The sequence below is a fragment of the Phyllostomus hastatus genome, unplaced genomic scaffold, assembly GCF_019186645.2.
Source record: "Phyllostomus hastatus isolate PE091 unplaced genomic scaffold, TTU_PhHast_1.1 phas_scaffold_501, whole genome shotgun sequence".
Taxonomy (NCBI): domain Eukaryota; kingdom Metazoa; phylum Chordata; class Mammalia; order Chiroptera; family Phyllostomidae; genus Phyllostomus; species Phyllostomus hastatus.
Window position 1 is genome coordinate 631,556 of NW_025334033.1, and position 68,202 is coordinate 699,757.

Here is a 68,202-nt window from a genome sequence, read left to right on the forward strand (position 1 = left end):
CTGAGGTTCCTGCTCTGGATCATATCGATGAGGTGTGAGGTCAGGTGTTGAGGACAAACAAGGGGGTCAGGCCCCAGGCATGACTGACATCTCAGGGCTTAGCCTGCTCTTCTCCTTCCTCCCCTTCATGTGAAATGGGACCACCAGGCAGTTCTCAACAGGGTGGATAGCAGAGTCCAGGCTGCTCCTCTAAGCCCAAGCCTGCTCAGGGTATTGCCCTCTCTCCTGTCTGCCAGACAAGTGAAGCTGACACCTCACAGAGATAAGAAGGGGTTTTCCAAACCCCCATGCTTTGCCCCAGACAGTAACACACCCTCGGTCAGGAAGAGCAGTCTTTTATTGGAGCAAAAAAAGCAGACACATAATCGTTGCAGATTCTCCTGCCCTCCTTCCTTAGATAATCTCCCTTGCCTGGGGTCCCTCTGAACTGTCTAACCACAGCCCTTCTAACACCCTGACCTCAGTTTGTATTTGTAACTTTACACTTTTCTTTTTTAAGGTAGTCTCCAAAATTATATATGCCATAGACCCCACCAAACCTGGACCCACCCTGCTGACTGGGATCCTTAGGGCTGGATGGGCCACATGGTGTTACACACTCAGAAAGCAATGCAAGCAGCAGCGAAGGGCTAACGAGAACCACCTCTCTTCCCTCATAGTTTAAGGCACCCATAAAACTCCCTTTGGAATTAAGAGTATGTGCAGTTGGGTGTGTGGGAGAGAAGTGGTATTTGCAAAGCAGCTAAGGATTAGTAAAGAACTCAAGGGAGGAAATACAGCAGCAGCAGCGTCAGGAGTCTGCAGATCTTGGGGTGAGAGACACACCTGGCTTTAGATAACGTTATCCAAGGGCACAGAAACCAGCAGGTACCTTGTGCCATCCTTCTGTGGAGAAGGGTCACAGCCATGATAAAGAATGCTTCTCTGTGTACCTGCAATCTCAGTACCTCCCCACAGGGAGCTCTCACATGGTCAGGGACACAGGCTTCTGGCTCTGGTGGCAGCTTTCGTGACTGTTCTTGCAGCCTGTGATGGGGGCCTGGCAGGCGGCGGCCACACTGGAGAAGGATTCATGCAGGAAGGTGTTGAGGTTCTTGCAGTGTTTTGTGTGCTTGTTGTTGTTGCTGCCCATTGCCATTTTGCATTCCCGGGGGCTGGGCTGCACGTGCTGGGTGTCAAACCACTGAGCTGAGGTCATGTGTTTGGGTTTGGCGCTGACTGGGACCTCAGCCACCCACAGCCCCAGCAGCAGGAGCAGCAGCAGAGGGCAGAATCTCGCTCTGGCTGGTGCCATCTCTCCTAAGTGGAACAATGGCACAGAGGAAGAGTTTCATGAGTGAGTAGGTCACCATGGGGCATGGGGGTTCTGCTAGCCCTTCTAAGAATTTCATACCCTCAGTCAACCATTGCAGAGCTCCTGCAGCCTCGAATATTTAAGAACACTGTTGGCATTTTATTGTTCAATTTCAGGAGGTCATATGCCTTTTATGCTCCCAATGAATATTTACATTGTTTATCCCTCAAAATAATTTTATGATGTATGATTACTTTTTTAACATATGAGCAAACTGAGACTCAGAAAAGTTAAAGAATTTCCCCATCATTGCACAGCTAGAGTGTATCAAATACAGGATTTTAATCAAGGCCTCTTGGCTTCCAAAGCCCCTATTCTTTTTCAGTGTTTCTTCTTTGAAACTCTGGGAAGTCAGACCACAAAAGGAAACTAATCTTGGAAGAAAAATAGGCCATGGGTCCATGCCTTACTCTCCCAGCCTGGCACAGGCATTCCTGAAAGAGTCAATGTTAAGGTTGTGGAGCCAGGTTAATTCCTGTCTGTTCTCACTGAAGCTGGATAAACAGTCACTCCCAGCAAGGGGATCACTGCTCCAGCCAGCAAAGCAGTGTGGTGGATTGGGTTCTTTCCATGGCTGACGTTTTGCCCTGTTGGAGAAAGTTGTGGGGTGATGGAGGGTCAGAGCTGGAAGAGTCCTTAGAGATCATCTCAATCAATTCTGTATTTTACAGATGAAGGAATGGGAGGCCCTGACAGAAGAAGTGCCCTTCTCAGGGCCACCAGATGAGTGGCAGAGCTGGGGCCACCAGCTTCCTGACTTTCAATCCATCCCTTTGGCCTAGTGCCAGGCTGAAAGGGGAAGGAGAAAGTTTTTTTCCATGGAATTAGAGTGTAGTGAGTGTGTCTCTGTTTGTGGTTTCAGTGGTGCAAGAACATTGCCTTCAATAATTCTCTTTTAATCCTTCTGATAACATTTAAGAGAAAATCTCCCCACAAAGCAAGAAGGTAAATTCTTTCCAATAGGGACAACAGACCTCAGCCTGAGTTTTCACCTGAAAACAATTCTGAATAGAATTTTTAAACATTGGATGACACTCATATTTATTTTTACTTCTGTTTATTAAGTGACGCATATTTCTTGAAATACGGTGTCACACAGTTTCATTTTCAAAGTGTTATTTAAACTAAGTGAGTGCGTACTATTGAGTAAATTATATTCCTATATTGCTGGCAGTAAGTGGGTTTTGCAACAATTGTCAAGGGAGGAAGCAAATGACTTAAGCTGGGGAATTTGATTTGGCTATAGCCTCTCAGGTCTGAGTTGGTGTGTTAGACCTGATCCAGCCTCTCCGTCTCTGGGGTTTGTGTGACTTCACTGTCTTTCAGATAAAATGCTCCTCAAAGTGGCAAAAATCATTTAGGTTTCTAAGATCTGCATTGCCAGATGGGAAATTTTTGGGAAGTTTGTCCTTCTGCTTTCAAGATGGGGCCTGGGTCACCAGCATAGCTCACTCTTCCCATGGTGGGGATCCCCTCATGTACTCCTCCCACAAAGTTAGTAGTTGATTCTTGAACTCAGCAGAACATTATCCACCAAGCAGCTGACTTGGGTCCCAGGGGGTAAATATATTTATCCAGGAAGTCATTGCTCTTCAACAGGCCCTCAGTAGAGCCTCTCCCATTGGGATGGAAGGATTACCAAGTGATTATTCATTAGCAGTGGGAGAGCCAAGCTTTGGAGTGAGGGGCTGGGCATGGCAGCAGGAGCCAAGGCTGGCAGAAACATTGGTGCCCACTAAGATGATTGACCACAAACTTTGCAAGCACTGAATCCAAGTAAGTTGTAAATATGCTTTCCCTCAAGTAGGTGCTGACCCAGCAGCTGGCCAGCCCCACTCAAGGAGGCCTGGAGAAGGGGTTTCTTTGATTGTGTATTCGATCCTCATCATTCATCACAAGTCTTCCCAGCTGTCACAGTCTCAGGGATGTTTTATACGTTAAGCTGTATAGGCTCAGTGCTTAGGGTCTGGGAAGTTTTCATGAGTCTGTAATATTTGGGATGGGAAAAAAATCTTGTCTCCAATACTGGAAAAGTCAACTGAAAAATCAAATTTAAGATATTTACTTACCAGCTAGCTGCCACAGTGACATAAAGTAGATATTTATTTATTTATTTATTTATTTTTGTGGGAAGCTTCAAGAATTTGAGTGTCATCCTTGCACAAGAGCTGTGCTAATCTTCTCTGTATGGTTCCAATTTTAGTATATGTGCTGCCAAAATGAGCATGATTTTATTTATTTTGAAATTTGGCACACATAAGATGTTAATTGCTTTGTAGAGTGATCTTATGTTAGATTTTCTTCTTTTAGAGGAATTCACAAGTACCACGATGGGAGAAGGAACAGTGCCAATCATAAGTTCCTGTAGTGAAATAATTTCAGAAGTAAAGCTTATTAAAAATAATTTCAGATACATTTTTATAAAAATGCTATTGAATGAGGAATATATATTTTATATATTCAGTGTGGTGTGATGAAATGTTAAAGTGCCTAGTAAGGTATGGTGATACCAAACATGGCCCTAGACATAATTCGCGCCATACTATTTAAGGGCCGTGCCAACACAGGGCTCTACAACAGCAACAGAAGGAAAGCAATAGTACTGAGCACCATTTATGAGCATATAATATGTACTTGGCACAGTGCTAGTTAATAGCCAGCATTAAAAAAGTGCTTATTATATGCCAAGGCATTGTGCTTTATATATACTTTTATATACAGAATAATATTATGCGATCCATGTTATTATCCCCACTTTACAGAAAAGGAATCTGAGGCTTAGAGAGGTTGAAGTCATAGGTTTAGTAAGTGGCAGGGCCAGAACTGAAAATGGGGTAAGTCTGATTCCAAAGTTATGTTGTCTCTCTCTGCCACACTGCTTTCCTATTTACTAATGGTTACCTTATGGGCTGGCAGTCACCTTGTGACCAAATTCTATTCTTTTTTTATTTAAAGATTTTATTTATTTATTTTTAGAGAGAGGGGAAAGGAGGGAGAAAGAGAAGGAGAGAAACATCAATGTGTGGTTCTCTCTCGCACACCCCCAATTAGGGACCTGGCCTGCAACCCAGGCCAAAAGTCTGTCTGGGTTGCTGGCCTGAAGGACAGAAGCACCACGGGGAAGTCTTTGAACTACAAGTGCCACCCCCAGGGTGACTGTCAGACTTCATCCTGCATACAGCCTCCTGCTGGTGAAAGGCAGACTGCTCAGGGGACGGGGGTCCTGGAGGAGCTGCGCTAGTGCAGGATGGGTCAGGGCCACTACAAGTGACCAGGAGGGACAACAGGGAAATGAGGCATACATTTTCTAAACCTCAGCTTGGATTTTGTGCGAGGTTGTCCAGCCTAGGTTCCTGGTCCCTCAGTGGAGGGCCAAGGCTGTGTAGGAGAGTGGGACCAAGGACCAACTGTGACGGATGAGCTGAAAGCTACGCTGCTCTGACAAGGTACTTATGATGGGGTGTGAGAAGAACTCCAAGGCTGAGCCAAGCTGGGATGTGGAAGCCTTGAAGTAAAATTCACAAAGAGAAAAGCTGAACGATGGTATAACATTGGCTTCAGGAGGCAGGTGGCTGCTGATAGTATCCTGTTTCTCTGGGCACAGCACGGAAGATCGTCAGCTATCTGCCAACAGCGCACACCTCCATGAGATGGACCAGGTGAGGCCAGGACAGGTAACTGGAAGGAGCACCCCTAACAATGGATTATGCTGACATCCCTGTATTTGACCAGCTCTGGCTGTGAAACATGACTGCAATGCTAATTCAAAAATGAGATCAAGTTTGTGAATATTTAGCTCCCCACTTACTTTCTGAATATATACAGCAATATCCCTGGGAGAGAGAGAAGAGGGAAAAGAAGAGAATAGCGCAAACAGAATGAAAGTTTAGGAAGCTTAGAGGCAAGCTCAGGCTGGCAAAGCCCAGAGGGTAAAAAGGATGGGAGGACTGCAGGGCAGCATCCTGCTCCTGACTAACTGGAGAACAACAGGGCTACTTTGCCCTAGCTTCTCTGAATGTCCTCCTTGGTCTCCTTGTTGGGATCTGGGGTCTTGGCAATGAGGCAACAACCAGGGCAGGGGAGCGGGTTGGTCTCACATTGAGATAGGAACCTTGTCAGAAGCTTCACAGGGAATTTCTCCAAGAGTGATTCTCCTTCAAGAGGCGCCCCTGGTTCTGAAGGCCCATGGCTATGAGATATACTGGATTCTGAACTCTGAGCCTCACAGCTCTCTCACAAGAAATTCAGTAGCCACATTCCTTCCGGGAAGCCTCACTCTGTTCCTGGGTTCACTTTTCTTTACTGTGTAGCTCTTTGGGGCCTTCTCAGGGAGCCAAACCTCCATGATCTTGCCTCAGTGGGTGGTCTGTCTGCCCTTACTCCTGACTGTAGGATCCGTCCTCAAGGAGAGGATACAGCCTACATCCCAACCAGAGGTGAGGCATGTGTCTCTTACGTGGGTTTTGTGTCCTTTAACTCACTACAAGCCTGCGTGCAGCATTTGGATCTTACAGAGATGACAAGGAAAACCGTGATAAAAACAGCCATAGCTACCATTTACTAGGGTTTCAGTCACTCTTCCATGTGCTCTATGTCTATTTTCTTTTCTTTTTTTAAAGTATATTTTATTGATTATTATTACAGTTGTCTGAATTTTTCCCCCCTTTGACCCCCTCTGCCCTGTGCCCCCCTTCCTTCCAGCAATCACCTGCCTTAGTTCATGTCCGTGGGTCATGCACGTAAGTTTTTTTGGCTTCTTTAACAGTCCTCCTGTTTTGTACCTACTGATTATGTTTTTTAAAATATATTTTATTGATTATGATATTGCAGTTGTCCCATTTTCCCCCATTCACTCCCCTCCACCCTGTACATCCTCTCCCACCCACATCCCGCCCTTTAGTCATGTCCATGTGTCATACTTATAAGTTCTTTAGCTTCTACATTTCCCATACTATTCTTACTCTCCCCCTATCTATTTTCAACCTACAATCTATGCTACTTATTCTCTGTACCTTTTCCCCCTCTCTCCTCCTCCTACTACCCTGTTGCTAACACTCCATGTGATCTCCATTTCTGTGGTTCTGTTCCTGTTCTAGTTGTTTGCTTAGTTTCTTTTGGTTTTGCTTTAGGTGTGGTTGTTAATAATTGTGAGTTTGCTGTCCTTTTACTATACATGTTTTTTCTTTATCTTCTTTTCTTAGATACGTCCCTTTAACATTTCATAAAATAAGGGCTTGGTGATGATGAACTCCTTTAACTTGACCTTATCTGAGAAGCACTTTATCTGCCCTTGCATTCTAAATGAAAGCTTTGCTGGATAGAGTAATCTGGGATATAGGTCCTTGTCTTTCATGACTTGGAATATTTCTTTCCAGCCCCTTCTTGCCTGTAAGGTCTCTTTTGAGAAATCAGCTGACAGTCTGATGGGAACTCCTTTGTAGGTTACTGTCCCCTTATCTCTTGCTGCTTCTAGGATTCTCTCCTTCATTTTTTACCTTGGCTAATGTAATTATGATGTGCCTTGGTGTGTTTCTTCTTGGGTCCAACTTCTTTGGGGCTCTCTGAGCTTCCTGGATTTCCTGGAAGTCTATTTCCTTAGCCAGACTGGGGAAGTTCTCCTTTATTATTTGTTCAAATACGTGCTCAATCTGTTGCTTTTCCTCTTCCCCTTCTAGTACCCCTATAATTCGGATGTTGGAATGTTTAAAGATTTCCTGGAGGTTCCTAAGCTTCTCCTCGTTTTTTTAAATTCTCATTTCTTCATTCTTTCCTGCTTGGTTTTTTTTTTTCTTCCTTTTGGTCTACTCTATTGTTTTGAGTCCCGGTTTCCTTCCCATCCCTATTGGTTCTCTGTGCATCTTCCTTCATCTCTTTTATGGTAACCTGCATTTCTTCATGTAATTTGCACCCAAAATCAACCAATTCTGTGAGCTTCTTGATCACCAGTGTTTTGAACTGTGCACCTGATAGATTGGCAATCTCTTGGTTGCTCAGAAGGATGAGCCCTGGGGCATTGATCTGTTTTTCTGTTAGAGACTTGTCGCTCCTGTTACAGTGAGGGGCTGAGCCTTAGGTGTTCACCGGGGCTGGGCACCCCAGTGGCTAGGTTGTGACGTCATATGTGGGGGCGGGGGCGGGAGGGAACAATGGCCGTAGCTCAGCTCTCCTGGGATCCCAGTCCCCTCCCTGGGATCCTGGGCTGCGCGCTCTGCCCTGGTTCACAATCGCAGCCTCACTGGGTCCTCCAGTTGCCGCTTGCGTACTCAGGGTCCACGCGCTGCAATCCTGTGCTCCCCAGATGGCCTACAGATGGCTCACGCGCTCCTGGTTGCCCTCTGTGCCCAGTTCTCCTCGCTCTCCATGAGCCGCGACCTGTGCCCAGCTGCTGCTCGTCCCCGCCCCTCCTACTGGTCTGGGTGAACGGGTCTACTTCAACTTCTTGGCTGTCTAACTTCCATTCAGATAAATTCTCTATCAGTTCTGAGTGTTATTCTGCCTCTAAATTGTTGTTGTTCTAATCTTGGTTGTATGTGGAGGTACGGTGTGTCCACCTATGCCTCCATCTTCCTGATTATGTTTTTTAATCCCTGCACCTTTTCCCCCACTCTTCCCCTTCCTTCTCCCAGCTGATAACTGTCCAAATGATCTCCTTACCTGTGATTCAGTTCCAGTTCCGGTTGTTTGCTTAGCTTTGTTTTTGTTTTCTTTTTAGATTCAGTTTTTGACAGTTGTGAATTTGTTGCCTTTTTAATGCTCATGGTTTTGATCGCCTTTTTCTTAAATAAGTCTCTTTAACATTTCATACAATAAGGACTTGGTGATGATGAACTCCTTTAACTTTACCATATCTGGGAAGCACTTTGCCCTTCCATTCTAAACGATAGCTTTGCTAGATAATCTTGTTTGTAGGTCCTTGCTTTTCAGCACTTTGAATACTTCTTGTCAGTCCCTTCTTGCCTGTAAAGTTTCTTTTGAAAAATTATGGGAACTCCTTTGTAGATAACTCTCCACTTTTTTTCTTGCTGCTTTTAAGATTCTCTCTTTATCTTTAACTATTGGCATTTGAATTATGATGCGTCTTAGTGTGGTTCTCTTTGGGTCCAACTTGTTTGGAACTGTCTGTGTTCCTTGGACTTGCATGTCTATTTCCTTCACCAAATTATGGAAGTTTTCTTTCATTATATTTTCAATTTCTTGTTCTTCCTCTTCTCCTTCTGACATCCCTATGATTTGGATGTTGGGATGTTTGGAGATGTCCCAGAGTCTTATTATACTATCCTTGTGTATTTTTGTTTTTTAATTCTTGTTTCTTCTTTTTGTCCCGGTTGACTGTGTATTTCTTCCTTATGTTCCAAATTGTTGATTTGAATCCTGGCTTCCTCCCTTTCCCTGTTGGTTCCCTGTAGATTTTTCTTTATTTCACTCAGTGTAACTTTCATTTCTTTCTTTATGTTGTTGCCATACTCAATGAATTCTTTGAGCATCTTGATCACCAGTGTTTTGAACTCTGCATCTGGTAGGTTGGCTACCTCCATTTCATTCAGTTCTTTTTCTAGGGTTTTGTTCTGTTCTTTCATTTGGGCCATATTTCTTTGTCTCCTTAATTTGGCAGCCTCCTTGTGTTTGTTTCTGTGTATTCAGTAGAGCTGCTTTGACTTCTTTAAAAGGCACCCATCTGCATGATTGTGGCTTCTTTTAATCCTTGGTTGTTGGACTTCTATATAGTTTGATTTTCTGTTATTTGTTTTGAGATTTAGTTGTAATTCTTTTTGTGGTTGTGTGAGGAGATGAAGTGTGTCTACCAATGCCTCCATCTTGACCAGAAGTTCAGTGTCTATTCTCTCTCTCTCTCTCTCTCTCACACACACACACACACACACACACACACAAACACACACACTCATGTGAAGTAGCTTCCTACTGCCTTGGCCTCATGATTAACTTATTTTTTTCACTTGATTCTTGAAGAGAAATACTGGTGAGAGACACACCCATGGAGAGAAAGTTAAGAAAAAACCTCATCACCCTGTCCAGGTGACTCAGTTGGTTGGAGCATCATCTTGTACACCAAAAGATTGTAGATTTGATCCTCATTCAGGGCAGATACCTGGTTTGAGGGTTTAGTCCCCAGTTGGGGTATGTAAGGGAGGCAACTGATGGATGTTTCTCTCTCACATTGATATTTCTTTCTCTCTCTCCCCCTTCCTCTCTCTTTAAAAATCAATAAATATATCCTTGGGTGAGAATTTTTTAAAAAAGTAAAATTAAAAAAGAAAAGGAAAGTCCTGGCTGGCATAGCTCAGTGGATTGAGCACGGGCTGCGAACCAAAGTGTTGCAGGTTCGGTTCCCAGTCAGGGTACATGCCTGGGTTGCAGGCCATGACACCCAGCAACCGCACATTGATGTTTCTCTCTCTCTCTTTCTCCTTCCATTCCCTCTCTAAAAATAAATAAATAAATAACTCTTAAAAAAAGAAAGAAAGAAACAGAAAGCCTCATTAAGGTGAGTGTACTCCTGCCCTAGGCTGAATGCTGATGTGTGTCCAGAGTATACAAAACCACAAGATAAATCTCTCTTAATTTTACTAAAACTATTTTTTGAGGAGAGGAAGTAAAGCGTTATTTTTACATAAAATAAGACTGTATGATAGAGTATTCTGAAATATTCAGCTTGCTTTTTTTTCTTTACAAATTATAATTTACAACTTTTTTTTGTCTGACCTTGAACCTTACTTTATCTACTCTTGGCTAGGAATTTTTTGGCAAGGGAAGTGAGGAAGAGTTTGTCTTCTTTGTTTAAATTTTTTTGTTCTGTCATAGAAGTCAGTCTTGCTCCATCCCTCACAGGGTCTGCCACTCAACACTTGACACTACAGTAATAAATATAAATGATAACACCTCTCAAACTTTTCCTACATGCCTGCCACTGTGCTAAATGCTTTATATATAGTCACACTTAATCTACAATATATTCCTATGAAGTAGGTTACCTTTATATAGATGAGGACATTCCCACCTCCCTAAGTCAAGAGGACTTTCCATTATAGTATCTCCATTATGGATAAACATCTTCCCTTACCTCTCCTCTTGTGAACTGTGGACCTCCTACAAAGCCTTATTGGCAATATTTTCTCATGTCCCTGTGACTTCATGGATTCTCCCAAGCTTACTGGCTTTGGAGTCCTGCACAGGTAAACATCCTGGTAAGAGCTTTAATTGCTCTACCTACCTCTGCATGGTGAAATGAGGGTTGGAGGAGGACTTTAGAAGAGTAAGGGTTTGAAGTCTTCGAAGCTCTTTTGGAGGCCCAGTTGTGTGGGAACATTGGAGAAATATGATAAAATGGGCTAAAGCTCTCTTAAAGAGAAGGCTTCTTGGATATTGCTGCTACTGGTATGTTTTCTGCGGCCATAGCTCTAGGGTCATTCCCTAGAGCCATAGACACCATGAAGGGGGCTAAATGAATCAGTGTGAGAAGGGTTCTGATTTCAAGGGCATTTCCTCTTCCTACATCCTGCCCTTAAGGTCAGGACCCTTCTCATTCACATTGACTCAGTTGTTCCTCTTCATAGTGTCTATGGTTCATTTACTTCAGAGTGTGGAGACTTTGCGGGAACCAGTGTCAAGTAGAAAAGTGTCCTACCTAATCTATCTCAGTCCCACTCCTAGGAAAGCTAACTCATTGTGTGGTAGGCAGTTAGATAAACATGAGCAGAGCAAGGAAGATGGGCTGGGTAGAGAAGGCTGCCAGGGCAGAAAGCCCTAAGGTGCCCAGCAATGAGCAAAACTGGAAAAACAAGGTCCTTGCCCCCAGGGTAACCTTTCCTCCCCTAGAATATTGCTGATCATGAGGTTTAGAATCCCTGACCTTTCATGTCACTGGTCATGTGGTTTGGACACTCCTCTGAACTTTCCTCCACTGGTATGTTGCTAGTCATGCAGGTTAGACCCCTGTACAGGGGAAAAAAACAAGTGGGCCAGAGAATAGCCCTTAAGCATTAAGCCCCCAGGACAATGAGGTTCTGACCTGCATCAAATACATTTTAGACTTCAGTTGTGTTTCAACTCCAGGCCCAGAAAAGCAGTAAAACTAGGCAAGCAATACCACAGATGACATCAGGACCAGCTGTTTTAACTAATGACTTTCTGCTCTGGCATCACCCAATCAGTAGACACCATGACCCTGAGAGGGCACACCTGAAAAACTGATGAATATTCTATTGGGATCCTCCCCTGAGACCTCCAGATAAATACCCTCATGCCGGAGGACCCAGTGTAGCTCTGTCTAGGGAGCAGGCCCACCTTTTCCTACCCCATTACCCCCAGGCACATTTTCCTTGCCTCTCTCTTTCTCCTAGGCTCCAGGGGCCCTACTTTTGCCTCCATAACTTGTTTCTTGAGCCCATTTCTTCTACCACTCACTTCTAACTATGTGGTTTTCTTTCTAAATAAATTTCCTCTTACAGTTTGAGTCTTGGCTCTGAATTCTTCCCTAGCCAGAACTGAAGTACCGAGGTTGCTGACCCAAGGTCTGGTCTGACTCCACCGGTCTAACAACTGGTGCCATTCTTGTCACCAACAATTCTAGCTCCAGGTCTTAGTTTTTAAAAAAATATTTTTTAAAAAATTTATTTTCTAGAGAGAGAGGAAGAGAGGGAGAAAGAAAGGGAGAAGAACATCAATATGTAAGAGATGTGGATTGGTTGCCTCTTGCTCACCTCCAGCTGGGGACCCAGCCTGCAACTCGGGCATACCTCCTGACCAGAAACCAGACTGGCAACCTTCCAGTTTGCAGGCCGGCACCCAATCCACTGGGCCACATCAGCCAGGGCTAATTTTTTTTAAAACTGGATTTCATTATAATGAAATAATTCTTTAAAGCTTGCTACACACGGTCGGGCAATACTTCCCTAGATACCTTCTTCCCTTTTTAAGCTCCCACCTCCAGCAACAGAAAGTCTCAACAACTAATCAGTCTCCTCTTCCTATTTTTCAGTTTACTGATAGTAATGCATCAGGTTCAGCCAGTGCTGGTGTTTGGCTCAAATCCATTATTTATTTTGGACCTCGGCTTTGACCTTTGGAAGCTGAGTACCCAAATGCCTATTTCAACATTATTCCTGGCATTCCTAAACTTGGCTGTGATCAAGATCATGTGAAGGAATGGGTGACTGTCAAACCTAATTAATTAAAGCATCCGATAATGAGAAAAAGGCAAGTCATTTCAATTTATTATTAATATCTGAATAGTCACTGTCAAATAGTGGCTAGAGCATTCTAGGTGAAACTTGTAGTGAAATTTTTCTTATAAACTTTTAAAAATGTTGAAATTCTACCACTCAGTGGAAGTATAAATGTATATTATTTTAAGAAAAATGCTGTAATGAATTAATGATTATGAAATCTTACACTGGGCACAAAACAATTATTATTAAGAATTTTTACTTAGTTAAAAATTAGGAATATGTTTAAAAATTAGGAAAATTAGTTGACAATATAAATAATAGAAGAGAGTGTATTGGCTGGATAACTTTAGAAAGAATCTTAGATACTTTTTGATCCAAAAGTATTTATAACAATTGAATAAATAATACAAGTATAAATTTTTAAAGATTTTATTTATTTTTTAGAGAGGGGAAGGGAGGGAGAAAGAGAAGGAGAGAAACATCAATATGTGGTTGCCTCTTGCACTCCCCCTACTGGGGACCTGGCCCACAACCCAGGCATGTGCCCTGAATGGGAATTGAACTGATGACCCTTTGGTTCACAGGCCAGTACTCAACCACACAAGTACTATTTAATTTAACAAATAGTACAAGGCAGAATAATAAAAGTTAGATCATAATAATAATTCTGTCTATAATTCAATCATATCATTTTTGTAGAATTAATTGCTGTTAGCACTTATAATGTCAAATAAAATAATCCTTAAGAACCATACTTTTTAGGAGGATTTTTTTATTGAGGTATAATTTACATACAGTGAGTACACAAATCTTAAGTGTACAGCTCAATGAGTTTTCACAAAGTATATATATCCAGACCAAGGAAGACCATATCTAGCTTACCTTTTACCCCTTCCCAAGGTACTTTTTATCTTTGTCACCACAGATTACTTTTTAATTATGTTTAGTTTTTAGTTATTTAATACTGTTTGGGTCAAGAGTCTTTCATGAAAAAGTCCCCTTTGGGCCCTGGCTGGTGTGACTCAGTGGGTTGAGTGCCAGCCCTGTGAACTGAAAGGTGGCCAGTTTGATTCTTGATCAGGCAACACGTCTGGATTGCAAGCCATGTTCCCAGTTGGGAGCATGCGAGAGACAACCAGTTGATGTTTCTGTCCCTCTCTTCCCCACTCTCTAGAAAATAAAGTCTTTAAAAAATTATATGTCTTATTTGGAAATTCTTCTCATTTTGAGAGGATGCATGAAAGGCATAATTTTAACAAATTCAAAATTTTGTGAGGAGGATGTCTTCAAAACCATGACATCATCAATAAAGAATATATGAAAAGTTGTGAAAAAAGAAGAAAGTGAAGAAAACATCAGCCACTCTCAAATATCTTGTACCCTAGTTGAAAATCTATTTGGAATGTTAAATGTATAGGGTAGTAACCATAGGATATACAGATTTTATATTCAGCCATTTGGCCACAATATATGTTTCATGTACCTCTTTTTTCAATCCTCTGTGATGTAGTTAGTGCATCTCTACTTTCAAGACTTACCAACTTATTGGCCCCACTCTCTGCTTGAATTATTCAGTGTTCTTTTCTTCTCTCCTTTTTTTTTTTTTGATCATCCCTTCCCCACCTTCTCTCTTTATCATCTCAATCCACCCAGCCCACCTAACAGGACTCTGCCTGCAGTCTTGTCCTCTAGCTGACTCATGAACATTGTACCAGCAGAAGAAAGCCCTCAAGGAGAATTGAGTGCAGTATTTGTCTTGGTCTGCATGTTTCCCTAAGGTGGATATGACTGGGCAGGGATATTTCTATTACTACTACCATGGCTACTAGTAGTTATTGTTGCCGAGTGCCTAGCAGTGCCTGAGGCTGACTAAATGTCTCAAGGCTTCGTAAATGTCATTTCTAAGTCTCCAGGAATCCTGCTGGGTAGGTGGTATTACTCCCATTTTTCTATGTGGAAACACAGCTGCAGACAGGTTCAGTAGTTGGTTCCAGGTCACATGGCCGTGACTCTCTGAGCTCAAATTTACACCCAATTCTGTCTGGCTCCAAAGCTTCCTCTAACTTTAGTAAGAGGCAAAGGAGCACTGGAATTGTTAGGACAAACTTCCCAGCTGGATGCTGAAGGAGGGCAGATATAGGCCTTGTGCTATTTGTCTGGGACTGAGATAAAGGGAGAGAGATGGGCTGGTAAGAGTCAGAGCTGCAGGCAATGTGGGAGAGGCTATCAGCTCCAGGCAACATAAAACCATAACTTCTTCATCTCTGCTCAGCAGGGAGGGAGAAATGGTATCTGCAGACCAGGGGGAAAGAGAGGTGGCATTTCTACATCTCAACCCCAACTGCCCGGGCTGACTGCCAGAGTGGAGAGCCAAGGAAGCACTGAAGCAGGAGAGATGATTATCAGGAGGAAGGAAGCTCTGGCAGCTCCCATCAGCCTGTTTGTGACAAGTAGGCTCTGGGCCACGGAAGTCCCTCTAGGTCAAGGGAAATGTGACCTGAAGCAGAAAGCTGAAGCTGGGATACTCCCCTTGCTGTATGCCTTCAGGCCGAGGGGATCTAGCCAGAGACAGGCCCAGGGCCCAGGTTGGAAAAACAGTGGCTGGAGAAGGGGGAGGACAGTTAGAGAGGCAGAGAGAGAAATAATGAAGATCCCTGAAGCACCACATAAATAGTCTCTTGGCTAGAGAAGTAATGACCTTTATTGAAGTCAACCCAGAGTAACTGGCTCTTCAGAGCTCTCAGGGTACATTTCCTCATGGGTGAACTCTTCTCAAGTTCTCCTCTTGTCCCTGCAGAGGTCTCACTCCCATATTTTTGCCCAGTGGTAAGCTAGAAAGTGCACTGTATGTAGAGGGAGGAGTCTTAGGTTCAAGTCCAGGTGCTGCTATTAACCAATTTCACAGTTCTTTAATTAATTAAGATGTCTGAAATCTCAGTTTCCTCATCCCTAACGAAGGCAAGTCATCAAGTCTCTATCACAAAGGTCTCATGTGGCTATACCATGAAAAGCATGAAATGCTATGAAGTGGTACTTCTTTGCAAAGAGGCCACTTCACTGCCACATCAGAGCTAGGCAAGATTTCTAGCTCTGTCCATCAACCCCATACACCCCTCTTACATCGATTTACTCCTGTTGTCATGCTGCCATAACATGGGGCAGGGGAAAGATGAACAAGGCATGGATCAGGGAACCTCCACCCCTGAGTTTGCTCAGCCCCTCTTAGGTATAAGTTCCTAGGAAAACAGCAATAAAAAGTAAAAGACTATCTCTTCCGGAGCTTAGCCTATCAAAGCATAGACCTCAGCTGTTCTTCAACTTCTCAGAAAAGCCTGAACTAGCCTGGATGGTATAGCTCAGTGGATTGAGTGAGGGCCTGTGAACCATAAGGTTGCCAGTTTGATTCCCAGGCAGGGCACAAGCCTGGGTTGCAGTCCAGTTCCTAGCAGGAGGCATGCAAGAGGCAACCATACATTGATGTTTCTATCCCTCTTTCCTTCCCTTCCCTCCCTCCCTTCCCTATCTCTAAAAATAAATAAATAAAATCTTAAAAACGCCTGAGCTGGAAAGGGCTCCAAGAAATGAAGGGAAGAGAACCTTCTGGGCATGGGAGGAGGAGCACGCAGAGGTCTGGAGAGGAAATTAAACCCCAGCCCAAGAGTGAAGAAGGCTGGAAACCTAAAAGACTCTGTCCAAGTGCACAGGAACCAGGTGGAATTTTCCAGAGTCCCCTTGCTGGGGAGGGTCACAGGCTATAATGTAAGGAGCATGCAGTTTCTTCTCTTTGTACCTGCAGTCTGGGTACTTCCCTGAGGTGAGCTCACATTTGGTCAAAAACACAGGCCCTTTGCTCTGGTGGCAATTTTTATGTCCATTCTTGCAGGCTGTGGTAGGGGTCTGGCAGGTGGCAGCCACACTGGAGAAGGATTCATGCAGGAAGGTGTTGAGGCTCTTGCAGTGTTTTGTGTACTTGTTGATGTTGCCCATTGCCATTTTGCATTCCCGGGGGCTGGGCTGCACGTGCTGGGTGTCAAACCATTGAGCTGAGGTCATGTGTTTGGGTTTGGCGCTGACTGGGACCTCAGCCACCCACAGCCCCAGCAGCAGGAGCAGCAGCAGAGGGCAGAACCTCGCTCTGGCTGGTGCCATCTCTCTTGCGGGAACAGTCAGAATGGAGGCCTGGGATCACTGGGGACAGAGAGCAAGTGGTATGTAATTGAGAAATGAGCTTCCCTATCCCCGTTCTTTCTAGTTAACCAACATCTCCTTCCCTTTCCTCACCCTGGGTCTCATCCCTCCCTCTCTGTTGTGCCACACCTACTGTGACCCCAGCCCCTAACCCTACATACCCACCACCCACCGCTTGTATCCTTATCTTCCTTCTTTCTGCTCTTCTTGCCTCATACTCTTTGTTCTAGTTCCTTTCTCTCAAGTCCCATCCTCTCTGTGTCTCTATGTCTCTGTCCCTTTCTCTGTGTCTCATCCCTTCCATGACCTGTCCCCATCTCCTCTACATCCCCATTTTCTGTCTCCTCTCCTGCCATCACTTTTCTCTTTCCTCTGTGTGTGTCCCTATCCCCTTCACATCGAGTCCCTCCTTTGTCCATTTTATTTCTCACTGGAGTGTACTCTAATCTTGCCAGAACCCATCCCTTCTCTATTCAGTCTCCTCACCCATATCCCGTTGCCGGTCTCACCTCTTCACTGGGGCTTCTCGCTGCCACTGCTGCTGCTGCTGCTGCTGCTCAGTGGCCTAGGATGCACCTCCCACCACTGGGCCTCAGCTCTCTGAGGGCTTCTTCTCACCACCTGACTCCTTAAGAGCTGGCCTGGGCTATGGTGCTTCTGTTAGGGGGCGGTCTGGGGAGCTTTCCTGGATCAGGAAATGAATCAGGTGCATGCCTCTCCACCTACCTGTGCCAAATAAGTCGATACCTATGGAGCTAGTGTACCTGCCTAAACTTGTTTGGCAATGAGGAAGCTTAAATCCTCACACTCATACTACATTTGGCCCCTGGCCACATGGTTTTAAAGAGTCTAATAAAGCACCTGACCCAGGTGTCAACCCAAAATGAATTTCAGGGAGAGTTGTCATTTAGCTCCTTCTATATACACCTCTGGTCCATAATTCTGGGAACAACCAATCGCTGGGGTGATAAGAATTGCTCTTTTTTTTTGACCTGAGATACAGCTAGAATAGCCCCTAAATTAACTTTATATGGTTTCCTGTCATCAGGATTTGCTGCTTATCTTTTTGAGGAGACGAAGATGACAGGGAAGTGGATTAATTGTCAGTCAGGATGCCCAGCACCATCCCAACTCAGTGATGCCACAGTGACTTATTCCTCTGGGCCCTTCACTTCCAGGTGGTAAGCAAGGCCACCTGGCTTTACCTGAAGAAGGCACCCAATGCCTCTCACCCTTCACCTTCCCTCTCCCTACTTTATTAAAATTTGTAAAACTAAAACATTATTTACCTTAAAATGCTGTTGGTGGTGGTGCCTTAGGCCTTCCTTTACCTTTTATGTCCTGTTCCTGGCCATAGTGACATCTCTGTGGAAAACGTGGGTAACTGCTGCTCTAGGGGATTGTGGGAGCTTAGCATAAAGCACTCATGAGAACTGGACTGTGAGGCAGAGAAGCATTGCTCTGCATGGTTGGGAGGCCTGGAAAACTAAGATGAACGGTTTTTGTGCTTTCAGGATTCACCTGGAAGTAGCAGGTGATCACAGAATACTGAGTTCAGGTTCATGCATATGGTCTATTCAGTCCCTATTATATGCCAAGGTGCGTGGAATGTATTAGTGAGCAAAAGAAACAAAAATCCCTACCTCTGTGGCGCTTACATTCCATTGAGGGAAAGTAACAATATGTACTGAACTTTGCTCAAAGTGATCATTGCTAAGGAAGAACAGGATGGAAGTTGGCAGTGATTTTTAAATAGGATCATTGAAGTAGGTGATTCTGGGACAAAGACTTGAAGGTATGAGAGTGAACTTGGGCTCACCTGGGGAACAATGCTTCAGCTAAGGAGAACAGCACTGCAAAGGCCCTAAAGCAGATGGGTATGCCTGGGAGGATAGTCAGGTCTAGTGTGGCTGGAGCAGGAGAATGGTGGCATGGGAGAGGGACCAGAGGCCAAATCGTGGCAAGCCTTAGAGAACGTTAGGACTGAGACTTCTGCTCTGGGCACAGTGAAGAGCCCTGGGAGAGTTCTAAGCAGAGGAGTTTAGAGATCCCCTGGCTGTTATGTGGACTGTAACCACAGAGAGGCCATGTAAACCACCTGGAAAATAAAGTTTGTGTTCTGGTTCAGAAGTTAGGATTTGGGTGTTTCTTTCGAGGCCAGGGGGGGACATCATTATAGAAGACGGGGAGTGCAGCTGTGGGTCAGGATGATCTTGGGAAGAAAACGTGGTGTTAGAGATTGGAAACACCACTAGATGGCAACAGAGAACCAGGAGCAAGCTCACACAGGCCTCTGGCCTCTCTGGTTCACCCTCCCTGAGGCCTTGGCTGTGGGGACAGCTTTTCGCTGCTTTGTTAAGGTGTCTGAATCTCTGCAGTTGAACTTTTGCATAGAGAATTATGCCTCTGCTGCTGTAGAAATGCAAATGTGTGGAGATAAAATCCATGGTTTAAAGCAGACTGTGGATAGAATGCAGAGCAGCACAGGCCAGTGCATCCCTGGGCTGGAGGCCTTCGTTACAGGAGGGGGTGGGAGACCAAGCGCTCATTTGAATTCCGTGCCGAGACTCCTTCTCACTGCTTATTATTCTAGAGTGAGATGTTTCCAAACCAGGACTTGCACTGCCCTCTTCTCTTGTGTTTCCCTGTCATTATAATTAACCTAGTTTGCTCTTCGACTCCATTATGCCAGATTCTCCAGAAGGCCGTCTTAGAACTATGTGAAAGTAAAGTAAACACAGCCCTACTGTGTCAGGTCAGAGGGAAGAGAGAGTAAAGGTTTAGGTTAGCACAAGAAATTTGAGGACTTGAACCTACCGTCTTCACAATTCAAGTCAAAATCCTTACCTTGACTCAATTATTTGGATAAGGCAGGTGATTTTATTTATTTGCCTAAACTATCCAGCTTCTAAGATTGGCTTCACTTTGGACTTAGTAAGATAATTTTGCCATTTTTCCCTCACTTTATGTATGTGGCAAGAGGAAAAGATGGAGGGATGGGGAGACAAGGTTAGGGAGAACAAAATAAGTCAGGCACCAAGCCAAGGGCTGGTCAGCGAGTCTGGCAGGAGGAAGAAGAGACAATTTAGAGGACAGAAGACAAAATGGTGGGAGAGAAGAAAGCCCCTCACCGGAGCAGTCTGTGTCCAGGGACATGAGGTAGCTAGTTCCCCAGCCTCCTTCTCTTTGATCACCACAGTCACCACTCTTGGCCCAACTTCTCCCCAGACCACTGGTGCATGTGGGTGTGCGCGTGTGCTTAAATAGTCACCGGGGCGGGTGTTGTGAAAACCCCAGCAGTGCCAGGTGGACCTCTGCCTGTCTTTCCCACAGGACAACAGCTGCTGCTTCCTCTAGCCTGTGCTGAGAGGGGGTAAGGGGGGCTGGGAGAGAGGAGGGCTGGGCCTGGATAGGTGCCCTCCCTTCAGAGCCCAGCCTGTCTCCTTCCAGATTTCTACACAGCCTCTGGATACCAGTGGAAAGCTCATGAGAGTTTTCCTCCAAGAAGGAGCAGATCTGAGTTCTGTTATCCCAATTTTGTTGTTCCTAGAGTAAAATAAGGGTAATGGGCTCATTTGCGTAAATGGGTAAAGTGAAACAAACAGCAAGTTGGGGTTAGATGTGGAACTTGCTTTGGGTCTTTGAATTCTCATGACCTTTTCTGGAACAGCTGTGGGTCTGGAGGAGGCAGAACTGACAGGAGGTTGGAATCCTTGGCTTCCAGGCCAGCGTGTTTAGTCAATCCAGGATGTAAGAGAGGGGAACCTGACCTGGGCTTGAGACCTCCCTCATGAGAAGCCATTGCCAGCTCTCCATTTATCTACAGAATAAAATTTAAATTCCTTAGCCTGATATTTAAGGTCTGCTACAATTTCACAAACCTGCCTTTCCAACTTTATCTCTGACTTTTCTTCCACTGAGTGCCTCAACCCTAGCCAGGCTGGTTTTCTTTTTTCAAATATACCTTTCATAATTCTCTTTATCTCCGCTTAACTGTTCCTTGAGGCCCACCCCCAAGTTTCCAGGATAACCCTTCAAAAGTTGCTCTGATTCTCCCAATTCAGAGAGATCTTTCTCATTCCTAAATTCCTATACTTACTGTCTTTAAGATGTATAATTTTCTGCCTTGAATTGTTGGTTATTTCTTAATATGGAGTTTTTATTTTCCTCCAATTTAGACTGTCAATTCCCGGAAGACAAGGACCATCTGTTACATTTCTTTTGTACCTCCCACAGGACACAGTATAATGCCTTGCAGATAAATGACCTTAACTGATTCAGCTTCTGGGTTAGAAGGCCTTCACTCTGCCCCTGAGTGATCGCAGTTCCAGATGGGATCACGACCAATCCATAGCATTGGTTAGCAGACTAAGGAACTGACAATGCAGCTCCTAGATATCAACCCTGAGGTTGACCTGTAGCTATGACAAGAAGTTGAGATGACTGAAGCAATCCTTTGGGTTTGAGGACAACCCAGGAACAGTCTGTGACATAGTATACTGTTCGAGCAATTTTAGCTGGATGGGGCAAAAAGGGATACCACTGAGACTGAGGTGAGCTCACTTTGCAAAAAGTCTTGGGGGTTCCCCTCAGTCATAGACAATCATCACTGCACCTGCCACTCTAGTCAGCTCTTCTAGAAATGTATACCCTTGGGGAGGTGGGGGGAGAGAGAATATGTAGTTGGGTACATGCATAGGGTTGCCTTTATAAGAAAAATAACAAAATTATTTCAATGGTGAACTATCAGTACTCCTTTTGCTGGTGGAAAAACCAATACCATTACAAGCAAAATCTAACAAATAAGTCTGCACTTGTTGTGAAATCTGATTGTCCCATTGGGCCAGGATTCTCAATCTCGGCACTATTTACATTTCAGTTTGGATGCTTCTCTGTTGTGGAGCTGTCTTGTGCAATATTGGATGTTGAGCAGCATCCCTGGCCTCTACCCACTAGATGCCAGTAGCACCTCCCAGTTGTGACAACCCAAAATGTCTCTGATATGACCAAATTGTTTTCTGTTAAGAACCACCAAACTAGACTTGTGACCTTGAGCCAGCTGCTGAACATCTCTAAAACTTAGTTAATTCATTTCTAGGATAATTCTTGAGTATGTAAAGTCCAGTGTAATGGGGTAACAGTTCCACAAATCTCAGACTTAGGGAGCAGATGAGACCATGACAAGGGTGTCAGAATGGAAGAAGTGGTCTATGAATCAATCCTCTAGGATAGGATTTTAAAAACCAGACTATTAGGACGGCAGTTTGAAAACCAAAGGCCCATCACACATTCAGTGCTTTTTCTGGCTCTGTGGCTCATACCTTTGTAACATATACTCATATGTGTCTTTCCTTTTGAATTGTAAACCTAATTTGGACTGGATCTGTCATATTGACCTTTATATTTCCCCCTAAATTTGTCATAGTGCATTTCATATATTTTACAATTACTTAAAAAATATTTTGGAGTAATCAACATGGGGTACAGCTAATAATAGAAAGCTTTGTAAAGATGAATTTTAAGTCAGGTGTTCGATGGAGCTCTAGATTGGAAGAGTAGAGAAGGTGGCAGGTCACTTGGCCCATTTGGGGAATGAAAGAGGCTTTGTAAATAAATGTTCAGTGAGTTGGGGAAAAATGTGAGTTGGTATGGAACCTAGGAGACCACCCAGTTATCCATTTAAATATTGTTTAATTGTTAAAAGGCACTCTCATGCAGACCATGTCATTCTATCTTATAGCCTCAAGAGGTAAGAAAGGTGTTAATCCCATTTTATAGAAGAGGAAATAGAAACTCAGTAGGTTATCTAATATCAAGTCCTGAACTCTTTCCTCTGTAGTGTGCTGTTCCATTTCTGTAATTGTGTGTACAGAGGTGAGTAGTGGTGGTTGGGTACTATATGAAGAAAGAGGAAGACCAAGTTGCATCCTTGAGCAAAAAGGGAAGGGATGGCATGCCTTGATGTGGGGACCACACAGTATAGTAAGCTTCCTCAAACAAAGACTTGAGTCAGCCAGACGCCAGTACCTCCATGCATGGTCTCCCAATCAGTGTTGGCTTGTACACCAGCCTGAAGGACACAGATGGGCCACCTGTCTGTGTGGGATTTTCCCTTACTTGTTTGGCTGTGCACACTTCTCTGGAGAGGTCTTCGGAGTAGAGGCTTCTCATACAGGATTTCTGGGATGTGTCTTCCTATGAGCCAGCTCAGTGGAATTCATGGGGGCAAGAGCAGGAGGAGGAGATGACATGAACAAGGACATGGAGGTGGGGTGAGGCACCCTGGGGGAAGCAGGAAGGCATGGAGATGCAGTTGGAGACATAGCAAGGGCCAGGTCATGGGAAGTTGTATGTCCTATGAGGGGTAGAGCCTTACCAGAGTTGCAGTGTGTGTGGTGTTCAGGAGACACAAGAGACCCAGCAGGGGAAGAAGTAGAAATGGAAGAGAGGGGTTTAGGAAAAGTTTAGATAAGATTTCTAGGGCTTCATGACCGATGGACTCATGGTCATTTTGAATACTCAATATGTGCCAGACCCTGGGCTAAAAGCTCTTGATATACATCTTAATGAATCCTAATATTGCTACAAGGTATAAAATATCATCCTCATTAACACATAAAGAAACTGAAGTTTACAGTGTTTTAGTAAACTCAGATTGGTGGTGCACAGCCTGTAAACAACAGAGTAGGATTCAATTTCTGGTGTTTTACTCAAAAGCCTCCCCCCAGGTGCAGTTTGGGAGAAGAAGGGGTCTAGGATCAGTCTCATATTTCTTGTACAACTGAGGAAGCTGAGATAGACAACAAGGAGGAGAAGCAAGTTATGGAAAGGGATTCAGTTTTGTATTCTCATTTGTGCTGTCAGAAAGAGCAAGTTAGGGGAGCTATGAATGAGGAACACCAGTATGTCTCTGTACCTCCTACTGAACTACACATTGGCCTTGGAGCACTCAAGTTTCTGTGGTCTGACTCCCTGATCTCCTGAGAGGAAGCCCAAGACCTGGCTCATATCCTTCAGGGAGACCAGGCTGAGGGGCCTGTGGAAGTCAAGGGCTGTGGCTGGCAGGCACTTTGCTTCTGATGAAGGGGCAGGTGTCGATGAAATGAGGAGTTAGGAGCCCAGCCCTTTGCCAACATGACAAACAGTAGCAGGAATCTGACCTGCTGGACTCACGTGGCCTACACCACCTCAGTCCAAGATATGCTGTCTAATCCAACCTACTGACAAGTTTGAGGCTTCAGGGCCAGCAAGCAAAAATGTCCACATGTGCACTGACTCTAAAAGGGCCTGAGGTTATTGGGGAGGGGGTGGTGTGATTGTGTCATTGCAATTGTTGTGAGGTTGATGATGGGGACTGTGGGGGGTCTACACAAATGCCTTTGATTCTCTGTGCATCATTCTGGTGGGAGGCTCTTGCATGTGCGTGGGCTCTTGTGCATGGGATGAGGCAGTGGCAGACGCTCTGTTCTCTAAGGGTTGGGAATAAGGAGCCCTTTGTTCCTCAGAAACATGAGACTAATTTTCTTCTCACCTTCTGCAGGAGCAGGGCTTATGGACATCAAAGAAAGCCCAAGAACTTAGAGACTTCTTGCTAGGAGGCTGGAACTAAGTGTCCCTATGACACCAGAAAGGAGGAAACCAGACTGTAATGTCTCTTTCCTCCCACCCATCCAACCCCCTCAGCACAGAGGCTTCTCAAACTCAGGGGACATTCCATCCTCCCAGACTGGTATTTATCCAGAAACCTTTCCAGCCTCTTCTCACCTTTGGGCTGCCCTCAGCCTCAGGAGAGAAGAAACCCTGCCTGCTGCCCTGCTCATCTTCCAGCTCCTTTCCTTCCTCCAGAGCAATCAGAGAATCATAGCTCAGCCTGTTCCTTCTACTGCCTCTGTATCTTTTTACCAGAAGGGTTGTCCAGGCCCAGGGATAATCATGGAGAGTTGCTCACCAAGGGACCAGTTGGATCTCTTATTCTGTAAGTGTTATAGCTCATGAACTGGGTGAGGCTGGGACTGTAGGTGGACCTAGGGAAGGGGGAAATGGCTGAAGGTGACTGATTAGCTGGATGATGGTGGTTAAGTGTGTCCCCTCTCTGGGGCATGAGGTCTATGGCTAGATGACCTCTGAGGTACAGTCCTGCTCTTCAGGTATAAGGGAAGGCACACAGGGAAGGTTGGGAGAATGCTGGAGGCTTAGGGAAGAGGCGGACAGCTACTCTAGGCCCACCTCTGCCTCCAACCACCTTAACTCTACCAGCAGGAAGAATGACACCAGCTATGGCCTGGCTCCTGTTCCTGCAGCTTGTTCTAGAGCCAACTTTGGTCGTGGACATCCGTCTGCAGTTTGCCATCAAGGAATTCTACGACTTACACATTGACTATCCCAGGCTTAACTACCCACCAGGTTTTCAGGGCTACTGTAATGGTCTGATGGCCTATGTTCGGGGCAAAAAGAAAAGCTTGTATTGCCCAAAGAACCATTATGTGATACATGTCCCGGGGACAGAAATTCAGAAGTTGTGCAAGTACTGTGAGAACTTCTGTGAGAATTACAATGAATACTGTACACTCACCCAGGACTCCTTCCCCCTCACAATCTGCTCTTTGGTTACCAAGCAGCCACCCACCAGCTGCCGCTACAATGGCACCCTGACCAACCAAAGGCTCTACCTGCTCTGTTCCCGGAAGTATGATGCTGAACCAATAGGTATCATTGGCCTCTACTAGGGAAAGGAGGTTTTCATTGAGAACCACTCCCTACTGCCTATCACAGAGCAGCCTGTCCTCATTTCCAAAACTCTGATCCCTGGTACAAGGTTTCCTCCCTGGTTTTGAAGGTAAGCAGGATTCCCTCCCAAGATACCAGTAAAGTAGGAAAAAATGTCACATGTCAAAGTCATAACTGTCTTCTAGGCTCTTTCTAACTTGTTTACCTTCCCCCTCCCCCATCATCTTCCGTCTCCCACAGACAGTTCTTCCCACCCAAGAAGCTGACTGTATCCAGTTGGCAGTGACTGTCCATCCACTGGGCCAGATACTGAATCCTGGATGGAGGCCCAGAGCCTCAGCTCACACCATGGCAACAGGCACCCAGTTCAATATTTCAACTCCCCATCCCCGACACCTTTCTCTTTTCAGTCTTCCTCATTTCCCTATGATTCCCTCCACTCATTCGCCCACACTATAGGTATCTCTAGCAATAGGGACCTTCCTGAGACCTTTAGGTTCATTTTAGCCTCACTTCCCCTCAGTTCCCTGTCTGTTACTATCTGTGAAATCATGTTCTTCACATAACATGTTCTTTCCTCCCTCCTTTCATCATGGAGCAGTGTCTCTCCCTAACCTTCCCAGCCTCCGTTACTCACCGTCTTCTCCAACCTCTTTTCCACAATTCTCACCTTGGTTCACTGTAAAGTTTCACGTCACTTTCCCTGATCTATCTCCCTAGACATTCCTGCATCCTGTTCCTTCCCAAAGTTCCTCCTGATGATCCCCAAACTCTGGGATCTGCTGCTGATAAGATGGTTGAGGTGAGCCTGGCTGTAGTTGCAGAAGGTTTCAAGGCCACATCTGAATTATGTAAGATGTAACCATTGGACAAAATTGAAGAGTACATGGAACCTCTCAGTACTATTTTTGCATCTTCCTGTAAATCTATAATCATTTAAAAATAAAAGGATAAAAAAACCACATTGGACTCAGTTCTGATTTCATTCCTTTTTCCTTAGTGCACTAGAACTCCTACTGTCAAAGTTCTGGAGACCACTCACCATCTTCCTGGGCTACCCTTAGCTGTATGGGATCTTCTCTTCCACGTGAACCATGATGGAGGTGCAGTGGGGTAACATTCACTTCCAGCTGAGTGTTGAAAATGAATTCTCCCTTCCCCTAGCTCTAGAACAAACTTGTAATGAATCAGGCTAAGTTGATCCTTAACCCACCCCAGTTGGCTTTTATTTCTCCCCACAAAAAAACCTGGATTGCAATAGATGAGGAAGGTGGAGGGACAGGGGTCTGGTTGATGGTATCTGGGTCATTCTCCATCAAATTAGAAATTGCTACTCCCCTTTGGCAGGTGTGTCTACATGGGGTGAATACCAGTAGTGTGTGTGTGAATGCAAATAGCAAATACTTTTACCTTCACATCTGGTTCATTGCTTATCTCCAAATATATTCCTCAGCCCTGAGGAGAAGACTAACTTTTGATTTGGAGGTATCAGGATAAGTAGAGCAAAAGATGGAAAGCTGGAAATTCTGACATCTTGGACTTTCTCTTCTCTCCTCTCTCTCTACACCCATGAGCCCACCCATACCTTACCCTGGTTGAAGACAGAGCTCCTTAGCTGCTGCACACACAGATGTTTATTGTTCCCCAAACTCCATGGTGTTAAAGATGCAGGGTTGATGGCTGGCAGGCTAAGATGAGGCTATTCCTTATTTGCTAAACTTCTTATCATAGGTGCCAGCACCCTTGTAGGCACTCACATAGCCGGAGTTGTCGGTCATGTCTTCCCGTCCTGCGATGCCTTTGCCCTTGCCACTCTCATCAAATCGCTCCTTGTGGGTGCCAGTGTACTTGCTGGTGTCTGTCAGCCGGCTCACCCCGCCCACAGTTGTTGCTTTCTGCAATCCAGAGGATGATGGGTCTGATCCCTCTCCTTCCCCCTCCAGAGTTTTACCCCTTTTCTAAAGATGGCCTTTGATTCTTGCTCTACCTGTGGCATGGTGCTGTTTTCCCTGAACCCAGATGTGGCTGTGGGCAGTAACTGTGGCAAGAGCCATCCACCAGTGAGGGAAGAGGAGTCTAGTGTATGGGAGTGAGTGGACTGTGTGTGGATTTTTCTGCTTCCAGAGGAGTCATTTTGATGATGCTATGGCCAGGGGACTTCAATCCCAGATTTCATATGCAAATTTCTTCCTACTGGGTGGGTCCTATTTGAAACCTACCATAGTAGAAAGAACTTTTAGTAGAGAGGGGACAAATAGGGAACAGAGAGGGATAAGAGGAAGAAAGTCAGAGATCAGACCTTATATAAGAGCAGGAAGAAGACTAGGGATCATGTACCAAGTCCTCTGCACTGTGTCCACCAGGCTCTAGTTGCCTGGCTCAGATACTGGACACTTGAGAATGAGTCTAGATTTTGCTATGAAAATAGCTATGGACCTTGGGCAAGTCACTTCCTCTCTCTGGGCACAGATTTCCTTGCCTCTGAAATGGCCAGGTGGTCTCTGAAGTCTGTTTCAATACCAAGAGTGCCCCAGAGGAGTTCTGTAGTATCCCTACAGTACCTGTGTTGGCAGGCATTAGGGTCAGTGGAGGGTGGAAGAGGAGAAGAAGCAGTAGAATTTAGGGAAGTAGGGTCAAGTGTTAGGGATAAAGAATGTCACTCACAGTAACACCAGTGGTAGCTGGATCCTTGCCTTCTATGAGTTTGAAAACATTCTCCAGGGCTTCATCTGGGTTCTTACTTTTGAACCGCTTCTGGCCCAGTTCCTTCATTGCTTCCTGGAACTGCTGAAAAGTGATGGTTCGGGCATTCTTGGCCCTGGTTAGTCAGACAGAATTTCAGGAATTCTGAAACATGAATTCATTACCTACCAAGGGCCAACCCTCCCTTTACTCATACTTGGCCACTGAATGTCTTGAGGACAGAGAATAAATAGACAGTGCCAGGTACCCAGTAGGTACTCAGTAGACCCATTACAAGTGCTCTATCACATAAACCCTTCCACGTCTCACTATCTTGTTTGTTCTACTCACGACCCCTACTCTCATCTTTGGTTCCTTACTTGACTTTACTGAACACGATGTCCACATCAGTGGAGGTGACTGTCTTGCCATCCATGACACCACAGTCTTTGCACAGCTTGGAGAAATTCTTGTTGTTCATTTCAGTGCCGCTGCTTGATGATTCTCCGAAGACAGCAAACCGCTGGAATGTTTTTTCTGCTTCTGATGCCATGATCACCTGGAGGCTGGGGAGGATAGTAGAGGAGGAGGCTGAGGGGTGAGGGAGGAAAGGAAGGGAGGACTGAGGAGTAAAAAGGATGGGAGTTAAGATAAAATCTGAATCAGCAACAGCGGAAAGAAAAACTCTCCTCCCTGTTCCTCTCTCCCTTCTTTCCACCTACTGTTCCCAGCACTAGGGAAACTAGTGTGGATCCTACATTCTGAGAAATCACCACCCCCAACCATGTCCCCCCACTTTTGGTACCTGAGTGGCCAGATGGTGTCTGACCCTTCCCAGGCTTTGTATGTAAGTGTGTGTATATATGGCAGTGAGGAGACAGGCAGGGGAAGAGAGGGAAGCTTTTATGACCTCAGTAGATTTTATGACATCACCTCTAGCCCTAGCTATAATCCTAGTCTTTGGGGGAGGTGTCTTTTGGTTTCACTACCTTGCATGTTTCATTGAACAAATTGCCAACCTTCTGATCTCTCCAGGTGATCAAATTCCCCTCATCATCCCAACCCAACCTGACTTAGTCCTCTCAGTCCTGATCAAATTGCCTTATGGAAAAAAAAAATTACTCTGACCCTCAACAGAAGCTGAAGAGGGCCCGGGGAAAGGGTTAATAAAGACAAGTCACCATAAGTCTGACATTGCTCTTCTTTTTGGTTTCCAGGTCCAGGCCAGCTTGGAAGATCTCATTGGCTTTAGCAGACTAGCCTCAGTAGGAACTTTAAATGGTGTGTTGGGGCTCAACATGGAAATGGTCTTGGAGTGTAACAGATCTGGGTCGGCCAGGGTGAAATAGATCAGAGTGAGGGTGAATCTCTGACTCTGAAAAATTTTCAGGTAAGTTTCCTTGCAGTCAGGAATATTCTTCAGGGGTTCCTCTATGGCCTTTTCTTTATCTAGAAACCATATAGATGGATGAACTTCAGGAATCCTAACAAGAGCAACTAGGTTGGTGATTTCCTTCCCCTTCCTGTCTAATCAGTTACCAATTCCTATAAGTGTTTTTTCCTTGTTTTATGTATCTATTCCTTTCCATTTTTGTTACTCTCATGCATTTAAAATTTTTTTAAAATATATTTTATTGATTATTCTATTACAGTTGTCCCATCCCCCCCTTTTATTCCCCTCCACCCTGCACACCCCCTTCCACCCACACATTCCCTCCCTTTAGTTCATGTCCATGGGTCATACGAATAAGTTCTTTGGCTTCTACATTTCCTATACTATTCTTAACCTTCCCCTATTTTCTACCTACCATTTATGCTACTTATTCTTGGTACATTTCCCCCCCTCCCCCTTCCACTCTCCTGCTGATAACCCTCCACGTGATCTCCGTTTCTGTGATTTTTGTTCCTGTTCTAGTTGTTTGCTTAGTTTGTTTTAGTTTTTGGTCTTGGTGTGGTTGTTACTAACTGTGAGTTTGTTGTCATTTTACTGTTCATAGTTTTTATCTTCTTTTTCTTAGATAAGTCCCTTTAACATTTCATACAATAAGGGCTTGGTGATGATGAACTACTTTAACTCGACCTTATCTGAGAAGCACTTTATCTGCCCTTCCATTCTAAATGAAAACTTTGCTGGATAGAGTAATTTTGGATGTAGGTCCTTGCCTTTCATGACTTGGAATATTTCTTTCCAGTCCCTTCTTGACTGCAAGATGTCTTTTGAGAAATCAGCTGACAGTCTTATGGACACTCCTTTGTAGGTAACTGTCTCCTTTTCTCTTGCTGCTTTTAAGATTCTCTCCTTATCTTTAATCTTGAGTAATGTAATTATGATGTGCCTTGATGTGTGCTTCCTTGGGTCCAACTTCTCTGGGACTCTCTGAGCTTCCTGGACTTCCTAGAAGTCTATTTCCTTTGCCAGATTGGGGAAGTTCTCCTTCATTATTTGTTCAAATAAGTTTTTAATTTCTTGGTCTTCCTCTTCTCCTTCTGGTACCCCTATGATTCAGATGTTGGGACGTTTAAAGATGTCCTGGAGGTTCCTAAGCCTCTCCTCATTTTTTTTGAATTCTTGTTTCTTTATTCTGTTCTGGTTGAATGTTTCTTTCTTCCTTGTGGTCCACACCATTGGCTTGAGTCCTGATTTCCTTCCTGTCATTATTGGTTTCCTGTGCATTTTCCTTTATTTCATTTTTCATAGCCTTCATTTTCTCATCTAATTTGTGACCATATTCAACCAATTCTGTGAGCATCCTGATCACCAGTGTTTTGAACTGTGCATTTGATAGGTTGGCTATCTCTTCGTCGCTTAGTTGTATTTCTCTGGAGCTTTGATATGTTCTTTCATTTGGCCCATTTTTTTTTTTTTGTCTCAGCCCACCTGTTACATATAAGAGGCAGAGCCTTAGGTATTTGCCAGGGTGGTGCAACCCCCTTGGCTGTGTTGTGGTGCTGAATGTGGGGAAGGGGTCCGAGAAGAAACAATGCTGCTTGCTCCACTCTCTGCTGATTTTCAGTCACTTCCCCCACTACCTGCAAGCAAATTGGGCCGTTCTGGTGCTGATTCCAGGGTGGATGGGCCTGTGTATGTTCTAAGACCCTGTGGGTCTCTACAACAAACTCTCCTGTGAGGCTGGGAGTTTCTCCCCCTGCAGCCTCAACCCCCAAAGATGTTTTCAATCAGAGGTTTGAGGCATTATTTCCTTGCACTGTAACTCTGGGTGGTCTGTCTTGCTCCCCAGTTGTTCCTCCTGGTTTATCTGCATGCGAATGTGGGACCTGTCCAGTCCACAATCTGCTGCCTTGTCAGGTCTGCCAGCTGCAGCCTTGCCCACCCCAGTCCTCCAGCTGCTGCCTTGCTGTGAGTTCTACCTGCCTGGCTGCCCATCTCCGCCCATCCTACTAGTCTGGATGAATGTTTCTTCTTTAACTCCTTGGTTGTCCAGCTTCTATACAGTTCGATTTTCTATCAGTTCTGGTTGTTCTTTGTTTTAAAATTTGTTGTTGTCCTTCTTTTGGTTGTGTGAGGAGGCATAGTGTGTCTACCTATGCCTCTATCTTAGCCAGAAGTCTACTGTCACACTTCTTGAAGTCCTTTCCATCTCATATCTAGTTGAGTACCCTGGCTTCTTTTTTGTTTTTATTTATTTTAAAATAGATTTTAGAGAGAGGATGGGAGAGGGGGAGAAAGGGGGAGGGGGAGAGAGAAAGAAACATTAATTTGTTTTTCTACTTATTTACTTATTCATTAGTTGATTCTTGTATGTGCTCTGACCAGGGATCGAACCCGAAACATTGGTGTATCAGGAGGGTACTCTAACCCACTGAGCTACATAGCCATACTTTGGCTTCTAAATGATCACTTTCCTAGATTGAATGCTTTACCCCCATCTACCCCATAATTCATCACTATTATCCACCCCCCATCAGATTAATTTTCACAAAACTATTTTTTATCCATTACTCCTGCTCAAGAACATTCTATGGAGCTTTAGTGCCAAACTGCTTTGCCTGTCATTCAAGGACATTCATACTCATCCCCAATCTACCCTACCAAAAGTCACCCACCTCTCATCAGCATTATTCTTCATCTGGCCTAATCACTATATGCTTGAGGGGACGCTATCTCATAGTGGAAAAAGCATATCTTTAGAGAGTAGAATGAACCTGGGTGAGCATTTAAGTCTTAGATATATCATTTACTAGCTGGTTGGCCTTGGGCAAATCACTAGACATCTCTGAGCTTCAGTTTCCTCTTCTGTACAATAAGGACAGCAATACATACCCTACAGCATAGGGGGATAATATATGAGAAGTTTCTTGTAAAAGGTAGCCATTATTCCATTCTTTGAAATAATGTGTGAATTTCTGCCCTCAAACTTTCTCCCATGCTCCCTCCTTCTTGGTTGAATGCTCCTCTCTCCTACCAAATACTTCATGGTTGCACTCCTCATAGGGTGCTTCACCCTAGGAACAAAACCCTTTTCCTCCTTTGTATTGTACAAAGACAGTATTTCCTAACCTGCTGACCTACAGCCTCCTGGGGTGAGGATTTCTGAATTATTGCAAAGGCCCCCAGAGTCTGTATGTACACAGATTTATTATCAACTGGATAAATAATAGGCTTTACACATGTAGGTATTGCTATATACATAGATGCTGTGATGATCAGAATACCGTACAAACTTGAAAGTACTGCTGAATTCATGGTTTGTCTCCATCGGGATACTACACCCATCATGTGGGAATGGACATCTCTGACCTCCCACTGGAGAAGGATGGGAAACTATTGCCATAGGACTTATTGTTTAAACAATTTTATATTAAAAAAAACTTCTTCTATTTTTATACCTTCTCTCAGCTATTCCATCATAGACTTCTAGAGAGTGTTATGACTAGACTTCACACTTTGAATTCCATCTACACAGTGACTGCACAAAGCAGGTACTTAAAAGGGTTACTTCGTTGATGTTCAGTTTGAAGCTGTTCTGGCCCAAGAGAAGGAAGTTAGAGTAGTTATCCTTGTTGGGCCACTTACACCAAGGATGGGCTGGGACCTGCCCCGACAGAGAGGAACCCTATATTAGGGCAGAAGCAGCGTCATTTTTGTCTGTAGCAGGCTGAGACCCCTAGGCCTAGGAAGTAAACGGGCTCCCAGTGGAAATTTCCCACCTCCTGCCCCACCCTCCACACTCCTGCTAGGCCCCTTATCAAGTTCCCCCTGAGTCATCCCGACCTAGAGACCGATTTAGATGCTGGAACCTCCAGGTCCTTCCCTCCCCCACTCCAAGTAAGACTACTTTAGACACATAAAAGAAGGCAGCAAGCACAAGTTCATATTCAGACTTTCTTTCTCCCCCATTCGTAGGAGGGCTGGTGAGATCCCTATCCTGCCGTATGCATCTTTGCGTATGATCCTAATTCCAGCAGGTTTTCCTTGTCCAGGAGAGCGTTAAACTGACATCCAGAGGGGACAGGGGACTAGGCAGGGAGCCAGAGTGCCCAGCTTCTGTGCCAGTTTCTGGGGATATAGTTCTGAAGCGAGTGGAGGAAGGGAATAGAGGAAAACTTGGGTGCTTCAACTAGTTGAGTGTAGGGGGATCCTTTCGATTTTGGGTTGTTGAAAGCTGGGTTTTATTCTGACCAGCTCTCCTCCTCTGGGTCACCTCCGCCCTCTTGGCCCCTCTTTTTTTCCAATAAACCCTGCCAAGTCGGGATGAAAGGGGCATTGATGGTCCTTGGGTGGGAGGGGTGTTGTGGGTGGTGAGGGGGGTTGTGGGGGGTAGTTCCCAGGCAAGAGGGGGTAGGGCAATTTGGGGGTCCTGGGGCAGCAGTCTATGCTGGTGTTGCAGTTGGCAGCTTCAGTTCCATTGGTTATTGTTCCCAACTGGCCTGGTGCCCAGCCCCCGAAATGGCAACTCAGGAGCCAAGCTGGAGGAAAGGATGGGGTGGGGACCCTGGGAGGAGGGGCGCTAACAGAGAGGCAGGTGGGAAGAAATTCAATCAGGTTTCCTTTTTCCTAAGACACCTTTGAATTTCCTTAGCCACATAACTATCTCAAGACGGGTTGCCTTCCTCTTAGGAGGCCTGGGAGGGTGCATCTAAGTGTGGGGAAGCCTGGGCAAGTGAGGAGTCTAGAACAGCAAAACCACCCAAGCCCTGAGGGAGAAGCAGCGGTCCCTGAGAAACCGTCGCCTGGGCATTGCGGTTCAGCCAGACCGAGCTGGTCTCACCCTTCTCTGCGCCGGACTAGGAGGGGTTAGCACCGAAGCCACAGGGTCTCTTGGGCCCCAGCCGGGGACACTGCGTCCTCCCCAAGCCCCCACTCCACCCTCGCAGAGTTAACTCCGCCTCCGCGCTTGTTTACCCAAGAGTCAGAGCCCCTGGGGGGTCCCTAGCCCCTCCTCCACCCCTCCTTAGGGCCTTGACCTGGGAGTCCCCGTTGGGCCATCCTCTTCCCCCACCCTCCTGCGATCTCCCTCTATTTATAGTGGCCCCCGCATCCCCCCCCCTCCAGTCTTGTTTTCCAACTTCTCAGGGAGCAGCCGGACAGCAGGCAACGGACGCAGCAGAGAGAGGAGGTACCAGGACCCTAGGCGCCCCGGAGTTGGAACCTCAGCGCCCTCGACGCCCCCTCCCTCAGTCGGTGCCGGCACACCTGCCCCTCCCAACGGGCGAGACCCCTGCCTCTTCAGCGGTGGTCCCCGCCCACCTCCTCCTTCCTGAACCAGGCTCTTTTTCATGGCGGGCGGAATCGAAATCGTGGGGTGTCAGCACCCTGGGTTCATCTCCCCTACCCACCCCCACCACTGAGTCTAAGGGTGAAAGACAGAGCCACAGTGCGCTAGGCAAATCCATGTCACGGGTGAGGGCGGTGTTGTGGGCTGGAGTGGGGATCCCCTGCAGGACTAAAGGATCCCCACACACCCCACAACCGCCCTCACCCGTGGGGGGGCTATTGTAGGGAGCGCGAACGAAGCACGGAAGCACCTTTGCTTTCCTTAGACTTCCCCTTTGGCCCCCTGAACTGCCCTTCCCTAGCAGCAAACAGCTTGGGGCGGGGTAAGGGGGGGCGTGTTTACTGGGGGTCTGGGGCGGATCTGCGGGGAGTTGTCGGCCCGTGGGCGGGCTGGGGCGGGCCGGGGGCGGGTCTGTGGGGAGCCTGAGCCCAAGCGGGCTGCAGAGTCAAAGGCAAGTGAAGGTGGAAGCGGCTGCAGCGGCAGCAGGTAGGGGGAGGGGTAGGCGAGGGGCCGGAGGGCCTGGCTGGGGCCTGCGGGTCGGTGGGAGGCTAGAGCTCTCCCTGGAACCAACCGTTTGCATCGGGAAGGGGTCCTCAAGAGGGGCAGTGCTGGGCTGCTGTGCACAAAGGCGGTGGGCTCGGCGAGCGGCGGGGCGTGTTTGGGACGTGCGCGAGGTTGTGTCCAGGATCCAGGGCGTTCTGTGCCCTCCTCAAGAGGGTATCGTTTCCCACGAGTTCGGGCAGCGTAGGGACTCGGAGGAACAGGTCCCGGGTGCTGGGCCCGGTCAATCCCATCCTTCCAGCTGGCGCTCGGCCCTTTTGGGTCGTCCGTCGGGGGAGGCTGGGAGGAGATTGTGGGATCACCCTCCTCGCCTTTTTCCACTCACGGGACCCACACCGGGGCTGGATGGAGGAGAGAAGCAAAGGCACGAGGCTTTTTAAGTTTTTTTATATATTTTTTTTTAATGGCGGAAGGAAACAGTCATGCTCTGCTACCCTCATATCATTCGAGAGCTGTCAAAAATCTTGGGGATCCCTTAGTCCCCACTTCTAGTTTGCAAATAGGAAATTGAGGCCAGTAGTACTGATTGGGCCAAGGTCACACCAGTAGCGGCAGAGCCGGGACTAGAATACGGAGGTTCTGAGCCATGCAGCGCTCTTTCCTCCACATCAGCACTTCCCTGTCTCCTCCCCCCTAGCCTGGACTAATACTTGCTCTCTGTTTGCCCTGCTGGCCCCTCCAACCGGTATTGACTGAGGTTGAAACCTAGAGAAGACATGTTCACTGGACTCCGGGGTACAGGTTAGGGAGGGTTGGTGACCCAGGTAATCTAGGTCTTGGCTGAGGTTTTATGTCCCTAAAAGACCAGGGTCTGCCTCTCGCCCATGTCATTCACCTCATTGCCTTGTTTTCTCAGACCCCAGAGCCAGGAGTACTGAGAACCCTGACCCCTAACCCCACTGCATCCAGCCAATAGGAGCCCAGTAAGTGACCCCACCCCCAGGCTGCAGGCTTTTTACTGTGCAGGTCTACAGGAGTGCTTTGCTCCACACTAGCCCCACTAATATTGAATGTATGCTCATTTATATACAGTAGGGAGGGAGGGAGGGAGAACCTTGGGAGCAAGGGAGACATTGGGTCAATTGGATACAGATGTCCCTTGTCCCCCTTTTCTTGTTTCCCCCCTCCCCCTCTTGGCCATGTTACTCAGGTCATTTTTAGCCCCTTTCCTTTTTAGCTGCTGACATTGGGGCTTTAGTTGAAGGTCACAGTCAGTTGTGAACTCTTTCTACCTGTCCCTTAGTGTCTTTGGAGTACCCAGTCACTAAGCCACTAGCTTCACCGACTACCTAACTGGGAGTGTGGGTGGTCCCTAAATATAGCCTGGGAAACCTGAGCTGCAGGGCTGCCTCACCCTGGTATTTCCATCCAGGATAGGGGAGTTGGGTATGGAGGTGTGGGTGTTGAGGGGGGCAATGGGGATGGCCAGTGAAGAGAAGTGCTGTCCTGGTTCCTTATATATAACCTTCCCCCCACTGGCGTGGACATGGAGCTGGGGCAGGAAAGGCTGTCTGTGTCCTAGTCATCTTAAGCTCCAGGGGCCCCCTGCACCTTGCATTACCCTGTTCTGAGGGAGGAAGAAGGTATTCGAGGAGATGTGGGGGTGTGGAGGCAACCTCCCCAGTCGTGGTGTTTCCTCACCCTGCCAGGCCACCATGGCGGAGCTGCAGGAGGTGCAGATCACCGAGGAGAAACCGCTGTTGCCGGGGCAGACACCTGAGGTGGCCAAGGTTATTAGAGACCCTCTGACTCCCAGGCCCAAATTCTAGATATCCAAGCATCCCCCTCATGTCCTGCCTTTCCAAATTATAGTCTCATTCTAATCCACACTCCTACTTTCTCTATTTCTCCCCATGTTTCTCTCCACATATACCCCAGTTGGGAGTCCAGGCTTTTGTCATGTCACTATACTAATCTTAATCCTCTCCATGTCTCTTTTTGTCATTTCTTTCCGTCTTTCATCTCTTAACCTACCTCTCTTTATCTGTGTCTGTCTTTCCATCTGTCTCTCCACTCTACGTGGCTGTGTGTCTCTGTGTGGGTCTGTCTGTGTGTCTCTCTCCAGGAGGCTGAGTTAGCTGCCCGAATCCTCCTGGACCGGGGACAGGTAACAGCTTGGGGCAGTCAGGGGGTGGGAGGCGAGAAGGGGCATCCCCCCCAGCCCCCCACCCCATGGTAAAAGAGGACCTCCTACCTGGCTCTCCTCTGCTCCTTTTCCTTCTATTCCAGTCCTTGCCCATCCCCATCTCTGCCTTTTCCTTCCCTTCTCCCTTCTCAGGTTTTCTTGGTGCTCTCCAATCTTTCATTATTCTTTTCTACCCTCAAAATCATCTCCACTATAAATTTAATTTACCTAAATTAAATTTTTTCTGATTGTATTTGTAATACTTTGTTTCCTTCTCCTCTATCTGAACCTCCCCCATTTAACTCCTGGCCTTTGCGGAGGTCCTTCTTCTGCTTCTTTTCCTCTCAGCCTAACTCCTACCTGATGATGACCTGTTTTCCTGCAGACTCACTCTGTGGAGACACCTTATGGCTCTGTCACTTTTACTGTCTATGGCACCCCCAAACCCAAACGCCCAGCGATACTCACCTACCATGATGTGGGACTCAACTGTAAGGACCTTCACTTCTCCTTTCACTCCTTTCTGGGAAGAGTTGGGGTGGAGGGTGGGGGTCCCTGTGGCATGTAAAACCACAGTGTAAAGGGGAAGGGTCCTCGTGGGCAGGAATGGAGCCATGTGATGTGTCAAGACGTTCTCTCCTACTCTGACTGTGGCATGAAAGAGGGTGGGTTTTCACTTGGGGACACTCTTCCCTGTCTGATTCTATTGTTTGGGTGATGGGAATTCTCTTTAGATAAATCTTGCTTCCAGCCGCTGTTTCAATTCGGGGATATGCAGGAAATCATTCAGAACTTCGTGCGGGTTCATGTGGATGCCCCTGGGATGGAAGAGGGGGCTCCTGTGTTCCCTCTGGGGTGAGAATTAGCTCCCTCCCTCATCATCAGATTGTGAGGCATATGGCAGGTGTGGGGGAGATTGAACCAGGGGAGGAGGAAAGGGAGGACAGTGGTGATTCTAGGAAAGGATGAGTAGGACACCCTGAGGTGGGGGATGTGGGGGCCATTGGGGCAGGTTGGTATTTTCCTTAATATTCCCCTCTTCCCCAGATATCAGTACCCATCTCTGGACCAGCTTGCGGACATGATCCCTTGCATCCTGCAGTACTTAAAGTGAGAAGCCTGGGGATCCCTCCAAACCAGATTTCTCTTTCAAGTACAAGGGCCATTAGAACTCCTATGTCCACCATGGTTCCTGGATGAGTTTTGGTTTCTGGTGTAGATATATCCTTTTTTCCTCCCTGTTCCCAGCCTGATTGTTGAGGGGGAGGGGTGGGTTTGGAAAACTGACGTGAGCCAGTTGAGTAGCCCTAACGGATGGAGGAAAGAAAAGGGAAGGGGCTGTGTGAGGCCCTGCCTCAGGCTGAGGAGGGATCAGAAAGCTAGATAGGAAGAGGAGGGGGTGACATAATCCCTGAGGAACCAGATAGACCTGTCTCTGTTCCTCTGTTCCTCCCACTCCCCCTCCTCTGTATACACATCTGGGAACTGGGAGCTCTGTGTGTAAGGAAGAGTTGGAGGAGAAAGCCAGGTGAGGCCTCCTTGGTATGCACTCCTGGGCTATGTCCTTGTCTTGGCTCTTCATGGACACCAAGGCCCCCAAACAGCTCTGGTGCACATCTTTGTCTCTCTTTAAACCCACTCTTGCTGTTCACTGAAGCTGGTTTTTTGTTTTGTTTTTTTAACATCTTGCTTCAAATTTCCTCCTCCTCAGTTCCTGTAGAGGAAGTAGGAATTAAAAGAGAACAAGTTGAACGAGCTTCTGAAAATTGAGAATGGACAAAGAGCTGCCTAAGAAAATAGTGTCTGGCTGTTTGGTGGATGGGTGTTTCTTTTCTAGATACTAGCTCTTCAAGAGGGAGCTGGGCAAAGACTTCAGGGACCTACACTGACTACCAGTGTCAGTTTTTAGCTTCTTGGCAGGTCCCTTCTGTCTTTTGTGCCCATGGCCTTAGGAAGAAGGGTAAGGAGTTTAGCGATCCAAAGTTTTGTACACCAAGTAGACATATATCTTCTTTTCACAGTTTCTCCACAATAATTGGAATTGGTGTTGGAGCTGGAGCCTACATCTTGTCTCGATATGCTGTAAGAATTAACCCCACCCCCGCCCCAGTGAGGGAATGGCAGGTCCAAGGCCCATGGAAGGCTGATTAAGAGGGTATTGTTTGCTAGTGTGTATTTGGCAGGAGGACATGGGTCTGAGGGTGGGGGAGGGAGGTCCCATGGGAGCCTAAGAGTGACTAGAACTTAGTGGGGAAGAGATAAGGGCATGTCCTGCCTCTGATTTCCCTTCTTTCTGCTGCCCTTCAGCTTAACCACCAAGACACAGTTGAGGGTCTTGTCCTCATCAACATCGATCCCAATGCCAAGGGTTGGATGGACTGGGCAGCGCACAAGGTTTGAAGGGGTCTGTGAACTGAGATCTAGGGTGGGGACTCGACCCTAGCATGGGTCTGGTGAGGCTCTACCAGTATAACTGATTGGCTTGTGACCTTCAAGGAGGGGTACATAGAGCAGGAAAGCAGCTCTGTCACTTGCCTAGGTCTCCTTCCCGCAATGTTCTGAGCTCTCTCACCTGCTCTTTCCTCATAGCTAACAGGCCTCACCTCTTCCATTTCGGAGATGATACTTGGACATCTCTTCAGCCAGGTAAGTGGTTGTGGAAGATAGAGGAGAAAGAGAGGACCAGCAGGGGCTTGAATGCTTGGGGTGACTTCCTTAGCTAGGACAGGAACTGGGAAGGGAAGAAAGCTTGCCATTCTGCATCTAGTAACTGTTGGCTTCTCTTCCTAACCCTAACCTTTCTCCCTTTTCTTTCCTTCAGGAAGAGCTGTCTGGAAATTCCGAATTGATACAAAAGTATAGAAACATCATTACACATGCACCCAACCTGGACAACATTGAACTGTATTGGAACAGCTATAACAAGTGAGTGGCAGTGTTTGTGTGCGTGTCCCTGCATGCATATGAAAGTAATTTAGAGGCAGTGACTGGGGTTGGGGGAGGCAGAGAGGTGAGGGAAGTCCAGAGTGTGTACCGTGTGCAAGGAGGGCAGGACTTGGTGTGCCGCTGGGGCAGCTGCAACATGGACCCAGTGGGCAGGCTGTCTGTCCCCCTTTCTCCTGTTGACTTCTTTTGAAATGTTGGATTCCCAGAAGTAAGATGATGATCTGTCCTTGTGCCTTTCCTCCTCATTCACTACCCTCTGACCAGGGACCTGGGGGCACAGTGGCTGTAGGGATTGTGCTTGAGGCCTGCCTACCACCTTCCCCTTTGGTTCCCACTTTCAATCACCAATATTTGACTATAGTTATTGGGAGAAAGACAGCTTCCTTATAGGAGACATACCTTATATCTGGATGGATGGTATTCCTGTCTGAAATTCCTACTCCTTTTTTAACCCCTCTCTAGCCGCCGAGACCTGAACTTTGAGCGTGGAGGTGATATCACCCTCAAGTAAGACTTTAAGAGATACAGCTTTGTCTCTTTCCCTGAATCTTCCCTTGGTGCTTATATCCTTTAGGAGGAGGGTCTTTTGCCAGGGAATTTTCTTGTTACCTTCCATCCCATCCCATTTAGCAAATTACTGCCCTCTAGGTCTTCCATGTTTAAATCCTCTTGGTGGGGTTGGTGGGATTCAGAAAGCTGTTTCTTCTTTGGAGTCCAACATTTTCCAGCTGCTTTCTGGGAAGAGGTGGGTGAGTGAGTGCCAGGGGCTCACCACCTCCTCCCTGACACTGTGCCTCTAGGTGCCCTGTGATGCTGGTGGTAGGAGACCAAGCACCCCATGAAGATGCAGTGGTCAGTAGGGAATTGGGGGCTCGCTGAGAAAGGGTTGGAGTCCTAGGGTGTTGGTTAGAGGGGTCTCTTGCCAGGAGGCAAGCTCCTTTTGGGACATAGAGAGCAAGTATGGTACAGATTCCTTTTAAGAAGGAAATGGGTAGGGGTTGATAAGAATGGAACTGGGGACTGGGTCCCTGGGTCCCTTGGATAAGAGGGGCTACAGGGAATGTGATGTCACTCATTCAGCCTTCTATTTGCTGCAGGTGGAATGTAATTCAAAACTGGACCCCACCCAGACCTCTTTCCTCAAGGTCAGTAACCCTGCTCCATGCCGTGCCTGATTCCTGGCCCTGTGTCCAGAACCATAGATTCTGAATCCTAGATTCAGCTTCTAGGCCTCCAGGGTCCTGCTTGGGAACAAGTGGGGTAGATGAAATAAAACAAACAAGTAATTAAAAACCCTAAGGGCCTGTGTGGGGAAGCAGAGAGGAGTTACCCTTTTCTACCTCCTGGCTGGCTCACTTTATTCACGTGTGTATCATTTTTCTGGGGGGCTTTCTTTTGAATAGATGGCCGACTCTGGAGGTCAGCCCCAGCTGACTCAGGTGAGGCCCCGCTGCCATCTGGGGATGGGATATTAGTGTTACTGAACTATATACCTTTTGCCATACATTCCATCCCCATCCTGCCACACAGCCTTGGGCTCCTCATTGTCTCCCTCTCGTCTTACTTCCCCAGCCAGGCAAGCTGACAGAGGCCTTCAAGTACTTCCTGCAGGGCATGGGCTACAGTGAGTATGGGGGTCAGAGGCTATCATGAGGACAAGGGATTGCTGCAAGGATGAGGGATGGTCAGTAAGGGGAGAAACCATTTTAGGCTAATTCCTGGACTTACTACTATCTGTCAAATAGAGCTCACGGACCACCCCCCAGCCCCATTTGTAACTCTTGCACCCCACTTGAGTTGCCAGCCTCTTTTCTCCACCTCCTCTCTGACTGCCTGCATATCCTCCTGTCTCCACAGTGGCCTCATCCTGCATGACTCGCCTATCTCGGTCTCGCACAGCCTCCCTGACCAGTGCAGCATCTATTGATGGCAGCCGGTCTCGCTCTCGAACCCTATCACAGAGCAGCGAGTCTGGGACTCTCCCTTCAGGGCCCCCAGGGCACACCATGGAGGTCTCCTGTTGAATGGCCCATGTTGCCCTGGTGTGGGACCCAGCCCCCACCTCCCCCAGCACTAACCTGGGAGGTGGATAGGGCATTGGGCCAGAGTGAGCAAGGGAAGATGGGCAGATCATGTGGAAATATGACCTTGATCTTTGATTGCTACCCTAACCTTGACCTCTAACTTGTGATTCCCCTCAGCTCCTGGGAGAGCTGTCCTAATATCTCTTAGGGACCCAGAGCCCTCAATGAGAGCTATCCCCTCCCTCATTCTGGTGTTAAGGTGGAGAGGGGATGAATCTCCTCTCCTTAATCTAGGTGTCCATAGATGAGGGATAAGGGTTGTTGTAGTTGTCCATGGTGCCTACCCCAGATTGTCCCTACTCATCCCGTTGCGAGGGTAAGGGACTTGGTGCTGGGTCTCCATTCACCAAAGTGGATATGGCTTCTCATTAACCCTTCAGATTTCTGAAGGATATGGGCCTAAATGAATGTGTCAGGGAGGCTTGCTGGTGGGTTAGTAGTCCTCAGGATGTGATAGAAATATCCAGGGTGTGAATGGAAGTTGGACTGGGAGGTGGTAGGCAATGAACAGGTTTGAGGGAAGTATTGGAGCTGGGGCAATGGGAAGGGGCCTGGGGCCATTGGCTGCACTAACTTTGGTAGCTGTCTAGACAGTGTGTGTCTAGAGTGGGGGGGTGGAGGGGGCCAAGCTGGGGCAAGGCTGCTTGGGGCTTGGCATACGGGTGGGAAGGGCTACCTGGGGCTCTGACCAGAGTGTGTTATGGGTGGAGGGTGCTCTTCTGTCTCCCACAGCTTCTGCTGTAACAATAAACTGTAGAGGAATCTGAGCACCGTTTTTATTCTTTGTCTCGGTGTGCCTGCATCCTGCCCCTTTCCTACCTTCTCCGGGCCCAGCTCTCAGTCTCTTCTCCTAGTGACATAACCACGGGAGGGGCTAGTATAGCACAGACATTTCACAAAATGTGACTTCATAGTCATTGGCCATGTTCAGTAGAATGGTATTGTCCTTGATATCGATAGTATCTTCATGTCTTGTGAGAGGCGCTACCTAGAAGACTTCCATATCAGTTACTGAGAAGCACCATAGGATTTCAGAGATGTCACCAATATGATCTTAAAGAAGGAAGGACAGAAAGCTGACTGAAGTGTCCAAGGACATCTTTTGACCACCTTTGTGCAGGATCCTCTGGGAGGTCACCTAGATTCCATTTTAGGTGGTTCAATAAATCAGCAGGCCACGCCTCATGCAGTTTCTAGAGGGCTTGTTGGGTCTCCAGTGGATCCCAGTCTGAAGGCTCCTTCAGGTGAGCCACAGCAACCAGGGCTTCCCCTCAGGAATTCCTCCTCCCATACCAATCCAAGAATCTGGGAGTTAATTAGACTATGTGTATGGTTCTCTGAGAAGGCTCTCAACAAGTATCAACAATAATCATGAAGAAAACTTCAGATATTGTGGCCATTGCAGGCTGATTCTTGGGCTCTTGAGGCACAAGAAGGGAAAAGGAGAAGGCAGTTTATAGTACCATTGGCCAGAATACTGTGGATGGAATGTTACACGGTCATTTGCCAGATTATAGAAACCCACAGGCAATTATACGTCTCCTCTGAAACTGAGCTGACGACTAATGCAGCCTGACGTCTAGTGCTGATGTGCTGACGTGGAAGCAGGGCATGGAACATGCTCTTGGTTCTTGAGCATTTCATCACTCTCATAGGACCAAGTCTATTTTAAATGCGGCAGGCCAGGTTCAGAAGGGGTGAGGGCATTGGGTGACCACACATAGGGCAGGTAGCAGGTGCTTAATGTGGCAAAATTGGAATCATTGGCCCAGCTAGCTTCTAGGTAAACAAAACACGAAGAAAAGGCAGAGAACTCCAAACAGCATCAGCCACGACTGCCGATAGCTGCTGCTGGGCATTATGGAAGAAGGGAAGATGGGTCTTCTCAGCACATTAAACTGCATAGATAACACTGTTGTGTTAGCAGAATAATCTTCAGAAGGAGAAAAGCTCATTCCTGTGAACCTATGTGGGTGGGTGTGAATGTGGCTGCCATGGGGACAGTGTGAAATGGGTGACCATGTGTGTCTCTGCTGTAGGTGTCTCTGTACACAAAACCCAAGAGTTAGGAAGAGGGAGAGATGCTCTCTGCTGGGAGCAAGGGAGAGGGGTTTGCTGTCCTTGACTGACCTCTCTACTTCTTGGTCCCAGACATTGCAGGCGAGTCCATGGGGACGCAGTGCCCCCCTGTGGTTGGCATGGTTCTTCCTAACTTTCCCCAGTTCCCAGTTCCCTTCCTCAGTCTCCCATTGTTCTTGGCGATTCTACTTCAGGGAGATAGGGAGGGCCTGACAACCACAATTGCAGCTCCTGCCCATTCTCAAGATCAGAGCTCAGAGGCTCAGAGAAGAGGAGGGGTGACTTCACAGAAGCTGAACCACAAACTCTCTACTTTTCATTTTTGCTTCAGCTTAGGACTCCTGTTTCTCCCTTCCTCTCATTCTCAAGGAATGCATTTCCCTGACTTTAGGGGCATTAGTGCAAGATGGCTAAGAGAGAGTCAATGGGAAGGAGAATAAAACAGAAGAATACAGTGATGAGAGCCTTGAGGTGTCAGCTTGAAAACTGTGGAACTTATCAAGAGATGTTAAAGCGCAATTCTCTGAAGGTACCCAAACAGTGAAACTGTGGCAGGCGGGATGGATGTGAAGCTTTAGAGCACTTCTTGCCCAGCTGCTGCAGGCTGGCTGTGCTCCTCTACCAAAGGCTGCAGCTCTCAGTGGATGGCTCTCTGGAGTTTCTGTAACCAGCTAGCTCCTGGGGCTCCTTCTCTCCAGCCTGGGTACCAGCATCACTGTTACTCAGCCCCAGGGTGTTGCACCAGCACTTGTTGCTCTGTCCCAACCCTGCCCATACCTTCTACACAGTCCCTGTACTAAACTTGCCTCAATTATTCAACGTGCTTTCTGCTTTCTCCAGAGACACTAATATACCTGACAGGAGGTACCAGTAAAGTAAAGGTAGGGAAGGTAAAGACAGAAAGGAGAGGAGAATCTATACATTGAGCTTTTCTTAGCATCACAGAAGCATAGGTTTGAAGCTCAGTTAGTTATGTGATCAAGTTATTTAACTTTGGAGTAATTTCCCTGGACTCACAATGGGCATAACATCTACCTGGCAGGATTGGGAAGGGGAGACAATGCATGTGGGAGCGACAGCAGAGTGCCTGGCACATGGCGGGTGCTCAGTGCGGAAACTATTATTACGACAACATCCTAGGCCCTGTTCTGAGTGTTTTACGTGTGAGTGTGCTTAACAGTGAAGGGAAGCAGAACAGGATGGTGCTTCAGGGAAATTATTTCCTGTGTCAGAGGTTTTAGTTTGGTTTTGCCTTTAGCTTGGCTTTTCACTGACCCCTGGCTGTGTAAGCTGGGCTGGTGAAGAGGTTTACACATCTTAATTTGTGGGGAGGGGAATGGGATGGACAGAAGACAGAAACGAAATGAGATGAGAGTGTAACTCAGGAGACCTTGCCCGTGTTGAGGCCACTTGGGCTGCTACACTGAGTGAACACAAAAGGGCACATGGGTGAGCGTGCCTGAGCTCACAGGACACACCTTCCCTGTCTGTCTCTCCTCCGAGTCTGAGACGTTCCTCCATCCCACGGGCCAGGGGCTGGGCAGCAGTCGTCCCACTCCTCCTCAATTTGAGATATCCGGTTTTTGTACTTGTGCAGTTTTTATGAGAAGCAACACATTGTAGGGTTACTCACCTGAAAGACAAATGGTCTGGGGGGAGGGGCCAGAGGCACAGTGGCAGGTAGGGCAGGCCCAAGGAAAACTACCTTGCAGGTCACAGAGCCAAGTAACTGCCCTTGGAATCTCTCTGGCGCCTTTCTCCCTTTCCAAACACACTGCTTCTTAATCCCGCAGCACAAAGCAGATGGAGGAAGACAGAGGCTCAAAGAACATGTACCCAAGGCCACACAGAGCTCAGTGTGAAAAACAGAAACCAGATGGAAGGAGGCTCCATGGAGCTTGATCTTGAGAGTCTGCAGGACATGTGGGTGGCTGATAATAGGTACTGGGAGTGGAGTGGGTGTGGCTAGTGTAGGAAAAAATCTAGATCCCCACGCTTTGTTTTTACACCTGTTCTCTAAATGCTGGGAACTCTGGCTCAGAACCTCAGCACCAGTAGGCAAGGTGAGAGCTGCGGTTGGAATTTCAGCAATGCTGCCGTGTCTGTGGGGCATGGCTGCAAATGACAGAGTGGCTGGGGGCCCTGATTCCAGAGGAGGAGACTCACCCTTCCCATTACACGGGGCAGCTCTTAGGTAACCTGGAGGAATGAAGCATAGCATGGTTGAAGGGGGAGGGGAAAATGGACATTTTATTACACATAGCAGCAAAAATGGAACAAGAGTCAAATTTGGAGTGGTGGTCTTTGTACCAATTCCCCAGATAATAAGCACTCAGCCAAACATACACATCCTGTTCCCAGTACTGGATGAGCAGAGGCATCTCATGAGGAAAACCTGGGATCCAGTTCATGCGGATGATGCCTAGTGAATGCTGCTTAGTCTCAGCAAAGAAATGTCTGAGGGCCAAAGCCATCTGGGGGTGTCTGCTGGTGGTGGGGACACCCTTCTAGATGGGTCTGCGGGAAAGTCAGGAATCTCTCAGGCCCACAAAGCAATGAAGGCCATGAAGGCAAAGCCAGCAGCTACACAGCCCCACTTGAGCAGAGGGCCCTCAGGACCAGCTAGCTCCCGGGGCAGAATTTCTAGGAAGGTGACATATAAGAAGGTGCCAGCTGCCACACCCTCTAACACAGCCTGGGCTAAGCCTCGGCCCCCTTCAGCATCCCGTCCAACCACAGCCAGCCCCAGGGCGAGGCCCAGGGGGGACATGAGAGCAAATGACAGTATGGAGAAAACAGCCCATCGTGATCCAGTGCCTCTCTGCACCAGCCGCAGTCCTACCCCAAACACTATGAGTCCCTTGTGAGCCAGGACAGCAAGACAGAGCTGCACGGTGGCTGCTACTGTTGTCTGCAGTCCCACGGCCAGGCCTTCAAACACTGAGTGGAAGGAGAGTGAGAGCAGGAGGACGAGGGCTCGAAAGGGACTCCTCGAGGGTGAGGGTGGAGGTCCGTGACTGTGGAGTCCAAGGACACGAGCCCCACCCATCTCCTCCTCCTGCACTTTTGATCCTCCATCGGCTCCACGACAGCCCTGCAATGCCAGCGACTCCAAAAGGAAGATGAGGAAGAAACCCAGGGAGATGACGAGCTCTCCGTAGGGATAGTCTGTCTGGGAACAGAGAGAGGGGCTGTGGGTCGGGGGAAGGAGTGCAGTGCAGTGGGTAGAGATGGGATGGGAGACTGGAGAGAATGGAAAAGTGGGACTAGAACATTAAAAAGTGGGAGGGGGGATAAAGTCCCAAGGAGATATGGACATGCAACAAGAATACCAGAGGGACCAAGGGACACAGTGTCAGCAGATCTGAAATACGGGAATGCGATAGGGAGCACGTCTAAGGGACCAGGGAAAGAAGGAAAGAGTGAAGCAAGAGGTTTGTCTGGGGTTCCATAAACCCAAAAAGATTGGGTTGGCTCCTCCATTCCCTAGTTATTGAGGTGAGGAGCAGAGGGACTCCTGGTATTCCTCACATCCTTGCCTCAAAAGGGCCTGGGTATGAGGAGTCTCTGGTTCTCCTCACCCTCCAGGTTGGGTGTGGGAACTACTTACATAAGCTGAATTAGCATCACCAGAGGAATAACCCTCACTCTCTGTCCTGTTCTAGGGAGAGAAAAGCAGAAATTAGATGGGGGATGGAGCAGCTCAGCTTCCTGTCCTCCAGCTCCACTGCTTTCCTTAAAGCTCAGTGTGACCTGTCTTCGTCATTCCACAGAACACAAGAGCTGTCATCTTTCCTACCAGGCCACCCGTGTCCTTGGCTCCATCACTTTCCCCTTCTCCCCTTGGTTCTCTCATCATTCTGGCCTCTCAGCCCTGCTACTCAGCTGCTCACCTGCATCATGAACTTCTGGATCTCCGATTCAATTCCCTCCAGGGCCTCAGCAGTCATGTGCATGAGCCCCGCGCCCAGGAAAACACCAGCAGAAATGCAGCCCAGGAGGCTGAGGACCTGGCGGTGATGACCTAATGAAAAGCAAGAGTGACAATGCAGCAGGCAATGAGTCACTGAGATGGACACAGGCGACTAAAGAGCAAGAGGCAGCACCCAACATCCAAGCTTGGGGTGGCAAGAGAATCAGAGCAAGGTGTCAGGATAGGGTGACAGGGTTGAAGTCAGACTTAGGTTATGGGGCCAAAGATGCAAGAGGGCTATACCTGTGGCTGCCTCAATCTGGAACCATTTGAAGCAGATGGGAATAAGGCCACAGACGAGAGTGAGAGCCAGCAGGGCAAATAGGCAGCCAATTTTTACTCCTATTAGTAGTTCCATCCTTGGGGTACAGGCTAAGCAGAGGCCTCAGATGACAAATGGAGTTACAAGCTTTAGAACAGGAGTGGTGCCTTGGGTGGTCAAAGCCGCGGTGTCCACTCCCCAAGTTTCAGGAGGCTGTTGGGTCCTGTTTGGTGCTGCCTCTGCTTACGCAGCCTTGCATAGCTGACTGGGGCCCTGCCCCAGCCTCCTGCACGCCCCCTGTGTGGAGGCCCCTCCCCTGCCTCACACCAAACTGGAAACTCCAGACTCCCAGCCAGGCACAGCCCTTGTGCTGTCTTCTCTTCAGTTCCATGACTAATCCAGGGCTGTGGACTGTCTTTGTTCATGCCTGGGGCTGGCCTAATTCAAAACGGGACTGTCTATGGTAGCTACTTCCCAGCTATTTTGTGTTGGGGATAATCTGGTCCTGCTTCACTCAGGACATCTGATCTAAACCTTCCATACCCTCTCTACCCCACCCCGGTCTTGTAGGTGGCTATGCTGACACCTGAACCATACCCTTTCAGAGGGGATTTGGGGCCTCCTGGGGGTAGGAAGCAGGTAGGGCTGAGTGTGCTGCTGCCATTCTGGGAATTAGTCATGAGGGACTCCCCTTTCCTGTAACCCCTGAAAAATAGCTCCAGACATGGAAATGTCTAGTGGGGCGTTGAGATTTCTAGTTTGACAACATTGATTCTGTTACCACTTCTGATTGTGCCTATTTCCTGATGCGTATTGTGGGAGAGAGACTGAGTTTTAATACAATGGAAGCTGCTTTAGCTCTGAAACAGCAAGGCCTGGGGGAAAACAGAAATGGACCAAGCAAACTGAAGGCAAAGCTGCCTGGCCATACAGGGGTGGAGACAGAAGATACAGTCCCGAAGGGATCAACTCTTGAGGAAAACTCACGAGGCAAGTTCTGGGGGAGCTGATGAACCCTGAAACAGATGAAAGATATGGACGGAGGGAGAAAAACCGGAGGTTAAGCAGCTGCTGGTCCCCTATGCAGGTGGCCTAAGAACCTTGAGACCCGTTGAGCCAGTTCTCAGTGCTGGGGGCAGTTTTCTCCAGGACCCCAGATTACTTCCCCAGGAAGTCCCGGTCTCTGGTAGAAGGAGCAGTGTTCTTACAGGAGAGGGTGAGCTTGAGATTTGTGTGGGAAGAAAGGCGTTGCAACTCTGAGGACTTGCCTCATTACAGCTGGGACGACTGACCTCTATAAGAATCACAGATCCATTTCCATTCTTTGAAAACTTTTAATTATTAAAACCTCAAACAAATGCAGGCATATAGGGGTACCAGCACTTCCATCCTGGATACCAGGTAGCTCTAGCCTTGGCAGGCAGGCATGATACAAGAAAACTCTTGTTACAGGTCCTTGTCAACTCTCAGGGGGATCTTCAGCAGGGGATAGAGGAAGCTCAGATGGCGTGGTCACAGGTAAAAGATCGCCCCAGGAGCTGACACGGGCGCAGCGATACAAATCCCTGTGAAATAGGGAAATCAAGGTGGGCTGTAGGTTCCTACCACTTCCCCCTAATTTTGGTCACAGCCTGTATACCTGCCGTGCCGGCGAGCTGTGATCACAGCATGCTGCACGTGCCCATCTGGACAGCACAGGTGACAATGCACATGGCGTGGCCGTTTAAGGACAGGCTGAGTGATCCGGGGCCAGCGAGTGGCCTCCCCGGAGACCCACGGGCAAGGATTACCATCGAGAACTTTTCCTCCTTTGGCTTCTTGTTCTAAGGTAAGGATAGAGAGACTGTTTGGGGGGAGAAAGATATGGGAAAAAATTTTTGACCCCATTCCTGCAGCCCTTTTCATATTCTGTGTCATACACATTCAGGACCTACAATCTCCAGGCTATTCAGTGAATTTTCCAACTCTTCCCACCGGTGATTCATTTTCATCCTGCTTTCCCAAGCTATTTCTCCCTGCTATAATATTCCCAGAATACATACCCAGCTGAAGGGGATGGGATGGTAAGCCTGGGAAAAGCTACAGGCCAGGGGCTTAGAGGCTGTCAGCTGGGGACAAGCAAGTTCATGGGGACACTGTAAACACACATAAAAAAACATGAGGTAAGACAAAGAACCACAGACCATAAAACTGAAAAACTAAGAGTGACAGGGTCAGGAAGGGCCAAGGATAAGGGAGCACAGGAGCAGGGGGAAGGGAAAGCAGGGAATCCACGAAGAACAACTTGGATAGGGGCACAAAGCAGTGGAGGGTGGCTTAGCTTTGCCCTCTCACTTGTCCTGGACACAGCTGAGCTCAGACCAGACCTTTGCATGCTGGGAAAGATAGAAGTAATACTCACTGGGGCAAAGACAAAACCAGGTCGAGGGTCCAGAGGTGACTTCTCCCTTCCCTGAAATAAAAGGAAACAAAAAAAAGTTTAGTTGGGCCTAAGGGGTCTATTCTTACAAGTCAATCTCTGCACTCAGTCAACTGAGGACTCCTTTAACATTCAATCCTGGTAATTTTTAACTCTGTTCTTTGAGTTAAGCTGGCCGCTTCTCTAAAACTCAAAACAAAGAACTCTTTGCAGTAGGAGAAGGGCAGGAACTTGGCACATAGGATGGTGCTCTCCTTGTCAGCAACTCCACTCTCAAAAAAACCCCACTCCAGGACAATTAAATTCAGGATTATACACTGGCTCATATACTCCCAAAGAGATCAAGTTTTTGGCTCAGCCATGTCCTAGGTCAGGGGTCAGCAAACTATTTTTGTTAAGGCCCAGAGAGTAGCCAAAATGTGTTTCTGTCCCAACTACTCAACTCTGCCATTTGTAGTGTGAGAGCAGCCGCACACAACAGACACTCCCATAAGCCCGGCTCACACACACACACAGGTGGCAGGCCAGGTTTGATCCACAGGCCCCAGTTTGCCAGCCACCACTCTGCATCATAATGACTTTGTGTGCCTACTTTCCTGAGAGTCACCCTTACCTTTTTATGATAGTCTTTTCAGTCTTCAAGAGAGTACTAGTCACTGGTGACAGAAAGGTGGGGGGCAGGAGGGCGAGAAGGAGAAAGAACCTTACCTTAAGGACCAGGTCCCTGGCTTCCATGAGAAGGCGGTGCCCTGCTTTAGTTCCACTCTCCACCAGTATCTGTTCACAAAGGGAGAGTGAGCAGAAGCCCTGAATTACATGACAACACAAAGGTCAGTACTCTGTAAGAGCATTCACACATGGAACAGCAGTCCTAAAGGAAAAAGCATTATATATAAAATGGGGATGGTGATCCTAAAAGAGGGACAAAAGACTCTACACAGGAGAAAAAAATGGTCAAAAACAAAGACAAGCTCCAATGTAGAGAAGGAAAAGCATAAAAACTGTGAGGCTGCTTTAAAGCTTGAAGGGAAAAAGCTATTTCTTTCTACTCACCAGAAAATCACTTGTTTTGCGCCACAAGGTTTGGACCACCTCAGCGCGGTCAGCCTTGCTGGGCAGTTCACTTAGGGAGAAGGCTGATACCACCACACTGAACTGTACCTGAGGACCAAGACAAGGAATGTGACAGACCCGCCATCACCCCCTTCCAAGAGCACAGTGAAGTTCTAGCTCCCTAAATTTCTTTTGTGGTCTTTTGTCTTCTAACATTCAAAGCTGGGTTGCAAAGCTGAGGCCAGTTTTCCATCTACCTAATTCTGCATTTAGCATACTCTACACATTGCCACTTGCCTTGGGTGATACTGGTAGAAACTGTCTGAAAAAGACACCTGGAACATATGGCTCCCCATATTCTGAACCACCTGTGGAGGAAAGCAGAGGTGTGCCAACCATAAGTGTATAGCAATGATTTCCAACCGGTGTGTCCCAAGAATTGTTAAAATGTGCAATACCTGACTCTTTAGTCAGGGGCACTGCCCTCTTTTCCCTTAGAATGTCAAATAAAAAATGGCAACAGTGAAATAAACAACAGCCATCCAGGGTGAATGAATCAAAATTATATCTATTTTTTTTTGTTAGATCAGCAAAAAATGTAACATTTTTTTGGTGTGCTGAAGAATTTTAGTAACTAATTTATATGTGCCATGGGATGAAAAAGGTTGAAAATGGCTGGTGTATAGGTATAAACTGAAGTGATATTCTGATAGGAAACATGGCCCTGAGAATAAAGAAAAATGCTAGGTGAGAGTGAGATGCATAGGTAAGAAAATATTGAAGAGGACAGGGAGAATATTAGGTAACCTGTCCTGTTCATGTTACCCAACCCATCCACAGTCCAACAAGGCCTCCATCACTCTCTGCTGGACCATAACAGTGAAAGGAGACCAGATTCATCTTCAACTTTTAGCTCTCTCCTTTACTCCCGAATAAAATAGACTTTTTAGTATTCCTTTGTTTTCTTAATTCCTTCAACTTTGGGAAAACCCTTCCTTATACCTTGTCCTCACCTTTCAGTAGTTTTTCTGCCAAATCCAACATGGCAGGTGACCTGTCCACACACACATATTCACGTAGGCTCTGGCCCCAAATACTATGAGCAGCCCTAAGATGACAAAATATAAACCACCACTTTTCATGACAAAGAATCATTACTACAAGAGACCCCTCTATCACGAACCCTACGTCTGGAGAAACAAATGTTGGAAAAACTAACAGTGCTATTTATTTAATTTACGACTCCTTAAAAAAAAAAAGGTAGACTCAAAAAAACTACTTGTAGGCAAAAAATTTTTTGATGATACATAAAACTTATGCCCTACACTAATTCTTCCCCCCTTTTTTTTCTTTACGAACGTGGGTCTCTTTTCACTTGATATTTAAGTTCTGGCCCTAATTGATATACCTTCTCATGTCTTGCCTATTCTGAGGGAAGAAACTTTCCTATTCTTCCTCTGGTTCCCCAGTCTCTTGATATTGGAGTGGTGTAAGCATGGTTCTCTAGAGCTACAAGGGATGGAGAGAAAGATACTCACCAGGTGACAGAACCAGTACCTGATCCAAAGTCCATCAAGGTTTGTGGCTGAAACCCTGGAATTTGAGCGTGGATCTGAAGAAATATACAATACCACACTGTAGGATAAGTAGACATTTATTTAGGGCTTTGCTAAATATGAATTAGGAGAACAAGATAGGAGGAATGAGATGTGATTGCATTTTGAGATGCAATACAAATACTTTTATAAAAGGAAGCTCCTAAATAGTGATTCTAATCCTTCCCTGGGTCACAATATCCCTACAGAAAATAAAGCCTCTTAAACAAATACACATGAAAATGTCCCAAGAATCCTACCCCAGAAGACTACTTTCTGAATAAGGGAACTGATGGTAAAAAAGGTCAGGTTGGAAGCTGTGGGACTTTCACCTCATGGAATGCCCTGGAGACTGCTGCAAAGCCACCATCCAGTCTTGCTGCCATATACACCAGGCTCAGTCCTTCATTATAGCTGCCAGAAAAATCAGAGTCATTTCCACTGAAAAATAACCTCTATCCCATAGCTACCTCTAGATTTTTAGGAAGTGAAATCTTTGGAAAGGGCTCTTCTGGTTAGCACTTTCCCTTCACAACACAGAAGAGTCCTGGGGAGCCTTGCAAACCAGGTTGCTTTTTAAAATACAAAATTGTGCAGTTGTACTTGTCCAACTTCCCTTCAAAAGACAAACCTTTCTTCTGCAGTTCCTCTAGCCTCCCTTACCTCAGTTCTTGCCAATGATAAGTAGTTTTACGCAGGGCACGCAGCACTGCTCCACGAAGTTTCTCCTCTGTCTGAGGTGAGTCTGGGATGAGAACAAGGACTGGAAGTGAGGACCTAGAAAGAACAGGGCTCAAATCCAATATTTGAATACACTGCCTGCCCATTCCTCCCCAACTCCCACTTGGGAAAAGCCTCAAAGGTTAAGAGAGAAGTCAATTCCAGAGAAAAATTTCAGGTAAGAGTAACAACAATCGTTACTACTACCATTGGAGCGTATCAAATAGTATTTTGTCTCTAACAGCAGTTTATTTACTTGATCCATCCCATCCCAGGGAATGTAGTCAAGATTTAAAGGATAGGAAAAGGACAATATTTTGTGGATTTCCTCACTTCCCCCAAACTTAATATTGTGACAGTGTTCCTACAGGGAGAATGGGATTTGGAAATCTTAAGAATCATGATTATGTTCAGTTCAGTGCTATTTTATAGGCTAAGCGTCTATTATGAGCCAAGTACTGTGGGAAGTACAGGGAATATACTGAGTAAAAGGCAGGTCTGTAAGATGAAGGAGCTCGCAATCATGAAACTAACTTGATGCATTATACTTATTCTCCTATCCCTGAAGGTTTCAGCATTGGACAGGGAGCCATACAGGGACTTTCACTGGAATAAAACCTTGGTCTATGCCAGAAGAATTGGAGGAAAACAACAAAGATCTAGATTTTGACAAGATACTAAAGCACTCATTTACCTTCACCAAAGACCCAAGAGTAATCTCTGAAATAATCTATCTTCTCTTAGTGGGTCATCATTGAGATTACTCTCTGTGCATAAAATCAAATAAGAAACGGTAGTATCTATTTGAGAGACTAAAATTACTTCTTGCTCTTCATTTCTCACTGACATTCCCATTTGACCTACTGTTTTTTAAAACAGATTTTATTTATTTATTTTTTAGAGGGGTAGGGAAGGGAAGGAGAGAGGGAGAGAAACATCAATGTGTGCTTGCCTCTCGCGGACCCCCTGCTGGGAACTGGCCTGCAACTCAGGCTTGTGCCCTGACTGGGAATCTGACCGCGACCCTTTTGTTCGCAGGCCCGTGCTCAATGCACTGAGCTACACCAGCAAGGGCTGACTTACTTTTTTAACTATTCTTAAACCCTACCTCGGTTTTCCAGAAATCTTTTCTCAAGATGTACAGCCCGGCTTTGCAACTCCTCGGGCTCCACGGGTACATGCCGGCTCCAGAGATAATTGGTCAATGCTTGCACCTGCTTCTCCACATTGGGCATTGAGCTCTCTAGGGGCCAAAGGTGAAAAGCCGCATCAGTTTTATGCAGGAACGGTCTCTGCTTCTCGAGCTTCCCTTTCCCATCATTACTTACTGAGCAGCAGTAACTGTGCGGTGTCAGCCAGTGCCTGAGGCAGGCGCACTCGCGGTAGCTGCAGGATGCCGGGGTGCCGGCGATGGGGCCTTTTTCCCAGAAAATCGGACTTGTTATCCACCTGGGATACGCCGGGCACAAGGGCGGCGTGAGCCTGCAGACCCGGGGAAAAAAAGCTGCATGCAGGGCAGAAAAGAAGACTGCCGGAGCTCGCTCAGGGAGGAGCTGCCTAGAGCGCTCCTGCTCCGCGCGGAGCTGTTCCGGAGACCCAGAGTCTCTCCGAGGGAAGGGACAGTAAGCACTCACCCGGGACTGGGGTGCAACTCCAACGCCTCGGCGCCATCTGCCTACTGTCAACAGATACCTCTGGCCTCTCACAGTCGCCATGGCTCCGAAGGCGAACCGGAAACGGAAAGGTAATGCCTGTGACCCTTAGTCTCAACCGCCACCGAAAACACTCACCACGGAACTTTGGCACGGGAGTATCAGCCAATGAGGAGAGCGAGTGCTGCGAGAGCAGCCAATAGACAAATCTATATGTAAATCACCTCGGGGGATCAGCGTACGTGGGTGGGACTAGAACGTCAATTTCAACTTTACCAGGCGGAAGCGAAGTGATCTACTTTGGTACTAGTTTCTGCGTTCCCAAAGCCGGGGTGAGGGCTCTTTTCTGCGGTGTTTAGGAACGCAAGGTAGCCTGCAAGGCTATTTTCTGCATGTTCCCTTGATTATTTTTCTCTGGAGAACTCTGAAGTCTTGGTCCTCCCCCATCCCCTCATACTATCTATCATAGGGAGAATGTACTAAAGAAGAGATAGAAGCCAGGTTTAGGGGACTAAAGAGAGCAAAAATGAATAGCTAGTAAGTGTAATGCTTTTTACATGTTAGTTTCTCTTCATATTAACCCAACCCCCTAAGGTGAATAGCTAACACACAGATCATTATGTGCCAGATACTTGGCAAGCAAGCACTTTTACATAATATTACCTCATTTAATCCCCACAATCCTATGAGTAGATTCTGCTTTTAACCCGTTTTGCAGTTGAGGAAAGTTGAGTCTCAGATGGTTAAATACCACACCCAAGATTACTTAGCTTGTCAGGTGACAACTACCTTTAAACCTAGGCAGTCTGAGTCTGAGCTTCACCTTTAAACATATGCCCTATCACATTGTTGGTATTTGGAATGCAATTAGCAAATTAAGAACAATGTGCTAAATGTTCTGAAGCGTTACATTAACATGTAGCATTAAAATGAATTCACCGTGCTGTAACCTCTTGATTCCTATTGCAAACACAGCCAACTGTGGTATATCGTAATCTGGTGACTGGTAGGTAAAAGTTTGCCCCTGCTGTGTGGACCCTGAGAAAGAAAATACATACTAAGAAAGGCTCCCAGTGGCTAAACAAAGGCTGTTCTTGGCTAGAGGCAACCAGCCTGAGAGCTTGGCAACCTTGGGCCCTGACCATCCTTAGAGGGCAGAGGGCATCAGAAACAATAAAGAATTGCAATAAGAACAAGTCCCCATCATGGTAATCATGTGCATTTGAAACAACTCATCAGAAAAGGCCAAGACTGCTGAGGATAAAATGTCAAACACAGTTGTCAGCTCTCAGTGTGTTGTAGGGACAATACCTGAAATATTCAGCAATAAGAGAAAGGTTAAGCAGGTGACAGCTCATCTCTAGGATGGAAAACTATGCTGCCACTCAATTACATTCTGTGAGAAGGGGTGTCCGAACTTTTGTCATCTCTGAGCCACACTGGGAGAAGGTTCTTTTTGGCCACATGTTAAATTCACAAACACTAATAAAAACTGATGAGCAAAAAGAAAGGTTTTAAATAAATTTACGATTTTGTGTTGGGCCACATTCATAGCCATCCTGGGCCGCATGCAGCTTGCAGGCCACGGGTTGGACACCCCTGGAATATTCCCTTTATACTGTCAAGCAATATAATCAGGAACATGATTGGTAGGAAATTTGTAAATATTAATAATCTTTATCTTAGGCTACTGAGATTACAACAATTTTTTTGGTGAGATTTCTGGTTTTCCAGCACTTTCATACTGAATGCGTGTGACTTCTCTAATGAGAAAAAATGAAAAAGTTAAAAAAATACTGAAATACTGACTCTTTAAATTGGACTTTCTGAGGTCCTTTCCAGACCCACAGGACCCCTCTCCTGGGTCCAGCAGGGACCACTGGAGTTTTGGATTCTTCCTCCAGGTAGGTGATACAAATAGAGCAGTGTTTGGAGCACTAGGGTTTGCTCAGAGAATTCTCGAATGATTTAAATGGGGTCTACTTTTCCCCAAGAAACCATTAAGAAAAATGCTTTACTCTCTGTATAACTAAAACTTACTTTGTTGTCTTTCAGAAAGTTGATTGGTAATGCATACCATCCAGTGAACTTCTACTTTTGCTACAAGAATATTTTCCTCCAAGATGAATCATCATTGACTTCTCCCATGTCTCCTGCTATTCTTTCTCATGAAGGCAAAGCTTGGTGTTAAAAAGAACATACAAGCTTAGTTTGAGGACAGATAGAGTATCAGTAAAAGTCCTGATTTTTAAGCTGTGGCAGAACATGAGGAAAAGGCAAATAACTCCAACTATCATTAGCCTTGACTGGCAGTAGCTGCTGCTGTGAATATGGACGGGTAGGCTGGTCTTCTCAGCACATTCATCTGTATAGATAACACTTATGTTAGCAGGGTAATCTTCAGAAGAGGGAGCAAAGCTCATCCCTGTGAACCTATGTCGGTGGGTGTGTATGAAGCTGCCATGGGGATGGTGTGAAATGGGTGGTGACTGTGTGTGTCTCCTGTAGGTGTCTCTGTACACAAAACCCAAGAGTTAGGAAGAGGGAAAGATGCTCTCAGCTGGGAGCAAGGGAGAGGGGTTTGCTGTCCTTGACTGACCTCTCTACTTCTTGGCCCCAGACATTCCAGGCAAGTCCATGGGGATGCAGTGCCCCCCTGTGGTTGGCATGGTTCTTCCTAACTTTCCCTGGTTCCCAGTTCTGGTCCTAAGTCACTCCTGGCTTCTTAGTCACCATGCCCCCAGCTAACTCAGCTCTCTCCTGTACTGTGGTTCTCACACCTGTTCTTAGTCCACCCTTTCTTGTTTCAATCTCATTTAAAAATCACATTTATATTCTTTTAACCCTCTCTGTCTCCTTGCTGGGGATTGATATCCTTTGAAAATAGTCAAGATATTTCCTCTTCCTGATCTTGATGTTATCTTTATGGGGTCATTCTCTAGCCTTATTCCAGCACTTGATGTACTATTGTTTGGACTAAAGATGGTTCCTGTTCTGACTGGTAAGGATCTTGGGAAAGGGAAAGGCAATGGTCATGGGAAGGAAGCACTGATGGTTGAAATTACAGGTGGCTAAAGGAGAATCTAAGGGCTCCTGGGTTGGCAGGAGGCAAAAAACATGACTCACTGTGCTTGAAATCTCCTGACCTCTGCTCGTTTACCTCAAATGCTGATTGCATCAGTGACCCAGAAATACATGAAGAGCCCTGGAGTCTAGTGTAGTTCTCCTCAAGTCTCTTTTCTATAGTCATACAAATCCTCTGTACCAGAAATAGCTCTGTAATGTCCATATAACCGTGTTCCTTTCAATTCATCTTTCCAAATCCTGGCAAGTTGAAAGGACCAGAGAACTGATGGTATGCTGGACATTATCTGTTTGATGGAAGGAAGGCAGACAGGTTGTCCTTCTAAAGGCATAGCTGAAATTTTATTTTTTTGCATTAATTTCAGCAAAACCACTGTGTCATTATAGTCTGTATTTTCACCGGTTTTTGTCCTGCTGATAGCAATGAATGTCAAATTAGCCAATCTTCCCTGAATCATTGTAGTTATTAGGTAGTTCTTTTAAAAAAATTTTTTTTAGATTGTATTGATTTATTTTCAGAGAGGGAAGGGAGGGAGAAAAAGAGAGAGAGAGAAACATCAATGTGCGGTTGCTGGGGGTCATGGCTTGCAACCCAGGCATGTACCCTGACTGGGAATCGAACCTGCGACACTTTGGTTCGCAGCCCGTGCTCAATCCACTGAGCTACGCCAGCCAGGAGGTAGTTCCTTTTAAAATTAATTTTAATTTGTAGATATATTGCTATTAAGGCCATAGCAACTGATATTGTCAATATAATTCTTAAAGTAATACTTAGGTTTGGAAAGTAATTGTTTTACATATCATGTTCTAACATTGTAAATGGGTTGCATATGATAAAATGATCACAGTAAACACTACATATCATTCTAATTTTATCATATAAAGTGCTATAATTTATGTTGTAATTTTACCACTTCTTAAAGCACTATCTAGCTACAGAGTATTATAAAGAATTAGTATCAAGTTCCACACATGTTGTCCAAGCCTATATACATATGCATATATATAATATACATATATATACACAATATACAAATTATACAAAGTTAAGAGTAAAGAAATAGTTGTAAAACGTGTCTCAGGTGCCATGGACAACTTTGGGAATACTGGGCTTAATTTGTGAGTACCCTCTGAATAGTGCATTGGAATCCAAAGGGAAAGAATAAAATGGATGCTTGGCATCGTGAAACATCATGATCTAAAAAGGCATTGCAGTCATGCTGAGAAAGAATTTGATAAATTAGCTTTTTCTTTTATCCATATGCTTCTGTTGCCCAGATGCTTCTAATACTTGGAAGTAATGTCTTTCTGCTCTCCTGGCCAAGGCACCATTTGCAAACAGTCTTGTTACTTAAATGTAGTCACCTTTTAAGACTCTGAACAAGAGATGTGGAGACATGTTTCTCTTGAATGAGCCATGTCAGTCATCAAAGCTGAGGTGAGGGTTATGGGTTGCACTGGATCCCGAGTGACAGAGGAACTGCTGTATTCTTTAATAAATTTGTTATTTTATGTTTGTATTAGTTAACAGGTGGGGCTTTCCTAAATGTGAAGCAGTTCTGGCTGTATCTTCAGCTCTTAGATAAGGTCAGTAGTCATAGTAGGCTCCTGGAAAGAAACTGATGAAATATATTTTGTGTGAATATGATGAGTGCCTGAAAGAGACGTGGCTCCCTGGATGCTATGTAGTTGGTGAATTTGAAGAGGTTGTTTAGAGTACAGATGGGGGAAAAAGCTTTTAGGGCAGAAGTTTAGACTTGTTGACCTGAAGAGACCAATATTTAGGAATATTCTGCAACACAACACAGATAAATTCTTAAGTTGCTTTTGTATGGACATAAGGTGGGTAGTTTCTACTTAAGCCATGAAGGCTGGACTCAGAGTTCAGATTCTGAGAATGCTGTTTCTTCTGAGATCAAGGGATAAATAGCTCTGGCCTAGATGGGGATTGGCAGTACATGTGAGCTTGGAAATGAACTGTAGGAGGTTTCAAAGCCTGAACGGTGGGTGAGATTGTGCCAGGGCAAATTGTGTGGCATGAGATAGTATCTATAATTTTTCCCACATATTATGTAGTACATGCTGTAAAACATTATTACTGTGGTAAAATAATATGCATTTTTAAAAAAGATTTTATTTATTTTTAGAGAGAAGGAAAGCAGGGAGAAAGAGAGGCAGAGAAATGGTGATTTGAACCTGCAACCCAGGCACATGCCCTGAACCACTGACCTCTCACTCTGTAGGACAATGCCCAATCCACTGAGCCACACTGGTCAGGGCAAATAATACACTTTCTTTACATAACTACCCAGCAGAGGAAATGGGGAGGCTGACAGCAGGGGGGTATAGGGACAGAAAAGGATCTCAGCTCATCCTTCATAGAGAAAAAGACTTTGTCCCTCAAAGTTTTATCACAACAACTTAACAAACTGACCACACAGCTGGTTAAGAAGTTCTCAGTGGGAGTGTGTCCTTGAGCTGTGCTTTGTCAATACCACTTGACTTCTAGTCCTGCTTTCTCTCTCATTCTAGAGGTTTAAGGGGAGAAGTTCTAGACAATAGACTTGGCAACTTTCAAAAGAGAAGAGAGAGAATTTTTTTTTACAGACTTGCACTTTTCCAGAAATTTTGGGCATCTGCTGAACAAGATAACAGTATTTCTTATCTGTAGCTCCCACCAAAGAAAATAGCATCTGCAATGTGGAGAATCTTAATTGCCTTAGGCCTTGTAACAAACTTAGGTTGTAAACTGCCTTCTGAACTACTTCAGTATGGATCTACAGAATTTAGGGGAAAAAAGCCTTTCATTTAACAACTTGCCTAAAGGAAGAAAGCAATTTGCGGCTCCTTGCTTGGGGAGGTGGGGCAGGCAGTGGAGAAAGAAATTTGTTTGTAGTGTTGGCAAGCTGTCAGAAAATGATTACTGGAATATAAAGAGCCAATTCCTGATAGAAGATTATAATTAGTGAAATTAACTGTGGGGAAATTATTTAACTTCACTAGTAAAGAAATACATGTTAAAATATTAGGACACAGTTTCTCCTAATAAAATAGCCATGAGACCTATACTCTTTGTGTTATTGAACAGGGGACCTGGCACTGAGCAGTTCTGCCTAGGGCCAGCCGGTAGTGAGTGGGTTCTTGACTTTGTATAGGAAAAATTTCACAACCCAAATCCAGATGCCTATGAGGGCATATTTACTAAAGCTGTGGAATGGAACAGCATGGAGGAAACAACAGGAAAGAAAGCCCAGGCTGGGCTGCCTTAACTCACTGGGAAAAGAGGGCCTTGGGGACAGGGTAATCAGGGGATTAGCCCTGGAAGAGCTGACTCTGCCCATCTCTCCCCTGGTTGCAAGTCTTGTGGGGACCTTTAGAGTTGAAGAGACGCGTGCCTCGGGTGAAGAAGGTGGGGGTAGGGCAGGGAACCGCTCAGGCTGCTCACCAGAGGGAAAGCACTCAGACTGGGTCCTTTGTCTTGAGGTATTTATCTCCTGCTGGCAGGAATCTCAGGGAGGTCTCAGGGGAGGGTTTCAGCGGAGAATTCGTCAGTTCTCCAGGTGTGCTCTTTCAGGGTCTTGGTCTTAGTGCCAGGGCACGGGGTCCTTTGTCTTTGCAGCAGGTCCTGGCTTCGCCCACTTGGTTTTGCTGCTTTTCTGGGCCTGGAGCTGAGATACTACTGAGCTTAGATGTCATCTCTAGGGAGGTGACCTGTATCTGGCTGTAAATTGTTCAGCTGTCTGTCTCAGTTTCCCTATTCTATTTGTCAAGGAATTTTCCTAGTTTTTTACTATCCTGCCTCATATGCATAGCAGATGGCATTGTAAACAGATGCAAACTTTTTGGAGGACAGTTTGCAATATGTCAAGAGACAAAAGGATGTTCATGTCTTTTTGTCAATGACTCCATTTTTGTTATTTTATGAATATTTACAAAGTTCCTTCCATATGACAGCATTCTAGGTGGAGACATCAGCAACTGATGTTGTAGATTGTGCCCTTTAGGAACTGACAGTCAGCTGGGGGGAAGCACACCTATAATTAGATAATAACAGTACAGAAGTGAGAAGAGAAGGAAAGATTGCGGGGGGTGACTAACTGCAGGTCTAGGGAGTTCATGGCAAGGGACAGCAAAGGTTTCCTCCAGGAGATGACACCAAGTTGAATCTGGAAGGATAGATAATAAATTCCCTAGAAGACCAAGTGGGGACAGATGTTTCAGGCACAGCCAGAGCAAGTCCTGGAGCAAGTCCTGGAGGTGACTGTGCCTGGTTCACCAAGATTACATAACAGGCCTAGAAGGGATTTCTGGAAGTCATTCAACCATTCCCCAGGATGACTCTAGAAAAAGATTTCACACGTTTGGTTTCCTTCCCTTGACTCTGGTTTTTATTTTCTGTCTAGAGGTACAAAGTTGTCTCTTCCCTTCCTCAGGATAAGACATTGGTAAACCATGCCACCTTGGTCACAAGCACCCCTGTGGTAGCAACTGGCAAACAGGAGCTGTGCTCCCTGGGTCCCTTTACCACCTCGCAGGGATTCAGGATCCTGAGCCCCTAAGAAGAAGCAGAAATGACTTCTTGTGTGGAAGAGACTGGCAGCTGGTGTCATAAGCAGAGGACAGGCAGCACCTGCATGATCCCTTTTCTTCTCTATAGCCTCTTCATCTGGCAAGGGTCCCCCCGGCTACCTTGGCAGAAGAGAGTGTTAGGCCACAGCACAGGAGGAAGTAATGGGGACATACTCTAATGTCTCCAGAGAGGAATGGACTTATTTCTGCTTACCAGCATTGCTAAGAAGGAGGTGGGAGGATCTTTTAGAAGAACCAGAGATGGTCAGCAGACATGACTGATAGCTTAGGAATTATAACTTACAGGAAAAGCTCAAAGAAAAGTCTTGGAAAAGGGAAAGTTTTACAACACTAAAAAGAGTCAACATATAGTTAGTTTTTACATGCCATCTCTTCTAAAAACAGGACAAGCTGAATGGGTTACAATTGCATTGACCCCATTAGTCCCAAAGGCATTCAGGTAAGCAGCACATGGGAGAAAGCCCTCTCTAGTGTTGAGCCATGCTGACACTAGAGCAGGGGCTGGGACAATCAGGAGAGCTCTACAAATAGGAGTAGCCCAGTCATCACCCTGCCATGTTGTAAAGGGCCAGATGGATGAGAAGCCTAGTTTTGGAACCTTCCTTTCACCAAGGCAGCCCCATTTCATCCCATGAAAATTTAGTTAGCATTTGCTGTGGACATTGCATCATAAATGAATATGTATCTTTTTAGTAACACTTCAATTTTCCAGATGAGAAACAATGATTCCTGTTTATGGGTTTGTGGCAGATCAGAATGAGGTCAGAATCACAGGGGAAGCCCTGAACCCAGGAGGAAGGGGAACCCAGGAGGCAGGGTTGAGAGGTTGGGCTAGGCAGGGCTAAGGGGTCAAGTTAAAATAAATAAATAAAATGAAGACTGGTGAGCCACAGGGGTGATTCAGGCCGCAGTGTATAAGGCTAGTGAGGCATTTGGAGAGCTGTTCCAGAGTGTGGACTGTGGCAAAAAATCTTGAGACCAAAACTCTAGCGCTGGTGCCGGAAAGAAAAGAGTACTCGGGGTCAGGGTTTTTTCTTCATGGAAGCTGGGAGGGCCTGAGAGAGGCCACTTCAGCAGAACCCGTTCTTTTCCTCAGATCTCAGCTCCTGCTCTCCCCTCCCCACCACCAAGGGCTCCTCAGGTCCTCTTCCCTTCCTTCCAGCCAGCTTTCAGGAACCTCTTCCTTACTGGAAAATGATGGATACTATTTTCCCCAGGCCCTTTGATATACTAGCTTCAAGTTAGAGAACCACAGGGCTACTGAGGGGGAGTAGATCTTGGGGAGAGCAGTCAGGGTGGAGGCTGGTGTAGGATTTATACTTTCTACTTAAACTCTGCTCCTCCTCAGCCACTGCTCTTCTGGATGGGCACAGGATCCCTTCCTCATATGACCTGTAGCAAAAAGGAGGCTCAGGGAGTGGAGACACTTATTCAGGGAGCCCAGGAGTAGGGACTTCCTTCTATTTGCTTCTCTTCACTCTCCAGGCCATACATAGGTCTGATTTCCCCAAGGACCACTGGGCTCCTGCTGTGCTGTCTCCCCACCCATTGCTTGAGGTCCTATTTGAGTGTTAGGACTGAAAGTCTCAACCTTCATCCCTGAAAGATAATGGGGTAGTACCCTACTCAGGCTCACCATATCCAGTTCCTCCCTACATCTGGGCATTAGAATAATAGTACCTTAGGAGGAGGAACACAACCCCTCCCCAGTGGCAGAATCCCCAACTCTAACTCTGTGGGGTCCTCAGCCCAGGGCCTAGTAAACTGGGCCCTCATGGCCGAAGCCAAGACTATGAATGTGAGGATGTGCCCTGGAGGAGTAGAGGTAGCTGTGGTGACTCTTCTGTGGTACTGGGGAGAAGAGTGAGAAAGCAGGAGTGGGTAAGGGCCCAGGTGGGATAGTTATAAATTAGGTATAAAGTGCAAGGCAAAGAGGAGGCTGTTGATGCTTGCTTAGTTTGTAGGCTGAAACAGGTTTCTAATCTTGGGGGACTTTATTTTTATGGATAATTTGAAGGGCTTGCCATTATTCAAGGCTGTTTCTTTCTCGGCTTTTTGACTTTGGGCAGGTCATGGACATTTTCTGAGAGTCAGTTATCTCTACAAAATGGGATTGTAAAAATACTTGTCTTAACTTACAAGTCTGTGGTAGAATCAGATGAAAAAAATATTGTAATCCCTAAACCACTTTACAAATGTAAGTTATGGCAATTACTGAGAATCAATTAGGTGAGGATCAAAGATACTTTGGGATAAGATGATGTCTCCGTAGTAGATCTTAGAGGAGATGAACCGAGGGAGAAGAGCCTCTGTCTCCTCCGAGTATAGCTGCCCTTGGTGCCAGATGAGCGCAGGGCCCCTGACACATCCTGAACTGACTTGCTTATTTTCCAGCTTTTCCTTATTTCTCCTTTCACCTGGGGAATCTTTATTAGGTGCACAGTGTGGGATGGTAGCATGTACTTCGTGGGGCCCTGATGCCCTCTGAGTTATGAAGCCAATTTGTTCAGGAGCTGCTCTAAGAAAATTCCTGAAGACCTTGATCCCGATTCCGGCGGACAGCAACTTGATGGTTCCACTCTCTTCTCCCGCAGAGGCGCCACTGCTACACTGGAAGGCAGAGGGCGCTATGGTGCTAGCTCCCCTGAACCGACAAATCCCCAGAACTTTCCTTCCTGGTTCTGCTTAGCAAGGCTGAAACCTGCTTTATCTTTTAAAAGTCTTTTTAAGCCCCCAAGAGAACAAGCGAGAAGTAGACACATAAGATTTAAATATCACATTACAGATCGTCTCCCAAAGCACAAGGTTTTTACCCTTCTGCAGTGAACTGGTCTCCCAAGCTCTGTCTCAATCTCCCTGTTGCCCTGGGGATAGTCACGGTCTTTTCCAGTTTGTTCCAACCTTTTATTACTATAAACAAGCTGGAATGTATATCCTGGACCAAAATAGCAACAATAAACCCTGTGTTTTAGGTGGTGAGAAGCTCACTCCCAGGCACTACCAGTGTTCCTAGAACCGGACATACTGAAGCTCCTGCGTAGGTGGGATGGGGGAAGCTGCAGGAAGGCAATGCCAAATCTTCCAGATCACATGTGTATCACTGGCTCCCAGGAAGTCCGAGAGGGTATTATTTTTCAGCATATAACATGACCAGTAGAATCTTTTCCTTATAACATTTCCAGTACCATCTTTGTACATAGAAGTCAGCATTATTGTTTCAAAGTTCTGATCTTTTACTACTGGAGAGTGTGAAAGTAATACGTGTGTGTGTGTGTGTTTTAAATCCTCACCTTAGGATATGTTTTGATAGGAAGGGAGAGAGAAAGAGAGAGAGAGAGAGATGTGAGAGAGAAACATCTATTGGTTGCCTCGTGTGTGCGCCCTGACTGGGAATCGAACCTGCCACCTGTATATGTGCCCTGACCGGGGATGATGGAACCTGTAACCTTCTGGTGTACCAGAGGATTCTCCAACCAACTGAGCCATCTGGCCAGGGTGATACCTGTTTATATGTGTTAGATAAACTTCGGTACAAGTGATGGGGAAACTCAAGAGTGGGAAAATTTTAGTTTTAAGTCATAGTAATAAGCTTAGTAATTAATGTGCATAAAAGCTATTGTCACAGGAACTGAAGGTATGACCCACCCTGGTTCCAGGAGACTACAAGCCATTTGACCTTTGTGCCCCAGGAAGACTGCAAGCAATCAAGATGGCGTCTGAGCCATTGTGCTCTGGGGAGAGCCGTCCCTCTGCCTGGACACAGGTTAAGAATCACTGGTCAACAGATGAAAGTATGCTAGGGAAATTGCTGGACTGCGGTTTTTATCTGATTAACCTTTTTCCTGAATTCCAAACCCCTTACCTACACTTTTTTTTCTCCTAAAAAAAAGAGACTGGCTTGGAATGAAATGTAAGATAGTCCTTTAGGGCAGCGGTCTCCCACCTTTTTGGCACCAGGGACCAGTTTCGTGGAGGACAGTTTTTTTCTATGGATGGGGGTAGGGTGGTGGTGAGATGATTTTGGGATGATCCAAGCTCATTACATCAAGCTCACCTCCTGCTGTGTGGCCTGGTACTGGGGGTTGAGGGTCCGTTTTAGGGCACAGAACTTGCTGTCTTCTCAGATCATCAGCCATCCAAATAAAGTGCTCATAAAGATTCAATCCCTGTCTCTGTTTATTGGTT

The 68,202-nt window shown here is 46.4% G+C and overlaps 7 protein-coding genes and 1 non-coding gene across 13 annotated transcripts; 2 read left to right on the forward strand and 6 right to left on the reverse strand.

The window, feature by feature from the left end:
- Window positions 1–964: 964 nt before the first annotated feature.
- LOC123808398 (ribonuclease 8-like) lies at window positions 965–1,294 on the reverse strand. The gene has a single exon (XM_045823039.1). The coding sequence runs from the start codon at window positions 1,292–1,294 to the stop codon at window positions 965–967; it is 330 nt and encodes a 109-aa protein (XP_045678995.1).
- A 2,180-nt stretch (window positions 1,295–3,474) lies between these two features.
- LOC123808987 lies at window positions 3,475–3,581 on the reverse strand. The gene has a single exon (XR_006783873.1). It is a non-coding gene; the product is annotated as a U6 spliceosomal RNA (small nuclear RNA).
- Window positions 3,582–16,107: 12,526 nt separating this feature from the next.
- LOC123808595 (ribonuclease 7-like) lies at window positions 16,108–17,365 on the reverse strand. Its single transcript, XM_045823364.1, has 2 exons — window positions 17,238–17,365; window positions 16,108–16,728 (listed from the first exon to the last, which is right to left on the reverse strand). Exon 2 carries the CDS (start codon window positions 16,687–16,689, stop codon window positions 16,219–16,221), a length of 471 nt encoding a protein of 156 aa, XP_045679320.1. The 5' UTR covers window positions 16,690–16,728; window positions 17,238–17,365; the 3' UTR covers window positions 16,108–16,218.
- Window positions 17,366–24,992: 7,627 nt separating this feature from the next.
- RNASE13 (ribonuclease A family member 13 (inactive)) lies at window positions 24,993–25,454 on the forward strand. The gene has a single exon (XM_045823365.1). The coding sequence runs from the start codon at window positions 24,993–24,995 to the stop codon at window positions 25,452–25,454; it is 462 nt and encodes a 153-aa protein (XP_045679321.1).
- A 1,707-nt stretch (window positions 25,455–27,161) lies between these two features.
- TPPP2 (tubulin polymerization promoting protein family member 2) lies at window positions 27,162–28,690 on the reverse strand. Its single transcript, XM_045823362.1, has 3 exons — window positions 28,518–28,690; window positions 28,120–28,273; window positions 27,162–27,350 (listed from the first exon to the last, which is right to left on the reverse strand). Exons 1-3 carry the CDS (start codon window positions 28,688–28,690, stop codon window positions 27,162–27,164), a joined length of 516 nt encoding a protein of 171 aa, XP_045679318.1.
- Window positions 28,691–34,628: 5,938 nt separating this feature from the next.
- On the forward strand, window positions 34,629–43,357 carry NDRG2 (NDRG family member 2). Of its 6 annotated transcripts, none has more exons than XM_045822454.1 (17): window positions 34,629–34,715; window positions 36,292–36,358; window positions 37,085–37,165; window positions 37,501–37,542; window positions 37,946–38,051; window positions 38,295–38,415; window positions 38,608–38,670; window positions 39,582–39,642; window positions 39,868–39,954; window positions 40,150–40,206; window positions 40,382–40,485; window positions 40,969–41,013; window positions 41,307–41,358; window positions 41,604–41,651; window positions 41,910–41,945; window positions 42,079–42,130; window positions 42,364–43,357. In XM_045822454.1, exons 3-17 carry the CDS (start codon window positions 37,091–37,093, stop codon window positions 42,528–42,530), a joined length of 1,116 nt encoding a protein of 371 aa, XP_045678410.1. In that variant the 5' UTR covers window positions 34,629–34,715; window positions 36,292–36,358; window positions 37,085–37,090; the 3' UTR covers window positions 42,531–43,357. The 6 variants fall into 6 exon arrangements, with proteins under 6 accessions (XP_045678410.1, XP_045678409.1, XP_045678412.1 ...); XM_045822453.1 differs by lacking the exon at window positions 34,629–34,715 and adding an exon at window positions 35,259–35,360; XM_045822456.1 differs by lacking the exons at window positions 34,629–34,715; window positions 37,501–37,542 and adding an exon at window positions 35,259–35,360.
- A 3,547-nt stretch (window positions 43,358–46,904) lies between these two features.
- SLC39A2 (solute carrier family 39 member 2) lies at window positions 46,905–50,045 on the reverse strand. The gene is made up of 3 exons (XM_045823152.1): window positions 48,563–50,045; window positions 48,280–48,330; window positions 46,905–47,841 (listed from the first exon to the last, which is right to left on the reverse strand). The coding sequence occupies exons 1-3, from the start codon at window positions 48,623–48,625 to the stop codon at window positions 47,209–47,211; spliced, it is 747 nt and encodes a 248-aa protein (XP_045679108.1). The 5' UTR covers window positions 48,626–50,045; the 3' UTR covers window positions 46,905–47,208.
- A 177-nt stretch (window positions 50,046–50,222) lies between these two features.
- Window positions 50,223–56,462, reverse strand: METTL17 (methyltransferase like 17). Its single transcript, XM_045822751.1, is given in 15 exon segments — window positions 50,223–50,469; window positions 50,544–50,670; window positions 50,673–50,727; window positions 50,947–51,039; window positions 51,306–51,356; window positions 52,032–52,100; window positions 52,377–52,484; window positions 52,674–52,744; window positions 53,390–53,484; window positions 53,915–53,988; window positions 54,304–54,385; window positions 54,635–54,716; window positions 55,800–55,934; window positions 56,020–56,173; window positions 56,326–56,462. Coding segments are annotated over 15 exon segments (1,383 nt in total). The 5' UTR covers window positions 56,407–56,462; the 3' UTR covers window positions 50,223–50,363.
- Window positions 56,463–68,202: the final 11,740 nt, after the last annotated feature.

Bases quoted from the DNA above. Each gene is read 5' to 3' on its own strand.
- LOC123808398 (XM_045823039.1), bottom strand. From the start codon at position 1,294: ATGGCACCAGCCAGAGCGAGATTCTGCCCTCTGCTGCTGCTCCTGCTG.
- RNASE13 (XM_045823365.1), top strand. From the start codon at position 24,993: ATGACACCAGCTATGGCCTGGCTCCTGTTCCTGCAGCTTGTTCTAGAG.
- SLC39A2 (XM_045823152.1), bottom strand. From the start codon at position 48,625: ATGCACATGACTGCTGAGGCCCTGGAGGGAATTGAATCGGAGATCCAG. The intron at 48,331-48,562 runs GTGAGCAGCTGA...TTCTCTCCCTAG, and splicing joins TCCAGAAGTTCATGATGCAG to AACAGGACAGAGAGTGAGGG. The intron at 47,842-48,279 runs GTAAGTAGTTCC...CTCTGTTCCCAG, and splicing joins GTGATGCTAATTCAGCTTAT to ACAGACTATCCCTACGGAGA.
- TPPP2 (XM_045823362.1), bottom strand. From the start codon at position 28,690: ATGGCATCAGAAGCAGAAAAAACATTCCAGCGGTTTGCTGTCTTCGGA. The intron at 28,274-28,517 runs GTAAGGAACCAA...CTGACTAACCAG, and splicing joins ATCGTGTTCAGTAAAGTCAA to GGCCAAGAATGCCCGAACCA. The intron at 27,351-28,119 runs GTGAGTGACATT...TCTGGATTGCAG, and splicing joins CAGCTACCACTGGTGTTACT to AAAGCAACAACTGTGGGCGG.
- NDRG2 (XM_045822454.1), top strand. From the start codon at position 37,091: ATGGCGGAGCTGCAGGAGGTGCAGATCACCGAGGAGAAACCGCTGTTG. The intron at 38,416-38,607 runs GTGAGAATTAGC...CCTCTTCCCCAG, and splicing joins GCTCCTGTGTTCCCTCTGGG to ATATCAGTACCCATCTCTGG. The intron at 38,671-39,581 runs GTGAGAAGCCTG...TTCTTTTCACAG, and splicing joins TGCATCCTGCAGTACTTAAA to TTTCTCCACAATAATTGGAA.
- LOC123808595 (XM_045823364.1), bottom strand. From the start codon at position 16,689: ATGGCACCAGCCAGAGCGAGGTTCTGCCCTCTGCTGCTGCTCCTGCTG.